At 35.5% G+C, this 71,034-nt stretch overlaps 6 protein-coding genes across 12 annotated transcripts; 1 reads left to right on the forward strand and 5 right to left on the reverse strand.

The window, feature by feature from the left end:
- Positions 1-2,558: 2,558 nt before the first annotated feature.
- Positions 2,559-4,737, reverse strand: LOC133787766 (glutathione S-transferase DHAR2-like). Its single transcript, XM_062225568.1, has 6 exons — positions 4,539-4,737; positions 4,336-4,426; positions 4,061-4,204; positions 3,654-3,771; positions 3,404-3,544; positions 2,559-2,809 (listed from the first exon to the last, which is right to left on the reverse strand). The coding sequence occupies exons 1-6, from the start codon at positions 4,594-4,596 to the stop codon at positions 2,723-2,725; spliced, it is 639 nt and encodes a 212-aa protein (XP_062081552.1). The 5' UTR covers positions 4,597-4,737; the 3' UTR covers positions 2,559-2,722.
- Positions 4,738-6,488: 1,751 nt separating this feature from the next.
- LOC133787782 (V-type proton ATPase subunit B2) lies at positions 6,489-11,249 on the reverse strand. 2 transcript variants are annotated; one of them, XM_062225569.1, is made up of 15 exons: positions 11,095-11,249; positions 10,432-10,496; positions 10,166-10,221; positions 9,966-10,064; positions 9,621-9,680; positions 9,377-9,488; positions 9,053-9,261; positions 8,472-8,600; positions 8,213-8,350; positions 7,848-7,998; positions 7,667-7,749; positions 7,476-7,523; positions 7,342-7,395; positions 7,174-7,257; positions 6,489-7,088 (listed from the first exon to the last, which is right to left on the reverse strand). In XM_062225569.1, the coding sequence occupies exons 2-15, from the start codon at positions 10,487-10,489 to the stop codon at positions 6,903-6,905; spliced, it is 1,467 nt and encodes a 488-aa protein (XP_062081553.1). In that variant the 5' UTR covers positions 10,490-10,496; positions 11,095-11,249; the 3' UTR covers positions 6,489-6,902. The 2 variants fall into 2 exon arrangements, with proteins under 2 accessions (XP_062081553.1, XP_062081554.1); XM_062225570.1 differs by having other exon boundaries at positions 10,432-10,491; positions 11,095-11,236.
- A 7,439-nt stretch (positions 11,250-18,688) lies between these two features.
- Positions 18,689-22,450, reverse strand: LOC133787809 (uncharacterized). Of its 3 annotated transcripts, none has more exons than XM_062225572.1 (13): positions 22,192-22,450; positions 22,000-22,066; positions 21,669-21,775; positions 21,478-21,546; positions 21,158-21,209; positions 20,935-20,982; positions 20,656-20,813; positions 20,322-20,560; positions 20,075-20,177; positions 19,767-19,895; positions 19,505-19,658; positions 19,156-19,250; positions 18,689-19,043 (listed from the first exon to the last, which is right to left on the reverse strand). In XM_062225572.1, exons 1-13 carry the CDS (start codon positions 22,402-22,404, stop codon positions 18,861-18,863), a joined length of 1,617 nt encoding a protein of 538 aa, XP_062081556.1. In that variant the 5' UTR covers positions 22,405-22,450; the 3' UTR covers positions 18,689-18,860. The 3 variants fall into 3 exon arrangements, with proteins under 3 accessions (XP_062081556.1, XP_062081555.1, XP_062081557.1); XM_062225571.1 differs by lacking the exon at positions 21,158-21,209 and adding an exon at positions 21,210-21,264; XM_062225573.1 differs by lacking the exon at positions 21,158-21,209 and adding an exon at positions 21,210-21,264 and having other exon boundaries at positions 20,075-20,165; positions 22,192-22,449.
- Positions 22,451-24,912: 2,462 nt separating this feature from the next.
- On the forward strand, positions 24,913-27,359 carry LOC133787861 (protein CHAPERONE-LIKE PROTEIN OF POR1, chloroplastic). Its single transcript, XM_062225576.1, has 3 exons — positions 24,913-25,312; positions 25,952-26,312; positions 26,938-27,359. Exons 1-3 carry the CDS (start codon positions 24,968-24,970, stop codon positions 27,111-27,113), a joined length of 882 nt encoding a protein of 293 aa, XP_062081560.1. The 5' UTR covers positions 24,913-24,967; the 3' UTR covers positions 27,114-27,359.
- Positions 27,360-27,933: 574 nt separating this feature from the next.
- On the reverse strand, positions 27,934-31,701 carry LOC133787845 (protein ALTERED PHOSPHATE STARVATION RESPONSE 1-like). Its single transcript, XM_062225574.1, has 4 exons — positions 30,191-31,701; positions 29,403-29,623; positions 29,063-29,286; positions 27,934-28,966 (listed from the first exon to the last, which is right to left on the reverse strand). Exons 1-4 carry the CDS (start codon positions 31,098-31,100, stop codon positions 28,120-28,122), a joined length of 2,202 nt encoding a protein of 733 aa, XP_062081558.1. The 5' UTR covers positions 31,101-31,701; the 3' UTR covers positions 27,934-28,119.
- A 29,843-nt stretch (positions 31,702-61,544) lies between these two features.
- Positions 61,545-66,166, reverse strand: LOC133787877 (probable protein phosphatase 2C 46). Of its 4 annotated transcripts, none has more exons than XM_062225577.1 (6): positions 66,005-66,166; positions 65,674-65,736; positions 64,695-65,147; positions 64,164-64,531; positions 63,294-63,530; positions 61,545-62,076 (listed from the first exon to the last, which is right to left on the reverse strand). In XM_062225577.1, the coding sequence occupies exons 3-6, from the start codon at positions 65,011-65,013 to the stop codon at positions 61,807-61,809; spliced, it is 1,194 nt and encodes a 397-aa protein (XP_062081561.1). In that variant the 5' UTR covers positions 65,014-65,147; positions 65,674-65,736; positions 66,005-66,166; the 3' UTR covers positions 61,545-61,806. The 4 variants fall into 4 exon arrangements, with proteins under 4 accessions (XP_062081561.1, XP_062081562.1, XP_062081563.1 ...); XM_062225578.1 differs by having other exon boundaries at positions 65,674-65,852; XM_062225579.1 differs by lacking the exons at positions 65,674-65,736; positions 66,005-66,166 and adding an exon at positions 65,277-65,297.
- Positions 66,167-71,034: the final 4,868 nt, after the last annotated feature.

Raw genomic sequence — 71,034 nt, forward strand, 5'->3', positions numbered from 1 at the left:
AATCCAATAAAAATCTAATTTTTTGTAATTGAATTAGATTGAATTGGCTTGGATGTTGCACACTGTAATTTATCATTTAAGAAAATAAATAATAAAATATATAAATTTAATCGTATCACTTTCTTCTTAATTTTAATATTGAATGCCCTAGCATCACTTCCCAACCAATTGCAATAAAACTAATTAGCACTTTAACTTTTTAGAAGTTATTTTATTAAGTACATAACCAAATTAAATTCAACTTCTGAATAATTGCAACATAAAAATTGCGAATTCATTAGTCACATCATATCTTAAAAAGTATATGGAAATTCTCAATTTCTATCTGATTTGTGTGTTTATATTGGTGGATAATTAGATTCTCAATTTTTTTATATGACTATATACTTTGTAGTTATAACAATCATTCCATAATTTTTTTTAAAATTATGAATAATATAAGTTGACGAAAACAGATTTCAGGCAACACGTGTTTTTTTTTTTATATTCATATGCAACATAATATTTAAACCATAATTTCAGCAATTTAAATTATTCATGATTTTCTGGTGGGATGTCTGTAAGTATGTAATCACAATGTACACTGTCATATAAAAAATAAAAATTATAATTATCCGATACTGAAAACACGAATAGAGTGCACCTATAGTAAAAGTGAACTAACATAGAACTACCCAAAAATACTGTAGGATATACATATTACATGATCTTTGTTTATTTTCATGTAATTCACATATTATCAAACAAAGATACAAATTCATACAACATGCTCCTATGAAATTGACATAAACACACAATAAAGTTATTAGAAACTCACATAGCATAGTGGAACTGGAATAACTCATTCCTTCAAGTTCTCTAACCCTTGAATCCTAGTAGTAGCAGAGTATAATCAATAACCTGAACTGGATCAACAACACAGTCTTACTCACCAAGCATTTGATCAACCTAAAACTAGTGTGTGTTGGTTCTCATTACATGAGATAAAAATCTAGAAGAGAAGAAGAAGAGAGAGTGGCTAGAAGAGTGTAATTCTAGGGGTTACTATGACTGAACACTTACCAAAACATATCATTTGTCTTCTGAAAATTCTAGACACATTCGTGGACTTATTTTCTTAATTAAAAAATAAAATGTAAATAAAGTCCTATCATGACTGGCCCACTCCATAAGAGTAGAGCTCATTTATTTATATATTTTATAATTTTAACATTGATTTAAATTTATTTATTAATTTAATACTAATTTGTCATAATTAATAAATTTTTCCAAAATTCAATTTTATTCTCTAAATCACATATTTCTGCAAAAAATTCTAAATTTGACCTAGTCAATTTTAAAAATCCTAAGTGATAATTAAATCAATTAATTGAGACATTCTATATGATTTAATCAAATGTGATGGGGAGACCACAAATCCATGAAATCAAGCTCCGATAAGCTACCGTAAATTTATTTACGAATAATTTCATTACCTTATTAATTACTTGTGACTCTACTATCAACTCGGAATTGCATTATTGAAATCATAAAACGCTTTATACCAAATGTAAATATGTTATCAATTGTTACAACCACTATCGTCATTCAACCCTCTATAGATGATCTACTAATGAGCTACTAATGAGACGAGTGTTTATTACCACTTTACTCCTCATTTGTATTTTATCTTTAAATACTACTATGTTCTTTGTAAATGATACTTCCGTAAACTTAATTACAGAAATGAGAAATTAGATCTCTATCATTTAACACTTGAACTAAGCTATAAGAAAATCATTATTTCACTTCTTAGACACAAGCTATAGATTTCATATCAATGATAAATACTCTCACTCAATTATACTACCAAGTCTCCAATATGTAAATATGGGCTAATCCATAGGGTAAGCTAGTAACAAACAAATCTAAGGTCTTGAATAATATAATCAGTAGAATATTACTCACTCAGAATAGTGATTGAATTGACCTATGGTCAACTTTATGATATGACTAGATTAGATGATAACGATACTTTACTTATCTATCTATAATCAATATCAGTCCAGTTCGATATAACAAAATACATCCGATCTTATCTACTTAGTCAATGTCCTAGATGGAACATCCCACCAGATTGTGTAAGTAGAACATATCGTAGAATAACAAGTCTGTATAAATCTTGTGCACTAACTTAATCTTATAACTAATATGACCATAATTATAATCTACTGTGCATTGACTTAATCTTAGAACTAATATAACCATAATTATAATCTACTTTGACCAAGTATAAATGTGATTATGTATATGTTCAGGATTTAATAGATATTTATATTAAATAAATAATTATGTAAATAAATGAGTGTCAAAAAATTATTTCTATTTTTTATTGATAATGAAATGAGGTTATATAGAAAATTTATTTTACACCGGGCATAAATCACCAACAAGTATAATATCAGGCATTAGCTGTAATTTAATTATAATTGTTTTATCAATTATATCTATTTGCTTTCAATTTTAATTTCCACTAATAGCAACCATAAAGACACAAACAAAGGTGCATTTCAAAATGATTGACGAAAATCACCCCTTTTTATTAGTACTCGAATAGAGCAAGTATAACATATTAATAGGCACACATTTATTTAACATGGCTACATATAAACCAAAGCCTCGTTTGGATGAAGCCATTTAAAAGGGGATGCATAGCTTCAAATTCTTATATTCTAGAAGTAGTTCATGGATTGACTTTTGGCTCCCATCCTGCAATTATGTATTTCTTTTCAGCCTTGGTTTTCTCGAATGATTCCCGTGAGAATAGCAGCTGCAAAAAAGAAAATCACAATCAAATTAACGAATCAAAGTAATATATGTTTTTAACCATTTTCATCTATACAAAGTACCATGCACACACATGAACATGAAGTAACATATAGAGAGAGTTGTGCCACTTCACAATAACTGCATTTAATAGATATTATGAGTGAACATTTGATAAATTAGACAATTTATACATTGTTAGGAATGGTACTAGTGATAGCTTAAAATACCACCAATATTCTCCAGTTTACAGATTAAAGACAGAGCTAATCTTAAAACACCAACAACAAGGTCCAGCAATAAATATTTCTAGCTAATTTTAGCATAAAAGAAATCAGATTCTATTGTAATGGAACTAGGTCATCAGATCAAGGGAACATAGTTCAACATTGAATTATGACATTATCATGCTAAACTGTAGACAGATAGTATAGTGCAAAGCCATGTCAAATCATAAGAGCAAAGATTAGACTATGTACACAAAGAGCACCAGGGTAGAATGAGCTTTTAAGCCTCACTACACAACTTGCTCGAATAAGAATTTTTTTCACTAGAGTATATACATACAAATGCAATGGAATGCACAAGAACCACATACCTTCCTGTAGTTGAGGACATTAGTCAACTCAGCAGGGACAGCCCACTTCTTAAAATGATCAAGTGCCACATCAAGATGGTACAATTTTGGGGCTAAACTTAAATCTACAGCACTAACCTTCTCACCAGCAATATATGGGCCCTGATTCCATTCCAAGATAAATCAGATGCATTTACATATTCACAACGCAAACATAAATATCACATGCAAGCAGTTATATGATATCTGTTTCAGTAGTAAATCCACCTACATGTGCTTTAAGATGCTCTTCAAGAGCTTTCAGTTCCGTAAGCAAAGCCTGTTCTGACCCATCACTTGAGTCTTTGCTCTTCAAGAAAGTCACAAACTTACCAAATATATTTGATCCCCTGCAAAAATTACAAATTCATCTCATTTATATAGAAAAGGACATCGTGAAGAGTCTACATGCTTCAAACCTCCATTGAATCAAATTAGCCAAAGGTGTTACAAATATTATTCAAAATAAAACCTTATTCAAACCAACATTTCTTTTCCGAGCGAACAGTGTTTAGAACTTGCACAGCATACAAAAGATTAAACAGTCCCAAGTTTGAACTTCTCACACGGAACATGGAATTAAAAAGAAGAAAAACGTCTAATTGGAAAGCTAACTCAAAATAAAGAAGAGGAACATACACAGAGGCGAATTCTGGTGGAGTAGTGAGAGCAGGTTGAGGGTATTTCTCCTCAAGAATCCCAACAATAACATCAGAATCAGATACCCATTTGTCATCAAACTTCACCACAGGCACCTTCCCTTCGGGATTCACTTGCAGAAACCTACAGATCATCAAAGAAAAACACAAACCCTTGTCTCAAAAATCCTCAAAAATAACATTTTCACAAAACCCAAAACGACCCTCCTTCTCCTCTGTTCAATGTGTGGTTTGTAACGATGGAGTTTGACATACCATCCGGGTTTGTCACTGAGATTGATGAGGTGCCTTTCGTGAGGCACTTTCTTCTCCTCCAAAGTCAGGAGAACCCTTTGGCTAAATGGACCTGAGGAAACCAAAAATTTCTCAGTCAAATATAACAACAACAAAAAAAAAAAAACCAAACAAATCAGAAGTACAAAAGCCCAAAAAACATAAAAGAAGAAATTTGATCGTACAGTCTCCAAGAACATCAGGTGCACCAACTGCAGCCTTAACAGCAACCTCGAGAGCCATGGCGTCGGTGAGGAAGATTCTGAGAGTGAGAGAGCTCAACGTGGATGTAAAAATATGGGGTTTTAGAGTTGGTGAGGCACTGAGACTGAGAGGGATCAGTCCGTATCAACTTTTTGTGCTTGGCCCGAGGTGAGTCGGTGGATGTTTTGATTTGATTTATATTTACTTTATGATATTTGCGGCTAAAATATCCAAACCTACAACTTATTAACACTCAAATAATCAAACTAGTGTCAAAAGTATAAAATATTAAATTTACTCACAATTAATTAGAGATACACAGTATTAAAGGTTAAAGTTGATTGGTCAAAGAATACGTGATAATTGATCCACATTGTTATTATTCTTAAAATAATTTTCAATTTAATAAAAATAAATTTTTAACTTTTTTTCAATTTAAGATTAAGTATCAAAAATACATTTTCTTTAATTTAATTTTTTATTATTAATATCCTCAAATTTTTTTATTTATTATTATTAAAATCTTACTCTTTATCATTTTTTTCTACTTTTTTTCAATTAAAAATTAAGTAATTTTGTTTAAAATACAAGCAATAATTTAAGTTAAATATTTTTTTTTACTTAATCTTAAATTGATTAAAAGCAACAAATTTGATTTTTTTTTTAAAAATGAGAAAAAATTATTTTTTGTTACTTTTAAATTGAAAAACAATAAATTTGATTTTTTTCAAAAAAATGAAAAATATAAAATAATATTTTTTTTTTGAAAAATTATTTTAAATAATAATAATAATGTAGACCAATCATGTGGTGCTACGTTTTATTTGACCGGTCAACTTTAACATTTAACAATGCGTATCTCTAATTGCAAGTAAATTTCATGTTTGGGTACTTTTGCCACCAAAAAATTAGTTCGGGTATTTAAGTGTTAGTAAGTTATAAATTTGGATATTTTAACCGCAAATATCTCTTGACTTTATACAATCTGAAGATACCAATCACCTAAGTGCGCCCAGCTCTAGTTTTTGGTTGCCAAGTATTTTCGTTGCAATATTTGGATGTGGTAATGTATATATAGTTATATAGACTTTCATCCAAAAATTTTAAAAAATTTAAATAATTTACATTGCAAAAAATAAAATTTAAATAGTTTATTATACGTGATTATTTTTTATGAGCATAAGAGATAATTTATTATTATTTTTTTTCATTGAAAGGACTGTCAATGAAAGAGATAGGAAGAAAAACAAAGGAAGCACAATTTCAAGGCAATCAAAGAGAAAGAGAATGATTGTTTGGATGAATAGAATGACTATTGGCATAGAAAATCCACTCCAATACAAAGGACATTCTAATATTTGGATTTATTTGAGATTGTGTGTTTTTTTTTTTTTTTGGATTTATTTGAATCTTAGAGAGTTCTTATTTCTATAAAATTACAAATTCATTTGTTTTTTTTTAAATATTATACAATCCTCAATTATTAAAAGAGTAACGCTAGTCACACAATTATATAGCATTTTTAAAGTGCAAAATGTATCTAGCAACTTTTTTTTTTCCGCAGCAAAAAATGTATCTAGCATTACTCTTCATTAAAAAATCATTTAAAATTTTATATTCTAATTATTGTATTTAAAAAATAAAATATATTTTTTCACATGTACCACTCATTCCATTTCAATATCAAACCAAATAAAATAATTTTAACCTCAATGTTAATTTTAATAATAATCTAAATAATAAAATATTATTCCTATTATGATCCTAATTCCATTGAATAACAATTCCAATTAACATTCTAATTCCATTGGTAACTATGGTAAAAAATCATCAGAATCTAATATGGAACATCAAAGACTTGTTTCACAGACATAACCTGAGAAAGAGAGGTGTAGACACTAAACAGGTTAAAGAAATATGAGAATATCCAATGTCAAATTACAGGATATATAAATTAATATTTAATAAAATGACAAAAGAGGCAGCATATACTGCCCTTAAATTTTCCTCAAAAATTCAGTTCAAGGAAACATCAAAAGCCATACCCCCAAACCAAACCGGGTGACATTGAGACACAAATAGATGAGAGAGCATAGACATACAAAAATTACAACATCTAAAAAATAATGTTCTCACAAAAAAAAGAATCTTGGTGTCAAATTTGACTATAGCCGACAAGCTAATCGGGGGCTCAACTAAGACCGCCACCTTTATTATTTATACTGGATTTTTTTTAAAAAGGAACAAGGTGCAATCTACCAGGGGGAAAGAAAACGAATAAATAAGCAAATCTCAGGGCTCATTCGCGGCAGAGTACAGTATAATATATGGTGTCTTCATCATTCTCAGTTAGCTGCATCTCGGCTGTAGTACAGGTCAAGGGTCTTTGCCGGAATACGATGAAGAAGCTCTCGGGGGAAGATGCGAAGCAGTGTCCATGCCAAATCAAGTGACTGGAAGATGTTGCGGGTGTCGTATGCTCCTTGTGCTACAAACTTCCTCTCGAATTTGTCCAAGAACTCCAAATATAGCTGTGTGTTGGTAGAGAGTCAATGTCAGTATATTCTCAAAAAGTGGATAAGAACAATTTTAAGGAAAAGAGGAAATGAAAGAGACCAGATCCTCAGAAGAAAGTGCTTCTTCTCCAACCACAGCCTTCATGGCCTGGACATCCTTCCCAATAGCATAATTTGCATAGAGCTGAGATGCATGAGAAGAAAAATTAGATGGCTTTGCATGACGACAGAAAAAAAAAAGTGGGGTAGTATAGCTGTGCAATCAAACCTGGTTGGATACATCAGCATGATCCCTGCGAGTCATTCCCTCACCAATGGCACTCTGCAATTATTAGTAGAAGTTAATAAATGTATGAACTCTCAATACATTCAGAGCTTATAGAAGTCAGTGTTAGCTTTTACCTTCATAAGACGAGACAGGGAAGGAAGCACGTTGATGGGAGGGTATATCTGCACAGTTTGAAAGCAAGATCTCAAAATTTCATACACAAAGATAAAACTATTCCCGTAAAAGCATGCAAATGGCAAACAAGACTCAAAAACTTGCTACAGATATAACAACTTCAACAGTCTGAGCAGTCTAATAATCTAACCTGTCTGTTTTGGAGTTGCCTATCAACATATATCTGCCCCTCGGTAATATATCCAGTAAGATCAGGAGTAGGATGCGTAATATCTAGCAAATAAGAATTTCAATATCAGGAATATACGGCCACAAAAGAAAAAATCGAACAAATCGTGAGATGATAATAAAATTAGTAGAAAAGTACTTACCATCATTAGGCATAGTTAAAATTGGAATCTGGGTGATGGAACCTGTTCGCCCTTCAATTCTTCCTGCACGCTCATAGATTGTAGCAAGATCGGTATACATATACCCAGGATACCCACGCCTACCGGGTACTTCTTCTCTAGCAGCAGATACCTGCAGTAGCAATGATGACGTCACGCAAATCTTCATACAAATTATATGTTTTCACACTATTACCCTTCTTTTACAGCATACATCTTAAATATAAATGGCAATCAGAGTTACATATTCTATGAGAAAGATGCTAAAAACACAAGTACAATGCAGTTCATTGTTTCCAACTATCAATATGCTCTACAAAGCCCAAAGGATGTGACAGTTACATTACCTCACGAAGAGCATCAGCATAAGAACTCATATCTGTAAGGATGACAAGAACGTGCTTCCCGCATTCATATGCCAAATACTCAGCAGTGGTAAGAGCAATACGGGGAGTGATGATACGTTCGATTGTAGGGTCATTTGCCTATAAAATAGCAAGCACAGTACGTTACTTGGGACCAATGATATTTACAAAAAAAAAAAAAAAGACTGGTAACATAGATATTAGAGGAAAGTCTTATTTGGATTTGGTGTTAAGAATGTACCAGATTCAAGAAAAGAGTCACTCTCTCCATTGAGCCATTTTCCTCGAAATCACGCTTGAAAAATTGTGCTGTCTCCATGTTGACACCCATAGCAGCAAACACAATGGCAAAATTGTCCTCTTCGTGATGCTGTAAATTTAAAATGCATTAGAAAAATAACCAATTTAGATAATATACCAACATCATATGAAGAATTGGTAAACCATGCTTAGAAAAAGAAGAAAAAATGCTACCATTCCAAATTTGAAAAGAAAAAACAAATCTCTAAGAAGTTAAACAATGAGACCATATTCTTATTGTACATACTAAAGCCTAAGCAATCCATGGGCTACTAAAAACTCAAATCTTCTAGATTCAATTACCTATCCCACAATGCTATTCCAGGTAATAGACATCATCTATCATTAAAGCATCCAATTTTAGTGTTCCACGTCTTTGAACCAATACCCGTACTTAGTCAATAATATTATCGTCTTAGAAAAATATTTATATTGCTCTCTGTCTCATAACTGGACCTACATAAATCTTGCAGTTCTACCCGTTTTCAAAATTAATTGGTTACTATTTATTACCAATCATACCTCAAGAAGATTTTCAGTTTTCTCCAACCGCTTAACCAAACCAGCCTGACGACAGATTTGAGCAGCAATTTCATTATGAGGAAGACCAGCAGCAGAGAAAAGTGGGATCTTCTGTCCTCTAGCAATGGAATTCATGACATCAATTGTAGAAATCCCAGTTTGAATCATTTCTTCAGGATATGTTCTCTCACTAGGATTGATAGAACTCCCTGGGGAATGAAAAATAACAAATTGAAGGTTGATGTAAAAAAGTAGCATAAAAGGAACATATATGAGCTCACATTCACGCATAATTCTATGTGAGCACTCACACTGTCAACTTACCAGATATATCCAAGTACGCCTCAGGCAAAATAGGGGGTCCATTATCAATAGGTTTTCCAGAACCATTGAAAATGCGTCCAAGCATATCCAAGGAGACCGGAGTTTTTAAAACCTGCAAAGATGGCCAGGGAAAAGGCGTTCAAAACATTCACAGATGATGATGGTGATGATAAACAAGCTAAAAAAAGCAGTTTGATCCTGTTATCCTTGCTTAACAATACAATATAAATAATAGGCTTTATACCTCTCCTGTAAACTGCACAGTCGTAAACTTGTTGTCGATGCCGGATGTTCCTTCAAAAACCTGGGTAGAGGTGATACCAGTTATTAGAAGGGAAGAAAGTTGACAATTATTGTAACAAGAAAGGACGACGTAAATCAAGGTAGAAATTAAAGGAGCAATTGTGGTTAGCAACAAGAAATTTCCACGAAATTAATCAGCCGGAACAACTTGAACATGGTTCTAAGGTTATACGTAAGAATATCAAAGTATGTAGCCCCAATTTTAAGATTATGCACCCACCCAAATCCAAGAATGTACTAAATTCCTAATTATAAGGAGATAATGAAGAAAGTTCAGCAGCAATACCTGAACAACCGCTCTCTCTCCATCAACTTCTAGGACTTGACCACGTCTAGTTGTTCCATCTCCCAAACGAATATTAACAATCTCCTGATATTTAGGTCCCTGAGACAGGAAAAGAGAACATATCAGTCTTACAGTTCTGAAGAGAATCGACATCTGGGCTGATGTGTGAGAAAAGTAAGGAAAAAACAAGAAGTCCTTACCTTCACTTTCTCAAGAATGACCAATGGTCCAGCAACCCCGGAGACAGTTCTATACTCTGCAAGGTGTTGCAAAGCAATAAAATTGAAAAATAAATCAAAAAGTGTTCGACAGTCGTGATCAAAACATGTATCATACACTTAATCACCACTAACTCCCATTTTTTCATTATGATCAATAATAAAAAATCAGATACCATGAGTTCTTCATTTAACGAAAAAAAAAAACCTAATACATCACGCAAAGTAGTGATGAGTGTTCGACTTACCCATCCCGATCTCCAAATTTCCCTCCTCCAAGCCATGGTTTTCTTGTGCAACACCCATTACTGAGCTTCACAAGTAAAAAAATGGGAATGAATCAATATGTACCACAAAATACAACACATAATATAAAATTTTAGAAAATCATGTTAATTCGGAGAAAAGTTAGATCAGACAAAAGAGAAGTTTTGCTTAACCAAATACTCCATTTATTACGATGAGAGGAAAAAAAACTGCTTCAAGTAAAATTCAATCCAATTTAAAAAATGAAGCAAACTCCATTTATCAAAACACTAAAGACGACTAAGAAAGTATGGTTACAGTTCTCACTTAACCCAAAAAACAATATTCACAATTTCCCATTTTCTGGCGTTCTACTTATCCTCTATTTTCTCGAGAATCAAACACGCCCACAAATAAAACTCTTGAGAAAATACAGAGAGCGGAATGAATGGCTAATCCTAATTCTATTGCGAAAATTTGACTTTGACTGTCGAAAGCAAAAAGCTATAGATCAATTATCAAAATGAGTACAAAGCCTAAATCCGGGTTCAACTATGACCTACTTCGATCGGACTTGCACGATCAAAGAAATCAATACCAAAATCAAATCAAAGTGAATAAGGATTGAATGACCCAGAATTCTGAATCGATCTGAGGAACCATACCTTCTTCTCGATCTGAAGCGAAGCGAAGATGAAAAGAGAGAGAGAGAGAAAGAGATACGAAGCAGAGTGAAGATGTAGAAGAAAATGAGAGAAAGATCTAATAATATTGGACCATAAATTGAAAATGAATAAATAGAAGAATTATCTGAGTTGGTGAAAAATGTTATAACGAATAAAAGAATAATTAAAAATTATTCGAGTAATTTTGGGGGGTTAATTTGCAATTATGATTGTTTTAAGGGTAGTAATAGTTATTTTAGAAAATGAAATAATAATACTAATAATTGAAAAAGAAAGGGGTGGGAGGGAGTGATGATAATAAATAATAATATTTGATACGACAAAAGTGCAGCTGTCTAATGTGGATACGTCCAGTAAGGTGGGGCCCACACACTAGAGCAGTTAATATTTGCTTACGTGGCAAACTCTGATTAATTGAAAAAGCGAGCTCACTTTTTGCTGGATGATATCGGACTTTTTCTATGGTATATCTTGCTTTGATTGGCCCAGATGGAGCGTTTGGATTGGGCCAGGCTTTGGTCACGGCCCAAATTTAATGTGTTACTCACTATTTGGGTTAATAATTGTAAGTAAAAACCAACACATTTAACACATTATATTTTAATGCTTAAGTAAAATCTTAGTGTGTGATTACTTATTCAGAATTGCTGATTGGTACTACATGCGCAATATCTTTATGATGTTTATGATGTGAGGTACTGTTATTGGTGTATTTTAATATCAGATCTCACATATTTGAATTTAATAAATATAATCAAATATCGCTAATTAATTATAATATATCAATTTATATAGTGTTGGATACCTTAAAATATCAAATAACAACGTTTTACTGACTAAATAGAAAGTAACTATTTTCTTGATAAGATTTCATTTAATGTTTCAATAAGCACACGAAAAAATTGGAAAGGGGTGTTTGAACAAAACTAATGGAGAAAATATTGTGTGGGGTGGGGCTAATTATTGATAAGGAATTTGAAATGGAGGCTAATGAGTGAAGCCTCTTACTGACATTTATATGACTTTTTTTGTATTTGACTGTCGTTTTGTTATGTAGAACTATATCTTTCCAAATTATCATCATGCTACATCTAATATATTTTCAGGTCTAAATCAAGAAAACTCGAGAAACACTTTTTATATATATATATATATATATATATATGAGAATTATTTATTTACACGGGTTTCACTTTAAGTTTTACCGGTGGGGCTCTCAGTATTCTTGACCTGTGAATAATATTCGGCGCGATTTTTTTTATGACAGTGTATATTGTAGCTATTTAGAACATCTTGCAAATTTTCAGAAAATTCTGAATAGTTTACAGTACCAAAAACTAAGTTTAAACATGTTGCACGCATGACTAATTTTTTTATGTACGTGGAAATCAACATGTTTGAACCTAATTTTGGTACTATAAACTATTCGGAATTTTCTGAAAATTTGTCGGATACTCTAAATAGCTACAATATACACGGTTATAAAAAAAATCGCGCTGAAAACTGTTCACGGATCGAGAAACGATGAGAGCCTCACCGGTAGGGCTTAAAGTGAAGCCCCTACATGAGAATTGTCCTATACATACATATATGGCACTTTAAGCCCTACCGGTAGGGCTCTCAGTGTTTCTCGACTCGTGAACAGTTTTCGGCGCGAATTTTTTTTATGACCGTATATATTGTAGCTATTTAGAGCATCCTGCAAAGTTCCAGAAAATTCCGAATAGTTTACAGTACCGAAAACTAGGTTCAAACATGTTGATTTCCACGTGCATAAAAAAAATTAGTCACGCGTGCAACAACATGTTTGAACCAAGTTTTCGGTACTGTAAACTATTCGGAGTTTTCTGAAAATCGCAGTGATGCTTTAAATAGCTACAATATACACGGTTATAAAAAAAAATCACGCCAAAAATTGTTCACTGGTCGAGAAACATTGAGAGCCCTACGGCCCTACCAAAGAAATTTCCTATATATATATACTAGATGCTTAATTTTATTTATAAAATTTATTAATTATTTTTATTAAATTTGTATCATTGTCATATAAAAAATAGCATAAACATATTAAATAAAAAATTAAACTAACACATTATTTTTGGTTTTTAAAAAAAAAAATATTTATATATAATATGATAACCATGATAATTTTTTTAATAAAAATTAAGATTATGTATTATATATTATTATTATTATTATTATTATTATAATAATGTTATTTTATAATAATTAAATTTATATTAATATAAATATTAAATATCTAGCCTTCTAATAATATTTTAAATATTTAAATTCATATTAATATAATTAGGAAAAAAATTAGAATTATATATTATTATCATAATAATATTTTATAACATTTAAATTTATATTAATATAAGTATTAAATATATAGTCTTGTATTAAATATTATTATCATAATAATATTTTATAATATTTGAATTCATATTAATATAATTAGTACAATATTAGAATTTTATATTAATATAATTATTAAATATTTAGTCTTGTTTTATAATAATATGTAATACAAGATATTTTTATAAATATAAATTTAAATATTATAAAATATCATTGTAATAATAATATATAATACATAATCTTAATTTTTATTAAAAATATTATCATTTATGTTTAAAAAGGTTATTAATATTATATTTTTTTTCTTCAAAAATTTGTAAACAATGTTTTGGTTTAATTTTTTATTTAATACATTTATGTCATTCTTTTATATATAATATTGTTTATTTATGTAAAATTAATATGACAATGATAAAAATTTAATAAAAATAATTAATAAATTCTATAAATAAACTAGGCAAATGTGTATTGTACGTTGATTGTATTTAATAATTATTATTATATATATATATGTAGTGTTATATTAGCTATTATAATAATAATGATATTTTATAACATTTCAATATATATTAATATAATTATTAAATATCAAATCTTGTATTATATATTATTATAATAATGATATCTTGTAACATTTGAATTTATATTAATATCTGTTCTATATAAAAATTGTGTAGATAATAGAAATTATTGGTTTTAATGGTTTTTTATTTTTTTATATTAACTTTAAGGAAATATTCTTATATTTAACAGGATATTCTTATATTTAACCGTAGATTGTAAACCTGGCTTAAACTTAAATAACATTAAATAAATAAATAATTAAACAAATTAGAATGAGATATTTTTAAAAAATTTTAAAATGATAATTATTTAAAAATAATAAAATCATATATTTTATAACTTAAATAAAATTTAATTAAACTTAAACTTAATATTATATTAAATATATAATATATATAATATTTTGTTATCATTGCCAAATTCAAAAACTAGAACAAACATAAATTTAAATAAAAAAAATTAATTAATTAAAGTATGATATTTTAAAGATATTTTATGATAATTTAAATAATTAAATCATATTTATTTAAAAATAATAAAGACATACATATAACTTTTTTTATCTAATAAATTTGTGTGATAATTTATTTTTTATAAAGTGATTGAAGCTCTTTTTCTTCATCAAATTCACCAAAGGACATTGTGAGATACATTAAAAACTAAAAATAATTTATGCAAGTATACTACTGTCTACACTCTGACTTTTTCTATTATAATTTTACTTTTATTGTTAATTTCTTTTTAAATATTATTGTATTTTATATATATGCCATGTAAATATATATCTATACGTTAGTGTTTAGATGTTATGTATGCATAGATTATTGATATAAATAATTATATATACTGTAACGCCCTGGCTACCCCAGAACAGTTACGGTGAACGGTGGACTGGAAATTTGACTCACTACCTGAGTCCTTTGGTCAAAAACGTGCTCCAAGTGTAATTAACAGGTTAAGGTATAAAAACCAATCAAAAAGGAAATGGAGATTTTCATTACAAACAGCTCTGCAGAGCTAAACAAAACATTTACAAGTGGTTCTCAGTACAAAATGGTCATTACTGTTTTAAATTTACAATCCCGCCGACCTAAGCGGCAAAAATAGGGTAAACCCCCTAGTTCCTCTGAGAACTCCTTGGCCGTGGTGGTCAAGCAGCCGCATATGTACACATCACCACATCAGCTCTCCACTCAAGGCTAGGTGAGCTTTTCTTTCCCTTTACCTGCACCACATAGCACCCATGAGCCAAAGCCCAGCAAGAAAACATAATACTTTTCATAACATTATCAAATGATTATCATTATAATCACACCGAGCATAAAGCTTCCCAACAAGTGGTGGATGTCACATAATCTTAGCGAGGGAGAGTGGCTGCTAGGTAAGCCACTAGCCTCCAAGCGCTTATTTCATTCATCGACCCTCAGGGTCGGTCTGACAGTAATGCTCTTTGAGCCATTCAACGCTAATAGTCGATTAGATCTAATCTCTATTGGCTTGCGTGATCCACGCTAAGGCCGTCCTGACTAATGAGTCAGCGCTGTGTGACCAGTGTCCAGTATCACTGCCGAACTTGACTAGTAAGTCACAGCTTCACAGCTGATACTAACACCTTTGCCAATTCTGACTAACAAGTCAGTGCAACGTGACCAGTGCCTAGTACCACTGCCGAACCTGACTAATAAATCACGGCTTTACAGTTGATACTAGCACCTTTGCCAAACCTGACTAATAAGTCAGTACCATGCACAAGTGAGCAACGCATGCCCAACATTCTATATTCAAACCATGTCCATATTACACAACCAACATGCCTCACGAATATCCATGCATGTCACACTTGGGGTGCAGTTTTCTTACCTCTGGCTCGAGCTAGAATGAATAAAAGAATGACCCTGAGAACGATCAACCTTTTGGTCCTTTAGCGGTTACCTGGTCATAACCAATTATGGGATTCCATCAATAAAATGAATAATAAAAGGTTCCCAAACCAAAACCTAACCTCCGGGACATCAAACACTACTTAACCGGGTAATAGGTTCAACCCCGAGGCCTTAGGCTTGAATCCCCATGCTAAAAACTCCACTTTGGCCAAAAATGCCTTAAGGGCCGCGGCCCTCCTTGGCCATGCCGCGGCCCGCCCCTCAAACAGAGGCGCCCAAACCCAGCTGCCCCCAAGGGCCGCGACTCACCCTGGCCATGCCGCGGCGTAAGCTCCAGTTCAGCCAAAACCCCTGTTTTTCTTCCCTTGCGTTTTCACTTGGAACCAACCCTTCAAACCCAATTTAAACACCACCCAAACCTCTTTCAAACACCCATTTAAACCTCCAAACATCACCCATAACTCTCCCCCATTATAACCCAAGTAAAACACCACAAAAACTCCCCTTGATTCCAACTTTCCACACCAAAAACTAGAGCTGAAATCTAACATTAAAACAGGGCAAAACCAGAAAAACAATGGATAAAACTCACCTCAAATTCGAAACCAAACTCTCTTCAATGGCTGAGCTATGCCTACAACCTCAACCTTCAAGTTCCCTAGCTTAATTCCACACCTTGAGCTCAAAACTCCAAAGAGGAAGAAGAGAGAGATGAACGTACGGGAAGGATGAAGCAAACTCTGTTTTTGGTTCTGTTTTACAGCCATCTAAAACCATGTATATCCAAATCCCAAATGACCAATATACCCCTAGGTCTTTTAAAGCTTCTAAAACCACTTCAAGGGTAATTTTGGCACTTTCCACCTACACCGTTAATGATAATTAAAGCTTCCCAATTCCCGCTAATCTCAATATCCTCAAACACCAATATTTCACATCCCATTACCCTTTAATGCCCGGTAACACTCTAATCATTAAAACACCCCGAGCCTCGAGCTTAAGCCTGTTATGACCAAACCGATAATTAACATTCCTTGATCGTCTCATGCCAAATGGCTCGAACAAACCCACATTATAATGTGGTCTCAAGATATATCAACAACATGCGTACAAATAATCAATTTACCCTCAATGGCCCAAATTACCATCACACCCCTGTAATAAGAAATATGGACTCACATGCATGCATTTCACATCATATCATAATATAATCAACACATACATGCATTTTATCAATCAATAACACAATTAAGCAAGTATGGCCCTCCCGGCCTACTATTCACGCCGTTAAACACATCGGAGAATTCGGGGCATTACATATACTATAAAACTATAATTTATTCTATTATATATATATACATTTAAATAACAGTGAACCAATTTTTATTAAAATTATAGACAATGTTTACAACTTTAAAACTAAGCAAACATGTATTCTACGCTGCTTCTACATAGTAATTATTATATATATAGTCATATATTAAATATTATTATAATAATAATATTTTATAACATTTAAATTTATATTAATATAATTAATAAATGTCTATTGTTAGTTAATTTTAAAGGTATATTCTAATATTATATATATGTAGTCTTATATTAAATACTATTATAATAATGATATTTTATAATATTTAAATTTATATTAATATAATTAATAAATATTTATTTTTAGTTAATTTTAAATATATATTCGGTTAAATATTGAGAATATTCCATCAAAATTAACCAAACAAACCGTTAAAATAAAAACATTATGTTATCTACACATTTTTTATATAGAATAGACGAATATGATATAATTTGTATACCATAGTACTAAATTTTTATACCCAATAATTTGTAACATGAACAGTCAATCAATTATTTATAAATTTACAAATTTGTGTTTAAAATATAAAAATCACAACATTCGAGTCCTTAAGAGTCATTTATTTATATAATTTGAAGTTAATGGTCGATTTTTGTAAAATTAAGAACGTAATTGTAAAGAAAAAAAGTATTCAATTACTACTCTAACAATCCATGGTTGTAATGTGCCAAAAATCTTAACAAAAATTCCATATTATTAGTTTAGGAAAATTCTAGTGTGCACCCAATGTTTTTGGGAGCACCGGTACACCAATTTTTTGTTTTCTGTACGGGAATGATTTTCGACATAATTTTTGTTATGATCGTATACATTGTAGTTATTTAGAGTATTCAGTAAATTTTCAGAAAATTTCGAATAATTTACAATATCGAAAATATGATTCAAAGAGGTTATCTTCCACTCGCATAAGAAAAAACAATCACGCGTGCAATAGACTATTTGAACATTGTTTTGAGCACTTTAACTATTCAAAATTTTCTGAAAATTTACAAAATACTCTAAATAATTATAATATACATGGTCATAACAAAATTCGCCGAAAATCATTCCGGTATAAAAAAACAGGAGATGGTGTAACAGTATGCCCATTTTTAGGGGGTGCACCGTGCACCCTAGAAGTACACCGTGCACCCTAGAAGTACCCACCCATTAGTTTAAATTTACTCTTAAAGTCACCAAGTTATGTTTCTTTATGAGGGAGTAGAATAAACATCCTTGCAATTTAAGATTATAACCATTTGTCTTTCCTCGAATATGTACTAATATTTCCCAATAAAGGAATCAGATAAGAAAGTGCAAAGTTGGTTAAAAGGGAAAGTGGGTGTCTTTTTCATTCACATGAATAATGTTTGGCTTATAAAGAATCACAGTCTATTACTTTGTCTTGGGGTAAATAATAAAAGTAATTTATAAAAATATATGGTTTTTTTAAAAGTTATTTTGCAAAATTACATTCTATTTTATCTTTGCAAAAACATACTAAAAATTATTTTGCCAAAGCAATTTTAATAATAATAATAACGATAGTGAAATAGCTATAGAACTAAGCAACAAACAGTTGACTAAAGGAAATAATCTGACAATGGAAGCTGGGTTCTAAGTTCGTTAAGTCTTCTGTTGAGGGTGCGGAGAGCTTCAATATGAGGCTCATCTTCCTCAACTGGTATTATTTTAGCGAAGCTTCCTTCTTCAAGATAATCCACAACAAGGTTGGCAGATTCAAGTCCTGTGACATAAGATTTCTCCTGCCAAACAAAACAATCCAAAACTGTACATTCTTCTACTTTTGTCTCTCTCTCGCTAGAGATCAAAATGGTTAAGTTAAGACCCAAATAATAGTTTGTTGAGATTTCTAACCTGTGCCCATGCACCATGACGGTTTACTATCCAATCTCCGGCCATGAATAAGTTTGGGAAAGAGGTTGGACTACGTGTCATGTACTTGTATGAACCTGTATGACAAAAGTAAAAAAACAAAAGAGAACATAAAAAGGGAGCCTTACAATATGGTTTACAATACATAAAGAAAATAGTATAATGCAGAGAGTGGACCCTGGAAATGCAGAAAGAAAAACCATTTCACCAGCCAAATGGATCACCAGTCGATCCCATTAAGGTGGGGGCAGGCCTATCCAATTGGTTGGTAAGAATACTTTTACTTATGTAATGATTTGTTTGGGAAGAATATTCTTAAAGAAAGGTATACCAGGGAAGAAGTGAGCCAAAGATTTTGGAAATCTTTTAATCTCTTTCTCTGTAATGGTAGCATTCTCCAAGCCATTGATTATCTTTGAGAGGTAAGACATAACTTTTGGAACTATAAACTCATCCTTCAGTGGCAATAATTCATTGGCATGGTACTGCACCCAAATACATTTGATAGAAGGGATAAGGTATAAATTTCTTTATAATGTGTCTGAAAAAACTCCTTTATGAGCGAATAGGCATAGAAAGGTTTTGATACTCACAAAATCAGCCTGTATCACCGAGACGGGACTGTCTTTATGCTCATCTTGAATTGCGTTCAAATGAAAGAAGGTCCATCCAAATGAACCATCGAATCCAGAACAGGCATTGCTTGCATATGGAATATTTACCTGTAAGCAGTTTATGATCATTGTTGTACCTAGTTAGCTAGAGAAACTTACACTTCCACAACAAGGCTTAAATAAATGCAGATCATTTGGGATTGATTCTAGTTTTTTTATATCTTTTTTATCCATAAAGAAAAACTCAAACAAATAGATGTGAGAAAAGGAACTTTCTTTGCATTCACCTTTCTATCAAGCCAAAGTTTGACACTTAGCACATCGATGGTATTCAAGTTCAGAATCTTGAGAAACTCCTCTCTTGTACACATCACTGCACTATACACAGTTCTTCCACAGACAGCATTAGCTAAACAAGACAGGTTTATCAGGCTTATAACTAGAACAAACAATAAGCTGTAAAGGGTGTCCGCTGCATACAATGCAACAATTAAGAGTGAAGTGAAAAGTACTCAATTGTGAATCAAAACACACCTGTCCTTAATAAGATCTTGAAGTGTAGAGATTCCAATAGCTAGGATAACTGCATCAGCATCATATATTTTTTTACCACAAATTACTGCTGAAACACGGCCTGTTTCTTCATTGAGGGAGAAATCAGTTACTTTTCTACCCTCTGGAAATTTGCATCCTTTTGTTTTCATGGAATCAATCCACGGTTCAAAAATCTTTTCTCTAACTGTCCCACGACACCATACCGGATCAAAATCTTTCTACATCCACCAACAAGTAAAAATTCATTCAAAATGGATTTCATGATGCTCACCAAATATTGGAAAAATCTAGAAAGGAACTGAACCCATCAAACCTGGTGAGCAAGGATGATGTAGTACAGCATTCCCAGAGTTGTAGCAGCACTACATTGTTCTGCTGGAGCATATAGACCGACTTGAAGCAATGGCCCAATCACTTTGTTATAGAACCTTTCCGAGCAGCCAAACTGCTTGAAAAGCTCCCTCGCAGTAACTACCAGTTAAATCTCTAAATAAGATACCCCAACAATTCATCTTTGGTTTATTCAATCTTTAAGGCATGACACTACTAATCTACTGATTCTGGAACTTGACACTGCAATAAAAATCCTTACTCGTATCATATTTTCTCCACGCTGTATCTGTGTTGTCAAAGTCAATAGCTGAAATATAAAATAGTTATATATGTTAGTAAATGTCTCTGATACAAAGTAAGATCACATGTTGTAAATGTGTTATCGTATTTAGTAACTAAACTGCTTATAAGGACAAAGTCCCTTTGGTCAATACAAGGAATGGTTCAGTATCAGATTTCAGACTTCTTAGTAGACTACATACCTGCTGCCATGAAAGGAAGTGAAGTTAATCGATTTCTTAGTAGACTACATACCTGCTGCCATGAAAGGAAGTGAAGTTAATCGATCCACCAATGGGAGCTGAAGAAACTGCAAAACAGGTAAAGATTACTGAGTAACACAAGTGATAGAGATAATCAAGCGATAAAGAAAATCAAGGAACTTCCTTATCAAGGTATTTATAACATACATGTATATCTTGTAAGAAAATACTTTGATTTTCTCTATCGGATCAACAAGGCTGCATATACCATTGCAAGAGAAATATAAGACAAGAAATATAAGGATTGAAGCAAAACATACTTGGGTATAGAATAAGGTGCCTAAGGGAGTGGGCAGCTGAGGCAGGTCTTGGAATATTGGAAACTCAACCTGAAAAATCATGACCACCCTCTCATTCTAAGTTTCAACTCAATCATAATCATTTTTTTATTTTTGATGATGGGAAGAAAACCTATTATCTTACAAAAATATTGAACCTGACTCTATACTACCTCCAATCCCTCCTCCGAATATTGAGCTGATTTTGTCCGGTTGGTGAATGGTTTGATACCCAGCTCATCAACAAGGCTATATATGTTTCGGTATGGATACCAATATCCTAACCCCAAAAAATATTAATTATCTCACACTGATTCTTTATCAAAATCAACGGTTAACACGCATTAATAGCACAAAGAAATAATAGTAAAAAGTTGCATAAATAACCTCATAGAAAACTCCAAATAAACGAAATGTTAAAAATAAGGTTTTTCACTGATTATAATGATAACAAAATCCCAGTTGAGAAAAATGAACTATCTTAGCCATAAGAGGCATCCTTACCTCGAATACCAACATCTTCAAGACCACCAAGACCATAATCGCCTTCAAGAACAGTAACATCAAACCCCTGAAATTAGATTTCAAAAACAAGTCAAACTTTCAGCGAGACTAATATCAAACATATAGAGTTCGAAACCAAACAAAACCGTACCAAAAGGGAAAAGGGTTTCGATAATCAAGAACTGTATATACCTGGTTACAGAGATGGTGAGCGGCTCCAAGTCCAGCCCAACCGGACCCAACAACAACCACCTTCTTCTTCTTCTTCTCACTTGACCCTCCATTAGCGTGGTCTGGCAGAGCTTCAGCCACGCAACGAACCCGGTTTCCATATCTGGGATAGAAAGATTTTAGGGTCTGTGGGATTGAGACTGTCACAGTGAGTCTCCAACTGGTTAACGACATTGTACAAGTGTAACGACTTTAAACGGTCACCTATTCACTTCAGTCATATATTAAAGACTTTTTTTATAAATACCAATTTAATTTTAAATATCGAAATAATAACAATAAATATATTTGAGCTATTATTTATTTAGTTTTGGTTTGTTTTGGAAATTCTGGCCATGAAAGCTGCACGTTAGTAGCTTAAAACGCTACTACATATGTCTTTTATGGTCTCTGTCTCTATTAGGCGTGTCAGATCTAACGACTTCGGGAGTGTTTTCTTTTGATCTTGACCGTCCATTTCTACCAATATCATTGATTTTATTTTATTAAAATTAAGAGGACAAAATATTTGAAGCTGTTTGGTTTGGTCCCCCACCCCAAACCCAAACACATCTTTGTCACAAATTATTGACAACGAAAAAAAAAACTCTCATTTACATATATATTAAATAATAATTAAAAAAACAAAAGAATGTGATAATACCTTATAATATAATCTACAATACATTAATAATAATAATAATTGTGGTGTTTATTTTGTTGCAATAATCTTTTAGCTAGTGCGTGTACATACATTTATATATTGTACTATATTTGGGTATTTCACAATCATAAGCACTGTTTTTTAGCCATAATAATTAATTAATTTATATAACTTTAATGTAAACATACTCATCAAACACACCACATAGCTATTTTAAATTCAATTGACCATAGACTTCTCAATCTAATAAATAATAAAGGTTATGATTCACTTACTTGGCATTAGCCCAATTAATTAGGAGTTCATAAAATAATACACAAGAATTTAGGGTCCTTAACAAAATTGAATTGAGTGGTCAATAATTTAGAAACTATAGACTTGGGGTTTGTTTGGTATACAGAAATTTGGACACGGGAATGAGAATCTGAACATCTTTTCATGTTTGGTACTGAGTTTAAGTTTTTTTAACATGAGAATCTGTACTCCAGGGTTTTAACTTGTCTTGATTCTAGGTTCAAGGGAAACAAATGGTTTTCAGATACCCAAAAATGTGAAACACTTCAAAATTATTATTATTATTTAAAAAAAAATCTTAAACCAATAATTTTTAGTTAATGACTTATTTTATTTTTGAAATTTATAATATAAAAACAAATATACATATATCAAACTATAAAATGATAAATAATATTTGTTTATTTAACGAAATTGATTTATAAAGACTTTATATTGTTACTTTAGTTTAAAATAACAAATGCAATGTTATTAAAAATAAAATAAAGGTATTTTTGTAATTTTAAAAATTATACTTGATTCTAGTATTCAATATATGTATATTTTTAATTCTGATAAAAAATATTTCATAAGTAAAATTGTTTATAAATTATTTTGATGAAATATATTATTATATTAATTTTATTAAAATATGAAATCTTAATAGATTCCTATGCACAACCAAACACAGAAAGTGATATTCACATGAATCATAGATAAGATTTCAGTGTATAACCAAACACAATGATGTAAGTTTCCAGACTATCACATTACCCTCTTCAACTTTCCCAATAATATGAAAACTGTGAGCTACTCATACCAAACGACCCATTGGGGTTTTAAACACTATAAATTTGTTCATAAATAAAAAATAGGGGTATTTGCGGCATAAATTACGGTTAAATACCTAATCTTTTATTTTTACGGCAAAAATACTAAATGTTTAATATATGTTAAAGATAAATATTTAATTTTTTTTTCTTTGAGGCAAAAATATCTAAATTACTTCCTCTGTTACAACTGTTAAGCATATTGACTAAACATACATTTGTAACTCTATAATCGGTCAATTTCATATTTATTTTTTTAAAAAATATATTTTAAATTAGAAAAAGAAATTGAAAAGACGTTTTAAATTAATAAAAATTTAAAAAATACATATTTTGATAACAAAAATACCTAACTTACATAGTGATACATATATACCGAGTCAACACTTAAATATCTAAATTAATATAATAATAATTATAAGCATAACATGAATTACAAAATAAGATGTAATTTATTTGGTGAATCAATTTTTGTATATTCCAAATAATTTTATTCACAATTATATATGTTACCTAAATCACTGACGTTTATTTATATAATAACATCTTAATATGTGATTGCGTATTAATCGAGAAATACTAACTAAATTGATGCTAAATTTAGTATATTTTTCCAACTAAGCCAGTCATATAGCTAAATTTAGTATTCACAAATTTTACGCATTGAATAAAAAGAATTAAAAATTGTATAAACAATTATCACTAATCTGGTCTGACCGTCATTTTCCGTTCATCTAACGGTGGATAATTAAGGGAGAGTACTCCACGGCTCAATCATCAAACATTTCTTACAAAAAAACAAATCTAATAATAGGTTTATTCTCCGTAGCTTAGCCGTTATTTTGTTTTCATTTTCGTTATTTTTCATCAAATAAAAAACGGTTTTATTAAGTAAAATTAATTTTAATTTAATTTATATAAAAGGTAGTCAGATTCGGAGCTTTGGCTTGCTTAAAAATCAGCCTCACGTTTCTTTGGTCTCTGTAAAAAAATGGCAGCCACTCTCTCCGTTCGGCCCAACCGCATAACCGGCGGTTCTCCGTACAATCGGCCACCAGTCAGACGAACCGGCCCGGCTTACCTTCGAAAGTTACTGACTAAGAAATTGGAGCTATGGAGTGGCTCAATCGAGTCGACCCGTGGGGGCGCATTAGCCAGAACGCCTGCGCTGGTCCGAGCCGGCTCCAGAGCCGATGACTCTGCGCCGTTCGAGATGTCGGTAGAGAACGCCTTAAAACTCCTCGGAGTCTCCGATGGTGCTTCGTTCGATGACATACTTCGCGCCAAGAACTCGATCGTAGCCTCTTGTAAGGATGACAAGGACGCAATTGCGCAGGTTTTTTCTTCTTCTTTTCTTTAATTTTTTATAAATTATTGTTTATTTGGTCATTGGGCTTCGAAATTTCTCTAAGGATCCTGATTGAAAAATGATATAACTCCATAATTTGTGCAAAAATACTATTATTTTAAAGTTTTAATGGGTTTTCTTTTGATTTTTTTTTCCAATTTAGGAAAGATAACTGGAAACAATTAGTTTAGTCACTTAAAGTTCAAATTTTTGATATGGGTACTTCATTGAATCTTGATAACTATCTTTTAAGTAGCAGCTGCTCAACCTTGTTATCAGGGCAGAAAAATAAAATTAAAAATTATAACTTTGGAAAGTGTATTTATATATCTATATGTATTATATTAGTCTTCATGGTTGCAAACGTTATAGTTCTGTTGGGTCTTATAATCTTAGCATTAGTGTCCCTGCAGTGAATTTGCCTTGGGCAACTAACAACATGGCTTGTTTTTTTTATAATTAAAATTAAGTCTCATTTTGTTGCTTAATCCTATTACGATCTGTGTATATCTATCAATATGGATAGGAATTGTTGTGATGATATACATTTTATTTTGATGAAATTCGTTATTTTATTGTTTTAGAACCTTCATTGATTTATCACTGTCATGTTAAATTGCCATTTAGGTGGAAGCTGCATATGACATGTTGCTCATGAGGAGCTTAACTCAGAGGCGAGCAGGAAAGGTTGTAAGTAGTAACATTCGTTATGCTGATGTTAAGCCTGTAGGTGCTTCTGGAATGGGATCAATGCCTCAATGGCTGCAGACTTCTGTAAAGAAATCTCCAGTTTCGGTAGAGACTCCATCAAGGGGTGAGTTAGGCCTAAAGGCAGGTGTTTATGGAGCTTTGATGGTCTTAACTTACGTTAATGGAGCCACCACATCCTCTGGCTTGCCATATTCTGAGGCTGATGTTCCTGGATTAATTTTGGCGGGTAGTTTTGGAGCTTCCTTGTACTTCATGACGAAAAAGAATGTTAAGTTAGGTAATGTTTTTATTCTTGTGTATTAGTTTTTTTGGGATGAATTTTTGGATTGAAGCTTTCCCAAATTACATCATATGGATCATCCATCACATCATTATGTTGTTGATGCACAATTTTGTCAGTTGTAGGAAGTCTTAACAATATTTGTGAATTTGCTTTTTTATATTCTATGGTTAGAAAAAGGAGATGCTAGAGAGGAATGGAAGATGATTAAAAGAAATGTTAAGGAAGTATACATGTGTTTTGTTCAACGGAAAATGTACTTTTGACGACCAACCATATAATTGGACGGAGAATTTGTTGTTAACAGGATATGTTCTCTCTTGAAATTGTTTTTCTCAGTTATAAAACTTTGGCAGTTTTATTTGGTGACTGGAGTGTTATCATGGAAGATATATCGACCTTTTGAGGAAAGAATCTGCCATTGACAGTAGTTGAGTTTGTATCAATTTTACACTATCTAGTTAACTCTGTTGGATGCGCTGTTCTGATTCATTTAATAGGGGACAAATTGGTATATGTGATGTTACGAGGGGTGAATCGAGTAAAGGGTACATTGGAAAGATTTTGACTTAACCTACAATTAATTATGCGTAGACTTATTACACTCTGTTTGTCTTTGCAGGGAAGGCTACTATAATAACCATAGGTGGGCTTGTTGCTGGTGCAGTGGTGGGGTCAGCAGTTGAGAACTGGTTGCAGGTAGATATTGTTCCTTTTCTGGGTCTGCATTCTCCTGCTGCTGTAGTGAGCGAAGTTATACTTTTATCTCAATTCTTAGTGTCACTGTATTTGAGGTAGAGCTAAAAGAAGACTGTGATAGTAACTCAATTGTGAAATCTGTAATTATGCATTCCCATGATCATACCCAAGGTCTTTTTTCCCCCTATTAGGATGTGTATCATTGCATATTGTACAAAAGCAAATTTTAAGTTAACAGAACTCAATCATTTGGAATTTTCTCCCAGAATAATAGACATGTAAAAACCAAAACACTCTGTTTTGGGGGTTAAGCCTGATTATATTTATATATTATTTCTTTTGATATGTAAGATCTGTGCTCTTTTTAAGAAAATGCTGCTCAAATCATTATTGAACACTACATGCACTATTACTTTAAAAAAAGCTTAAAATTAGAAGAAAAGTACTAATCTTGAAGTGGGCTCGGAATGGACTTCCTCGTTTCCCTCGGCTTCACAGATAACTGGGCGATTTTTGTTTTTGCTAGTATAGTCAATTCACACCATGGCTTTGCAGTGGTGAGAATGATGTCCAATGGCCCATCAGAAGCTAAATATTACCAAAGACAGCGTCTGTATTCTATTTTCTTTACAGTCTGCAGCAGCACTAGTCATTTCTTTGTCATTTTGTCAGGAATTATTGATCTGCCTTTATTAGGCCAGAATATCATAAAGTCACAGTAGAATAATCTTTGTGGTTAGATGATATTAAATCAAGCCACTAATAATCTACCAGAAAAACCGGGGTTTGTCCTATCAAGTAAACCAACCAGGACCATCCATTGGCTTTGCCCTTTTCCTGGTTCGGAATTTAATCTTAAGATTACAACATTCTGGTTCGGAACATAATCTTAAGATTACAACATAAGAAATAAGAGACATTTGTGTAAAAAAAATCTTATAGCAACTAACACTGTCCAAGTAACAGCAAGCAATTCGTGGTTACAACACTCCAAAAGATTACAAAGTTCAAATAAATGTGTCTCAGCGAGCTGCTTTGACACATTATATATACAAATCCACAAGACAACAATCCTCGAACCCAATTCACTCAATATGAGTTCTCTCTAATATGTCATTTTGCTGTTGTTTTGTTCAACTCTAGTGTCCTCTATATATGACATGTTCCCAGCCTTCTCCGAGTTTTCACTATCAGTCACTAGGTCATTGTACATGTTCTGAGATGCCTTAGAGAATTCTATCAAGGACTCAAAAACCGTACAAAACCCAGTCTGAAATCCGTTCAATGTGATCCTTTGAGTTTCCAGCATGAGATTGTGGTGTTTTTCCTTCTCTACATCCAGCCTTCTTCTCAACATGTCTAGCTGATCTTTCTTCTCATTCAAATATTCATTCGGATTTTCAGCGTCTGATTCTTTGTGCTCAATAAATTTTGATTCGAGAAACCTGCCCTCTGTCTTCTGGAATGCAAGAACTCTCCTGTCAAGTTCTTTAGCTAAGCTATCAACTTTCCTTTTCTGTAGCTGTTCTTGACCTTGCTGAACCAAAAGAGCCTTCACATCTTTCGTAAAGCTTCTCAATGCAAAGGCCACTGACTTCTCTGGCAATTTCTCTATGGAGGCTAACCAGTCATGGCATATCATGAGCAATGGTGGACCATTGACTCTGCAGGACACAGCTGAGCCCTTGCTTCTAGAGTAGAATTCAACTTCAGGGACTATGAACTTGGTTAGCCAACCATGAAGAGCTTCAACATATGCTTTCTGGGCTGCAACATATTCCACAAAGCAGGCGCGCCAGTTGTGAAGCTCAGCCTGGAGCTGAACAGTTGCCATCCAGTGAGATTCGTTACTGAATTTCCCAAAAGCAGGACAAGTAAATTTTTTGACTTCAATCAAAATCTTATTCTGGGTTTCATGTGATTCCAACAAAATCTTCCATGTTCGAGTTAATCTGCACAAGATAACAGTGTCAAACCAAGTAAATCCAGAAAACAGAGCAAATCGTTAAGTAACTCAACTGTTCTAGTATTCCTTTTCGCTTTCATACCCTTTCAACAGTTCAACAATCTGAGGCAACAATTCTTCATCTCTTAATTTCTCAATTTTTATCGAGATTGATTCAGCGCTCCTAATTGCAACCAAGATCCTGGCATACAAATCTTTCACTGTAGCTCTAGTTTTATCCATAGTAAGTTCATCATCTCCTCTGACATCCAGGTTTCTCAAGCGTGAACACTTTTTCTCATACAGTTTCCTTGTGCTATCTCCAGCCTATGGACATTGAAAAGAATATCACATGAGTTTTAAAGAATACACCACAAATGGTCTATCAAGTATTCTAGTATTCGTTTGTCAGTTTTTACAGTTTAAAGAAATGAACAATTTACCTTTACTTCTTCATAGAGCTTCTTTTCCCAAGCATATAGCCTTCCTAGTGTAAGTGAATGGCTTCCAGAAGCCATTCCTCCATAATCATCGAAAAGATCATTCCTAAATTCTGTCCACGATGAACTACTTTTGGAGCTTGATGCTACTAGACTCTTACATGATGAAGGCTTAGATATAATGGATCGGTGCCGTGCAGACTGAATGAGTTTTGTTGAGTTCTCTGTATTAAATAAAACAATCCAATAATCATTTAAGCACGCCAACATGATTATGAAACATTAGAAGTGAGTTTAGCAAGTAGATGTTTAACAACACAGACCAAAAAAAATATGAAGTGAATATCAGACCTGCCATGACAAAGCAGGAGATAGGGCAGCAATATATCTCAGCTAATCCCAACTCACTAAAAGTTAAATTACAGAGCAAAATTGCTATCACATTTGTGCAACTAGAAATTACACAGCAAAGTTGCAAATGAAAAATAAAAAAAAACTTTTGTACTGAAGGCCCCTATGAAGAACCTGGTCAAACATGGAACTGTAGTGGGTGAATGTGTATGTGTATGTGTGTGACTAGAGGTTAAACCAAGCCTGGCAGTTGTTTGGGGAGCCAGCCAACAAAAGAAATGTCAAATTTAGGAAATTAAAATAGAAAATCCCACCTAATATATTCACCACATCCATTGAAGATCAGCTTAGAAATTGAGCTGCAACTGATAAAAGACTCAAGCACAGCTAAGTGAAAAGTCTTTACAAAAATTTTGTCCAAGGAGAAAACATAGACTCACCTTTTATTTCTTCCAAACCAGACTGCATTTGAACCATATTAGCCTCTAACATCCTGGAGACATCTTTCCCAGACTCATAAGCCTTAATAAAATAGTCCTCAATATCCTTCAAAGCTTCCAAAAGTTCCCTTCCTTCCACTGGCGTGTCAATGACCGTTAAGCCCTTTGGCTCCACCTGGTTCACACTAGTTTCATCTATCTTGGCTACTTCATTTACTGTTCCATTCTCAACCCTCTTTTCGTCCTTATCTTCAGCCACCACCACCTTGTTTTCTTCCTCCTCCAGTTCAGGAATCCCTTCCTCTTCCCTCACCACCCTCAAAACGTCGTCGTCTAAGTTGTGGCGGTACCCGCTGATAACCTCCGGTCTGTTCACATTGTCAAATGGATTAAAGAAATCCCACCCAAAATCTCTCTGGGGTGATGGCATTGAAGGTGGTGGCATTTGCATGTAAAAGTACCCACATGGCTGATGAAGCTCTTCTCTCCTCTCTGGTTCTCTTATTACTTCTCTCACTTCTTCTTCTTCGTCTTCTTCTTCTTGCTCTTCGGAGTCTGAAGAAGATGTTGAGGAAGCGCATGAACCACAGTCAACAGTTTCACAGGTTGACTCAGATGGCATTTGCTGGAGGAACATGGGGTTCGTTATCACGTTCTGGTTTTCACATGGTGGAGAGGAAGAAGAGGAGCAAGGTGGTGGGAAGGTAATGAGGAAAGGTGAAGAAGGAGAAGAATGGCGTGCGACAAAGAGCTTTATGGCTGCTGAAACTGCAAACAGAGCTTGAGAATACCTCCAATGAGCCTCTGCAAGAGCATGTCTTTTATCAACAGCTAACTTTAGCTTTTGTTTTCTTTCTCTACAGATGGATACTACTTCTTCCTCCTCTAGCTTTGATGCAACACAACCCATCTCTTCACTTCTCTAAAGTTGAGATTTTTCTAACTTTTTTTTGCAAATGGGTTAGACAGAATAAGTGGAAAGGTTGGATCTTTTTTATTTTTTTATTAGGGAGAAAAAATGATTATGAGAGGAATCTGTATATTCCTCCCTGGAAAAAAGGAGGTGGGGTTCTGCCCATATGAGGAAATGGTTTCTGATCTAGGTGGGTTTTGCCGAGTTGGAAATGTAGCTATCTGAGAAGTACTAGACCAAAATATGTGTCATCTTTTCTTTTGGTGATTATGAAGTAAGAACATAAGGGTTTCTACCAGAAAAGTAGCTCGTGGGGACCTGAAACCCATTTGATCTGAATAAAGAGAGCCTTGCTTACAAACATAGATAATATGTTATAGCGTAAATGCATTACCTTTTTTTTCTTTTCAATCTTTTTTGCTACTAAACCAAGAAGTTTACTTCTCACTAAACCATCTCACTGGTGTAACACATGTGAGAGAGAGTGAGAGAGAGAGAGAGAGGTAAATGACAGAGTAAAGACTAAAGACCAGGTAGAACCATAGGTGGGTAAGAAGGTAGGGGCTCGAGAAAGAGAGAGAAGAGAGTGTTCTTGTGTTTAGTAATATGTACTACTCTTAACAACTGAGCTTAACACAGTTTAAAGCTATTATTTTTATTTTTCTCCCCTCTCCTCTCTTCTCCATGAAAGAAACAAAGTAATAAAAGAAAACTTGTGCCAGTCGGTTAATAAAAAGGAGTCAAACTAAGTAAATTACCGGTGAAAGGATGGTCACAAAATTGCAGAGAAATCAGAGAAGTTTTTGTCCTGTCCCTGTTGGCCATTCTCTGAACAAATAAAAGAAAAAAAACTTGTATCCTTCTCTTTTCTTTTTTAAATAATAATAATAATTAACAACTTCTAATAATGAGAGCATAATTGTGTTTCATACTAAAAAATCAGGTTGGTTAAGTATGAGTTTAAGAAACTTTAAAGTCAGAACTATCAATTTCTTCATCAGTAAAGACAAATATATCCCTTATAAGATTATTTTACAAGAGCACTAGATTTTTTATTTTATTTTTGTTATAAACACAATTGCACTAAATTTGGTTTAACATATAAATAAAAAGAAGGTTCTTTTAGGGTTCATTTATGATTCAGGTGGCAACATTTACCATTGAATTCTTTGTTTTAGAGCTCACGTGAGAAAATTAAATGCTTTGATGTTATGATACATTATTAGGCCATCCCAACCATATCACAAAATAACACCAAAAAAATGTGTTAGAATATTTGGGAGGAAGTACCAAATTAGTGATGCATTGCTAATATATACATTATTCTAAAAAAAAACTTGTTCTATTTGTGTGTTAAAAATTGGGTCAAATTTGACATACAATATTGCATGATGCATATTTTGTATCATCATAAATGTTACACTTTTTTATTTATTTTTATGTTATTTTTATTATTTTGGCATTATTTTTATCTATTTGCATTAAATGTTATATTTTTTACTTTTTTATTATTGTCTTATAGTATCAACAATAAAATATAAAGAAAAATAATTAATTTTTTATATATTTTCAATAAATATCAAATTAGCATTAATGAAATATTAAATTTTAAAACAATTTTTACAATTGTGCATTGGAGCATAATGCTAAAAATTGTGCTAAATATATTGACTTTTTGTGCCAAATATAACACACTATTTACATCTCCCATGTGAGATATTCTTATATTTTTTTTCCATTCCAACCACAACACCAAAAAATATATTCTTTATTATTATATTATTTTCTTAATAAAATATATAATATTCTTTTTATTATTATATTATTTTACTAAAATCAACACAATTATTATATCCAATTAATTATTTTAATAAAAATAAAACTATTAATTAATTACATGACAATAATACTATAGATTATTAAAGTTCGGTACATTAAAATATCATATTACATGTGCTAAAATAAATATTACATTACTAGAGGAAAAACATTACATTAAATTAAATTTAAAACATAAAACACACTTGAAAAGATTAATGAAATTATACTAAATTTTCGAGTTAGTATACTCGTCCAACAGGTGTTCAATTAATGCATTTTGAAGTTTAATGTGAGTTTGCTTATCCTTGATTTTTCTATGCTAACAAATAATTCTTGAAATCAAACATTATCATCGTCCATCATCTCAACTTTTGGACTTGGCACTTCGACTTCACTCTTCAATTGAGGCATTAACATCAAGTTCATCTTATTCCAACATATTTTTTAAACAACTACGTTTTCTTCCAAAATGTCTTCAATTTGCATTGCTTCATACTCACTTGAGGAAGATATGCACTTGTGTCATATCTATGTTGACATTTCTCAAGATCCAATCATAGGAAGAAACCAATCAGGAAAAATATTTTGGGAAAGAGTTAAATCAGAGTACCACAAGTCTTCGATATCTAGTAATCAACCTCGACCGAGAAGATCTTTGCAAACTCGAATGTCGACCATTCTTGCTGCAGTTGCGAAATTGAGGGGATGCATTAACCAAATTGAAAATAAAAACCCAAGTGGTGCTTCACAGGAAGATATTGTCAATGTATATTATTATTATAGTTTACTTATTGTTATTAACTTGTTTTCAAATTTTATTGACATCATTCTCTTATTTATAATTTAACAGTTAAATCAAGCAAAGATGTTATTAGCCCAAGATCCAAAATACAACCGAGCCTTCAAGTTTGATCATGTGTGGGTCATCCTTAAAGATATTGAGAAATTTACGAATGACAATACCAATACACCAACTAGATTCCAACAAGAATGTCGTAATTTTACTTCGTCCAAATCATTTTCTCACAATTTCGAGTCACTGACATCGCCATCCATCGGTATGAGTGTTGGGATTAGTGCATTTTAAAGCATATGTATTGAACAATGTTTTATGAAGTAAATAATTGACATGAATTTTTGCATATATTTATTGTTCTATTATTATTATAATAAAATTATATGAATATCATGAAATTCACAAATTCGTTATTGTGACTACAATCTTGTATTGGTACGAGATGATTAAGACTGTAGTGAACGAATTTAAACAGTTTGTAGTAAAACAAAGTTATATGGAATCTTTGGATTAAATACTGTAAATACGGTTCACTAGTATTATTAATACATGTAATCTAGATCCGAATTACTAATGTAGTAGGACATCTTAGTAGAGGTATTTTGTATAAAGTGGTTATACATGAACGAGACCCAATATGTTATTAATATACTTAATAATATCATTTATTTTATAAGTATTAATTTAACATATCAATAAGATGATCATATACAAATTGATCTTAATCCTGGAGTTATTATGAACTCCTATTTATATCATACGAGTACTTTGATTCACTCGTTATGGTTTGTCAGAATGAGCAGGCTGTGATTAGTGCTCAAAAATTCCAATTTATTAGTTTAAAGTGTAAAATATATTAAGTTTTAATTAATATTTTCATGATTTTACTGTACTATATTTTATAATTGAAAATATTAATTTTAATTTAATTTATGTTTTATTTTGTAGGAATTAATTGGTATTTTTGGCACTTGGAAATAAAAAAAAAAGAAATAATCAAAACTAAAAAAAAAAGTTGAAATTGTGGCATTTTTTTAAGAGAATTGGCCCAAGAATTCAGCCCAAAGCCCAGGCTGCCTTTTTCCTTTCTCCCTCGCTTGCCACCTGGCACGCCCCTTGCCTGCCACCTGTTCGCGTCTAAGCCCCAGCCGACCCGCGTGACCCGAGCTCTCGCCCGCATGTGACTTGCAGACCCAACCCACCAAACCTATGCCATCGACCCGCGAGCAATTGCTGACCCGCCTCCCTTTCTCTTGCCCAGCTGCGCCACGTGGCACGCTCCCACTGGCTGCGGCTGGGTCAAAGTTTCAGCCTGCCACCAACCCATTCTTTCATGAATTTTGGGTCTTGGACCCTTCCATTTTGAGCTCTAGAGCTCACATTTTGTGGTGTTTTAGAAAAATGATAAAATGATCATTCACTAAAATAGCTAGGTTAATATTAATAATAAGATTTAATTTTTTTCAAAATTATATTTTATTATTAATATTTCAGATTTATTTTGTAAACTCCATTTGTAATTTAATTTCGTTTTAGTCCCTTTCTTCTTCTACAAATAAGGACTCTTCTTTCACATTTGGTATGTAATTTTGAGAGTAAAAAAACTATAGCAAAATTTCTACTCACTTTCTTCTCATACTTTCTTCTTAGAATTTTGAGAATCGTGAGCATAATGACATAATCTTCCTTGGATGGTTAGGGATGATTCCATATGCTAGTGATGTTATTTTGTTACTTTGATTTACTATGTTCTTAATATGATGCATTTGAGTTGTTTATGTTCTTTCATCCTCATCTTTATTTTGTTATCTTTATTTACTTGTGCTAATAGTATATATGATTAGTCATGCTCTTTCTATGTGCTTGTAATTAGTAAAAGTAATATTGTTACATAATTTTATATCCAATCTTCAATTGCATTATTGTCCTTGGGTATTTTGTCATTTTTAGATTTTTCATAAGATTAACATTGTGCTCCTAGAGTAAAGAACTTTATAACTCAAATAGACTTTTGTTAGAAAATAATATGGACTTTAATGTTAGATTTTCTAAGTAAATGTTGGGATATGAACTATTTACTTGTGTATTTTTGTAAATCAAGTAACTAAGTAACCAAGCAACTATATGGATGATTCTTGAAATATTTCTACTTCTAAACTCTTTATTACACCTTATTTTTATTTCACTTGTCTCATTTTATCATTTCATTAAAAAGACAATGTAACGCCCTGGTTACTCCAAGAACGTTACTGTGAACTTTAAACCGTACATAACTCGCTAAACGAGTCATTATGTTATAAACGTGCATCTAGGTGTCATTAATAGGCTAAGGTGAAAATTTTCGATCAAAAGGAAATGACATATTTTATTTAAAACATAAAAATGTACATGGGCCCATAAAAGCGTATACAAGTTATTTACAATTCAAAATGGTCATTACAGTGTAAAAATTACAACCCGCCGACCTAAGCGGCAAAAATAGGGTTAACCCCTAGTTCCTCTGAGAAACACCTTGGTCGTGGTGGTCAAGCGACCACATATGTACACATCGCCACCTAAGCTCTCCACTCAAGGCTGAGTGAGCTTTTCTTTCCCTTTACCTGCACCACATAGCACCCGTGAGCCAAGGTTTAGTTAGAAAACTCATTACTGCATGTATACAATATCAATTGATGATTATGATAATCATACTGGGCTTATAGCCCTAAATAGATAAGTGAATATCACTTCAAGATTCTAGTAACGATGCTGGGGCTTGTAACCCTAATCAGATAATATGGAGATTCTAATAATCATGCTGGGGCATGTAGCCCTAATTAGATGATTGACTGATGAGTAAGTCGCGAACTTAAACTAGATGAGTGACTATGGAGTCACAAACTTATATCAGATAAGTGACTGATGAGTAAGTCACGAACTTGGGCTCCGCACCCATAGTCGTGTGATAATGCAGTCACCTGGGCCTTCTAGCCCCGGCTCTAAGTAACTAGCCATTAGACTAGACAAGCGCTTTTGTTTTCATCAAACTTATGGTCGGTCAAGCATTTCATGCTTATTATGATAATGCTTATGTCAATTAGATCTAATCTTTTCGGCTTGCGTTAAACACGCTAATATTGTTCTTGACTCATAAGCCAATACCATACGACCAGTGCTCAGTACTACTGTCGAACTTGACTAATGAGTCACAGCTTCACAGTCAATACTGACACCATTGCCGATTCTGACTAATAAGTCAGTATCATTCACAGATAAGTAAGATTGCTAAGCATTTAATATGCAATCAGTGTCCACATATAGAGCACTCAACATGCTTCATTAATAACCATGCATGTCACATATTGGGTACAGTTTTCTTACCTCTGGTTTGAGCGTAAAATATTAAAAGAATGACCCTTGAGAACGATCGATCCTTTGATCCCTTAACGGCCACCTAGTCATAACCAAATATGGAACTCCATCAATAAAATCAATAATAAAAGGTTCTTGACCTAAACCTCACTCCCAGGACCTCGAATCGTACTCAAACGGTTGGTAGATTCGATCCCAAGCTTTAGCAATTGAAACCCCGAGCCAAAACCCTCAAAAGTGCCCAAAATAGAACCCTGGAAAAATAGGGTAGCGCTGCCCCCCTAGCGCCTAGGCGCTACAAGCAAGGATGCTTTGCCCTGGACAGCGTTGTAGCTACCTCCCTTGGGTGCTGTAGTGCTAGAACTAGGGTGATTCAGCCCTGGTTTTTCCCCCTTCGACTTCTCCACTTTCCAAACTCAAAACCTGTTTCCAAACTTCAACCAAACTCACAAATGAAACCAAATACCCATTCTACAAGTCCTAGGCATCATAACCTAATCAATCTTTGTCAAAAACTTCCATCAATTCTCAACTATCCAATCCAAAGTTCCAGCTGAAAATCAATAAGAAAACAAAGTACAAACCAGAGTTTCTATGGTTAAAATCTTACCTCAAGCTCAGAATTACACCATCTTCAATGGTAGAACACAACCCTAGACCCTCAAGGCTTGATTCCCTAGCTTGATTCCTCAAATGGAGTTCAAAAATTCCAAAGAAAGAAGAAGGAAAAATGGTGATCATGAGAAGAAGAAGATGAGCTCTGTTTTGGTTCAGCTTAAGTCCTTCCACAACCTTTTACTTAGTTCACATATAACCTTAGGTAAAAAGTCAAAAATACCCCTAGGTCATTAAATTCCCTCTTAAGGCTACCAAGGGTAAAACCGTCCTTTCTGGCCTATCTCGTTAATCATAATTAACGTCCTCAAATTCTCGTTATTCCCAATATTCTCAAATGCTAATAAATCATACCCCATTACCCTTTAATTAACGGTAATGTACTAATCATCAAATTACCCCGAGACTCACCCCGAGCCCCGAAATTAACCCTGTTATGACCAAACCGCTAACTAATATTCAAAGATTGTCTGATGTCGAATAGCTCGAACAAATCCACATTATAATGTGGCCTTATCCACAATTCACCAACATGCATGAAAATGTACAAATATGCCATCAATGGGCCAAATTACCAAAATGCCCTTAGAATGAAAAGTGGACCCACATGCATGCATTTATCATCATATAATAATATAATTCACATAAACATACATATAATCATTTAATGACATAATAAATCAATTATGGCCCTCCCGACTGTAACGCCCTAAACTCCAGGGACCGTTACGGTGCACATTGCAAACAGTGCTAAACTCGCTAATCGAGTCATTTGGCCATAAACGTGTAACTGAGTATGATTAGTGGTTTAGGAATTAAAATTTTCGGTTAAGATTTAACGTTTCACTAGAACATTTATTATATACATTGGGATCCCAAAAATATAATTTAAAGGTTTATTAAAACAAAATATTTACAACCAGCCGATCTAAGTGGCAAAACAGGGTTTAACCCTAGTTCCTCTCCTTCAAACCTCGGCCGTGGCGGTTGAGCAGCTGCATATGTACACATCGTCACCTAAGCTCTCCAACTCAAGGATGGTCCAGCTTTCTTTTGCCTTTACCTGCACCACATAACACCCGTGAGCCGAAGCCCAGTAAGAAAACTCAATATGCTCATGAACAATCATATCATGATATCAAATCATATCTGGCATGCCTAGCAACACAGCTTTATTCAGGCATGCAAATAAGTTCAAACAATGCTGGGGAATTAAGGATAAGAAATCATGCCCTCCTGATTGGATGACTATCAAGTCAATCATAATCAGATGAGTGTTTCAACACTTGAGGTTCTGGTAAACCATACTGAGTGACCAACAAGCAAGTCACCACAGGGCTCAGTACCCAAAGCCATGCAAATGATGATCATACAGAGCTCATAGCTCTGAACAGATGAGTGAATATCACTTAGAGGTTCTGTTAACCATACTGAGTGACTGACAAGCAAGTCACTATGGGGCTCGGTGCCCATAGCCGTGTAACGAAACCGTTACCTGGGCTTTCCTGCAATGGCTCTAATCAGATGAGTGACTGATGGGTAGTCACTAGCTTAAACTGATGAGTGACTGATGGGTAAGTCACACAAGCGCTTTTAGTTTTCATCGAGCTTGAGGTTGGTCCGGCATTAACGCTCTTCTGAGTCATTTAATGCAGATGTTGATTAAATCTAATCTTTATTGGCTTGCATTGAACACACTAAGGCCGTCCTGACTTATGGGTCAGCACTGTGTGACCAGTGCCTAGTACCACTGCCAAACCTGACTAATGAGTCACAGCTTCACAGTTGATACTGACACCTTTGCCAATTCTGACTAATTAGTCAGTGCCATGCACAAGTAAGCAATGCTACCAAACATATGTCATATGTCGAATATTCAAACGTAGGGCATTCAACATGCTTACTTAACAGTTGCTAGCACAATTATGATCATGCACAAACACAAGGACTCAAGCTCTGATCAATCTCACAGTCAATATTCATGGCATGCCCTATTCACATGTTTCTCGTGCATCACATGCATCACACTTAATCATCCAGCATGCCTCAATAATAATCATATGCAAATGAGCAAGATTGCTAAGCATTCAATATGCTATCAATGTTTACATTTAAACATCCAACATGCATCAAGAATAACCATGCATGTCACATATGGGGTGCAGTTTTCTTACCTTTGGTCCAAGCACAGGTTACTAACAAACGAGCCACAAGCACGATCCCAATTCCAAGCCTCTAGTGATAACCTAGTCACAACCACAAATGGTGATCCAATGAGTTCAAGTTCTAAAACCAATACCGAAACCGAAACCAAAACCTAGCCTCCAAGACATCAAACCCCACCAATCCGGGTAGTAGGAATGATCCCGAGGCCTAAAACCAAGTTCCCGAGGTCAAAACACTAAAACGACCTCAAACCTGCCCAAGGGCTACGGCCCTAGCACCTTGAGCCGTGGTCCCCAGCCTCGCGACGCCCTTATACCCAGGGTTGCGGCGCCCTATACCCAGGGCCGCGGCGCCCAGCAAGACCAAAGCCCTCTTCCTGCTTCTTCGAGCTAGGGCCGCGGCCCAACTTCGAGCCAACCATTTTTCTCCATTTTCAACCTTTTAAAACCTCCCAAAAACATACCTAAACACCCCCAAATCCAAAAATCAAAGTTCCCAAACATCCCCATGATCCAAAACCCATAAAACCCAAGTTTCAATTCTAACAAAAACTCATCAAAACACAAAATCCAATTCAAGCTTAAAAACTTTAAAAACTTAAAACTTGAATTACCTCCAATTGAGTTGTTTCCAACTAAATCCTTCAGCTAATAAGCTTCTAATCTTCCCTAGGATCGCTATGCCTCGATCCTCACTTGAATCCGAGTCTTAGAACTCAAGTTACCTTCGAAAATGCGATCGGGAGACGAAAAGGAAACTTAGAGGGAGAGAGAACGTACATAACGTTCTTTTATTCTTTTAAAAGGTTACTTCAAGCTTAAGTAGCCTCAACCAAATCCTAACGCTCGGGGTCCCGAAAACACTCCCGGGGACAAAATAATCAAAACCTCCAGAATTTCCCCTGATCTTACTAACTCTCAATTTATCACTAAATATTAATTCCCATTACCCAATAACCTGGTAATACTCTAAATACCCCTTGACTTACTCTGAGTCAAGAATAAATCCCGTTGTGACTTTCCCACTAGCTTACCTCCTAGGATCGTCTTGTGCTGAGTAACCCTAGCATAACCAAACAATAATAAAGCACCACACACATATCACATATATGCCAAATATGGCCGAAATGGCCAAAAATTGAAAATCACCGAATTACTCAAAAATGAGTTCACGTGCATATTCAATACACCTAAACATGCATATTATCATTTAATAACACAATAAATCAATTATGGCCCTCCCGGCCTCCTAATCAAGATCCTAAACCTTATTAGGAAATTCAGGGCATTACATCGACCTACTGAACCAACCATTAAACCTCATTAGGGATTTTTGGGCATTACAGACAACATCAAAAATCTCAAATCTATTTTCATTTCCATTTGTATTTATTTCATGTTACTAAATTTTTGTGTTATTGTTCTACTAATCTTTTGGTTTTAGGTTACCTCCTTGTGAATTGATCGCCCGATTTTACTACAATTATCGCTTAGTGGTTGTCACATTTTTGGCATTAAACAGGTTGAAAAACTTTTGTTTTGGGAACTCATTGATGTAGTTGGCTGAGGACATAATATTTAAATATGAAATCTATATCTTTCCGAGATGAATTGAATAATAGCTCTCTTAAGAGTTGACTTTTGGAACTGAAAGGTTATTGAGCTCTGTTGACGCGGTTCTTCGGCAACAGGTAATTAAGAGAAGAAGAGAAAGGGATTAGTGCTGAATATAGAACCGTCGCAGATACAGAATCTTAGAGTAGGAACTAGGTGACCCAAGACACGTTTTTAAGTGGTTCGAAGGTTAAAATCCCTCTACTCCACTAGTCAATATTATTGATATATTCTGGGTATTTGGTTACAAAGCATAGATCTATTCAGATACTATTCTTCCCAACCCCTATCAACTCCCAGGTTCTCCATATTTATAGGAGAAGGCACCTGGAAGTTGGTAAGGAGGTCATCCCGTGACCTTATTATTTGTCATATCAACTCTGTGACATTCATGATTAATTCCTAAACCTGACACATAAGTATGGTCAAATCGATAGGTAAGGAGATAATGGGCCGCACTGCCCAACCCAGCCGTGGATATCTGAACACGCACGTTCCTGCTGCGTGTCCGAGAAGTCAGGGAGATATCGGACACGTGATGTCAGATATATGCACGTTTATCTTGCGTGTGTTGACTTTACAGAGGGTCAGAGCTCCATACATAGCTCGTGCCACGAGCTGCTCCCTCGACCCGACCTTCGGCCTTCGGATTCCTTCACCCAGTCCTGGACAACCTTGGCGAGTCCTCAGGAATTGCTCGAGCTAATAAGGTACGACCTCGAAACGGGAGCTCCGGTCTTGGGGATGTTAATGGGCTAATCGTGATTAGTCTGTAGCTCAGCCTGCTAATCAGCCCGTGGGAAAACCAGGGCGTACATCTGCCCCCCAAGCTCCTGCTCGTGGTATACGACGTCGCATATAAGACCACAGTAGGGGCTTTTAGACTTCCCCATAAACTCTTCGCATTCCACTCTTTATGCAGGCGTCTGATACGTGGAACGTTGTGGGTGGTGACGGTATGTCTTACGAGAACCGCATTTAATGGCCTAGCCTATGCCCAGCCGTCGTTTCGTATTTCGAGTGGAAGGCCTCAGATCCCTCACCAGGGCCATCCAAGAGCCTTCTACACGTGATCCTTCACGTATATAAAAAGGGGGTGGTCACCCTACGCACGGGCCACCCTTTCATTCAAAATTTTCCAAATCTCCTTTTCTCTTCCTTCTCCATATTTAAGAAGAACGAAACCCTCAACCCTGTTGCTGCCATTTTCATCGTTCACGAAGCTTAGGCGCACGGATTTCTTCGAAGCTTTGGAAACTACTACACCGACGAAGCTCCTATCAACGCAACACCCTCGTCTACCTCCCAGCCATACACTGTAAGTTTCCTCACCCTGTTCACTTTGAAAACATGCTACTGTAGCTTTTAGGAAAAATTTTCACTGTAGCCGCATGCAAGGGTTTTCTGGGTTGTGTGGATATGGAAGGTGATAGCCCTTTTTAGGTTAGGGCACATTTGTTGTAAGAAATTGCTTTAGCGTATGGGTTTCAGGGTGTTTTTCTGGACAAATTTCTGGGTAGGAGTTTTGGGAATTTTTGGGTGCAAAACCGGGTATCTTAGGGAACACGCCTCATAAGCGGTTTTGTAATTTTCTGCCTATTGCAACTTTCCCCCCAAGGAAAATTCTATTATGAACTCCCTGACACGCGAATTCCGAGTAATCTGGGATCTGTTGGGAGCATACGCGCGTGTTCACTGAACCGCATGGTTCCACTCTCCACGAGCTGGGCTTACCTCAGCTCGTGCAAATAATAATTGTTTCTCCCTCCTGCTTGGGTCGCCTTTTCTAAAGTGTTTTCTTTTGTTCGCTAGGCGACCAGATGGCTCCAAAAAAGAACCTCCCCCAGAAGAACGTTGGAAGCTCGGCCTCCCAGCAGGAAAAAGGAAAGGCGGTGATGCCCAGCTCCCCGAGCCCCCACTTCGGGCCGGCCGTGGAGAAGGAGGTCGAGGTCGCCCCCGACGCATTCTTTGAGGCGGAGAGAATCGTCTCAAAGGTAACTGACCAGGCGAAGATCAACAAACTCTTCCTCACTCACAACATTCCACTGGGGAAAGCCTCCGTTATTGCTCGACCTGCCGCGGATGGCGAGCGGAGCTGCACGCTGCTCGATGAATCGTTCGCGGCCTGGAGCGGTGAACACTTCAAGGCAAGGGCCTTCCTTCCCCTGGATCAGTACTTCGCTGATTTCCTGAACTACGTAGGGTTGGCCCCTTTTCAGCTCCCCCCCAACTCCTACCGTCTGCTGGCAGGGTTGAGGTATTTATTCAAGAAGCAGGAGTGGGAGGTCCCTACTCCTGCTGATATTTTATATTTCTTTTGCCTCAAAGCCAGCCCGGATCAGCGGGGGCGAGGTGACGGGTTTTACTATTTAACCTGTTTTCCCAATACGGCGGCGGTGATCGAGCTGCCTAGCCACCCAAATGACTTCAAGGACCAGTTCTTCATGGAAACTGGGTTCCGAAACTGCGACTACCATTATTTCAATCGTCCTCGTAAGTAATCCCTGATCTTAGCTCGCCTTTTAAGTGTTATTTTATTTTAGCTCCTCCCGTATTCCATTCTGATTCCAGCCAATCCTGCAGCCATCTACGCGAGGACCGAAAAGTCAGTGACCCTCGGGGGCCAATATGAAACACTGGCGGGCTTGCCCCTCAGTGAGAAGGACTATCGCGTGCTCGTGACAGATGAGACGATGGTGTTCTGCAAACTGATCTTCCCAAACTAGACCCTGAACCTGAAGAGGCCCCGGGGGCCACCCCCAGCCCGCGACAACAGACCTATCATCGTGGAGGAGGTCGCGGTAGAGGAAGACGAGGAGGACGAGGCGCCCGAAGTTCCGCTCGTGAGGAACAGGAAGAGGACCTTGGAGGTCGCCCAGAGTATGGGCGAGGAGAGGGTCTGATCCGGAGCAGCCAAGGTAACCCTTACTTGTTTAAGAGTCTAGATAGGGCCACTGCAGACCCCCGGCTGGTTAGGTTCAATCCTAGGCAGATCATCCATCGTCACCGAAGGGATCCGGACCTGAACACACTCCTGCTTCATTGTGTTGACCGGCTCGTGCTGGATCACCAAGAGAGCTGGCCTAGGGGTACCGTAGTAGTAGATAACACCCTAGATTTTAGGTCGATCTTATTCGAGGAGTATGGGACCAACCTACGCACATGGCCATCACTCCAGAGGGGTAACTATGCTCTGGGGCTTAGGCAGTATGTAGAAGAGTCTAGCCTTGAGTCAGAACCGGACCTAGAACCTGCGCCAGTTCGTGAAATAATCGTCCTAGGTTCTTCCAACTCGGGGGGTAGGGCTCCCTCAGTATTCATATGCTTTTTAGCTTTAACCTTTTGTCTTTATCTTTGTATGATTGCTAACTTGTAATAACCATGTATTATATTTTTTTTTGTTCGACAGAAGAGATGTCTCAGCCCGAGGACAGTTTGCGGGGCATAGTCTTCGGGGGGAACCCCCCAGCCGGGCCAAGAACGAAAAGGCTCCGGGGTTCCAAGAGCTCTGCCGGGGTCTCCACTAAATCTCCTGCAAAGGAGAAGGAGAAAGCCCCGCCAGCCCAGAACGCGGGAGCGATTCTTCTTGCTGCCGGAGCAGGCCAAATGTCTCCGCCACCTCAGCGAACTCCAACCGTCACCCAGGACGCAGGGATGGAGCTCGGGACTCCGCCTGTGGTGGCCTCCGATGTACGCATCCCTGTCAATCCCCAGGACCTGGAGAAGATCCCGGAGGTCTTTCGGGGAACGGTGTACGAATCGGCGAGCTACGCCGTTAACCATATCTACAAGTTCACCGAGAAGGAACTCCGGACTATTGAGACGATGAGCCCGGTTGACGTCATGGATTCTTCCATGAGCATGACCCTAACGGTAAGCTGCCCTATTCTTTTAAAGCTTTTACCATTACACTTTGCCTAATTTTTTCTCTGAGTCAGTTTATCTTTCCTTTCTCGCAAGGTGTCGTCGCCCTTCACCGAAGCATCATCAGGGCCAGGACTCAGCTCGGTGACATGAGGACCGAGCACCAGGCCATCCTTCAGGAGGTTAAGGCGGCCAAGGATGCCCTGGCGACCTCGAAGGGTGAGTTGGAGAGGGCCCAAGTCGACCTGGAGAAGACCCGTTCGAAGGTCCAGGAGCTCGAGACATCCCTTGCCACCTCGCAGGCGGACCTTGAGGCAGCGAGGACAGAAGTCCAGGCCGCCCAGGCCGCCCTGGAGGAAGAGAAGACCATCTCGGAGCAGTCCATGCAGGATCTGTTCTACCACTGTTGGCTCCATAATCCGGAGGCTGACTTCTCTTTCATGCCACCGAATTTCTGGGCGCGCTTGTTGGTGAAGTTCCAAGCTCGCTTCGACAAAGAGGCACCACCTTCGAAGACTGGGGAAGCCTCTGGTGCGGCGGAGCAAGATGAAACGGCGACCTCCAAAGGGCCGACTGACGGAGCTTAGGGCGCTCTTCTCTTTTTATATTTTGAAGTATTTTTTGTAACTTTTGCATGAGGTGTCCTTACCTCGAGACAATTTGCCTTGCGCTTTTAACTCATATTTTTTTCTGATAAACTTAGCTTGAGTTAATTTTTATCCATATCTTGAACTCTTTAAGAAGAACAACAATAAATAGATTTAAATTAACTTCCAAGTTTTACGACCTAGTTAAAACCAGGAACTTATTTTGAAAACTTAGTTCGTGTTAACTTTTATCCATATCTCGAGTTCTTTAAGAAGAACCACGATCAATAAATTTAAGTTAACTTCTAAGTTTTACGACCTAGTTAAAACCAGGAACTTATTTTGAAAACATAGTTCGGGTTAACTTTTATCCATATCTCGAGTTCTTTAAGAAGAACCACGATCAATAAATTTAAGTTAACTTCTAAGTTTTACGACCTAGTTAAAACCAGGAACTTATTTTGAAAACTTAGTTCGGGTTAACTTTTATCCATATCTCGAGTTCTTTAAGAAGAACCACGATCAATAAATTTAAGTTAACTTATAAGTTTTACGACCTAGTTAAAACCAGGAACTTATTTTGAAAACTTAGTTCGGGTTAACTTTTATCCATATCTCGAGTTCTTTAAGAAGAACCACAATCAATAAATTTAAGTTAACTTCTAATTTTTACGACCTAGTTAAAACCAGGAACTTATTTTGAAAACTTAGTTCGGGTTAACTTTTATCCATATCTCGTGTTCTTTAAGAAGAACCACGATCAATAAATTTAAGTTAACTTCTAAGTTTTGCGACCTAGTTAAAACCAGGATAGGACTTAGTTGGCGTTAACCCTTATCCGTGTCTCGAGCTCTTTAAGAAGAGCAAGGATCCATAGATAAAAATCAACATCTAAGTCATTAAGGATACATGGTTATATCCAGGTACCATATGCCCCCCAAGTAACTGGGAAAGGGTCTTTCGTGGTTACTTTAAGATTACAATTGCAAATGTGCGTAAAAAGCTGATTTTTATTAATATATAGAAAGTGGCCTTCCAGGCCTTACAAGTGGATCATTGATAATATTTCTTTAAGTGGATGGCGTTCCAGGTCCGTGGTACGGTTCCTCCATCAAGTCGTGCTAACTTATAAGTTCCTTCCTTGATGATTTCGATGACCTGGTATGGTCCTTCCCAGTTCGGTCCCAAGACTCCGTCCTCGGGATCTTTCCCGGCCAGGAAAACTCTCCTTAGGACCAAGTCGCCAACGTTAAAGGTGCGCCTTTTGACTTTAGAGTTGAAGTAGCGAGTGATCTTCTGCTGATAATGGGCGAGCTGGAGTTGCGAATCCTCTCGCCTTTCATCAATTAGATTGAGGGAATGGCATAGGAGCTCATGGTTCCGATCTTGGTCGTAAGACTGGACTCTATGTGACAGAACCTCAACTTCCACGGGGAGGACTGCTTCACTCCCAAAGGTTAAGGAGAAAGGAGTATGACCCGTAGGAGTCTGATGCGAGGTCTGGTATGCCCATAGGACCTGGGGGAGCTGTTCTGGCCAGACCCCCTTTGCCTCATCTAATCTCTTCTTGAGGCTCGCCTTTAGAGTCTTGTTGACAGCCTCGACCTGGCCGTTCGCCTGAGGATAGGCCACGGAGGAGAAGCTTTTTACAATCCCGTGCCTTTCACAAAACTCGGTGAACAGGTCGCTATCAAACTGAGTACCGTTGTCGGAGACGATTTTCTTCGGTAGACCGAATCGACAGATGATGCTTTTAACTACGAAGTCGAGTACCTTCTTCGATGTTATTGTTGCCAACGGCTCTGCCTTGGCCCACTTAGTGAAGTAGTCTATGGCTACCACGGCGTAACGGACTCCGCCCTTTCCAGTGGGCAAAGCGCCCACTAGGTCTATTCCCCAAACAGCAAATGGCCAAGGGGCCGAGGATTCTCAGCCCGACTGGAGGAGCTCGGGCAACTGCAGCGAATCGCTGGCATTTGTCGCACTTCTTCACGTATGAGATCGCGTCTTTGGACAGAGTTGGCCAGTAATAACCTTGCCTGAGAACCTTTAAGGCCAAGCTTTGCCCCCCAGTGTGGTCTCCGCAGAATCCTTCGTGAATTTCCTGCAGGATGGCCTTCGCCTCACCTGGAAGAACGCATCGGAGGAGAGGTAGGGAGTGCCCACGTCGGTACAATAACCCATCAACTATTGTATATCTAGGGACTTGATATAGGACTCGTCGCGCGTCGTTACGTCCTTCAGGCAGCTTGCCCTCGACGAGATATTCAAGAATGGGGGTCATCCAGGTCGGTCGAGCATCAATAATCTCGACCTCTGCCCGATCTCCGTCTATACTTGGTTTTTCCAAGAATTCTATTGGCACCAACCCCAGAGTCTCCGTCTCTCCCGAGGTGGCGAGTTTGGCAAGGGCATCCGCATTGGCGTTCTGTTCTCGAGGTATCTGTTCGATCGATCCTCGCTCAAATGCGGACAGCTCGGCTTTTACCTTTGCCAAATAGGCGGCCATCTTGGGTCCCCGTGCCTGATATTCGCCCAGAACCTGGTTTACCACGAGTTGGGAGTCACTGAAGCACTGGACGGAGCTCACTTTTAACTCATTGGCTATCCTCAACCCGGCTAACAAAGCTTCGTATTCCGCCTCGTTGTTGGAGGCCTTGAACCCGAACCTTAGCGCCGAGTGGAACCTATGTCCCTCGGGGGAGATCAGAATGATTCCGGCCCCGGAACCGTTCTCGTTGGATGAACCATCCACAAAGATCTTCCACAACGACTCGGGCGAGGTGAGCTGAGATGAGCCTTCTGATGGATCCTCCTGGAATCCCGTGCACTCTGCCACGAAGTCGGCCAAGGCCTGACTTTTTATGGAAGTTCGTGGAGTATAGAAAATCTCGAACTGACTGAGTTCGACCGCCCACTTTAACAAACGTCCCGATGCTTCAGGTTTTTGCAAAACCTGCCTTAGAGGCTGATCGGTCATGACGTGTACCGAGTGGGACTGGAAGTACGGTCTGAGCTTTCGCGAGGCCGTGATTAGGCAGAACGCCAATTTTTCCATCAGTGGGTACCGTGATTCTGCTCCGAGGAGTCTCTTGCTGATGTAATAAACTGGCTTCTGAACTTGGTCTTCCTCTCGTACTAGTACGGCGCTAGGCGCGTCCTTAGTGACGGCCAGGTAGAGGAAGAGAGACTCTCCTGCCTTGGGCTTGGATGGCACAGGTGGTTCGGCCAGATGTGCCTTCAGGTCGAGGAATGCGCTTTCGCACTCTACTGTCCATTCAAACTTCTTGTTTCCCCGGAGCAGGTTGTAGAAGGGCAAACATTTATCGGTTGACTTGGAAATGAACCGGTTGAGTGCTGCTACCCTTCCTGTGAGGCCTTGGACATCTTTCCGCGACCTGGGGGAAGGGAGCTCGAGCAGTGACCTGATCTTGTCGGGGTTTGCCTCGATTCCTCGGGTATTAACTATGAACCCCAGGAATTTCCCGGACGCGACACCGAAAGTGCACTTCTGGGGATTGAGCCTCATTTCGTATTTCCGTAGTATTTTAAAACATTCTTCCAGGTCGGAAACATGGTTGTCTGCAGTCTTTGACTTGACGAGCATGTCATCAACATATACTTCCATGTTCTTTCCGATCTGGTCTGCGAACATTCTGTTCACTAGCCTTTGGTAGGTAGCTCCGGCGTTCTTCAGACCGAACGGCATGACCTTGTAGCAATAGACATTAGTCGGGGTCATGAAGCTAGTGTGTTCCTGATCCGCCGGATTCATCGCGATCTGGTTGTAGCCTGAGTACGCGTCCATAAAGGACATGAGCTCGTGCCCCGCCGTGGCGTCCACCAGCTGGTCGATCCTTGGCAATGGAAAACAATCCTTGGGGCAGGCCTTATTCAGATCGGAGAAGTCAATGCTAGTCCGCCATTTCCCGTTGGGCTTCGAAACTAGCACGGGATTGGCGACCTAAATTGGAAATTTGGCTTCCCGGATAAAGCCACATTTTTTGAGCCGGGCTACCTCTTCTTCTAGGGCTTCAGCTCGGGTTGTCCCTAAACGCCTTTGCTTTTGAGACTTGGCAGGAACGCTTTTATCCAGATGGAGCGTGTGCATAATGACACTCGGGCTAATTCCTACCATATCCTCGTGGGACCAGGCAAATACATCTAAATTAGCCCGGAGAAACGTAACCAGCTCCGTCTTCCTCTTGCTACAGAGGTTTTTCCCGTGCTTGACCATCCGTGACGGAATTTGCGGATCGAGGTTCACCTCCTCGAGCTCCTCAATGGCCTGGAGCCCGGATCTGTCTTCGCCTACTCGGGGGTCAATGTCCTCACTCAAGGCGACCTTTTCCTCTTCGGCGCTTTGAGGTTTTTCAATCTCAGGATCCACCAAGGGTCCTTGAGATTCCTCTTTGCCCTGAATGGCCATTGCCAGCTGCCCGGGTTTAGATTTTCCCTTCATGGAAATGCTGTAGCATTCCCTGGCAGCGAGCTGATCGCCCTTGATAATACAGATTCCGGTCGAAGTAGGGAACTTCATGGCGAGGTGTCGAATGGAAGTGATAGCCTCAAAAGCTATGAGGGTAGGCCGGCCTAAAATGGCGTTGTAGGCAGCGAAGCAGTCAATGACCACGAACTCGAGTAGCTTGGAGACTGTTCGAGATTCTTCTCCTAGGGTGATCACCAGCTCGAGCGTCCCTATCGCTGCCGACCCTTCTCCCGAAAAGCCATACAGCATCATGGGGGTCGCCTTTAGCTCGGCGACAGTCAATCCCATATTTTCTAAGGTGGATCGGAATAGGAGATTTACCGAGCTTCTGTTGTCCACCAACACTCTCCTTACTCTCCGGTTGGCGAGCTGGACTGCTACGACCAAGGGATCATTATGAGGGAACTGGACAGGACCTGCGTCTTCCTCCGTAAAAGTGATCGGTTGCTTTTCTAACCGCTGCTGTTTCGACTGGCGCTGCTCCGGGACGAACTCCGCTCCATTGTGGGCCTTTAATTCATTCACATATCTCTTCTGGGCGCCTCTGCTCGTTCCGGCCATGTGCGGTCCTCCAGAGATGGTGGATATCTCTCCTTCGACCACGGGAGGAGGGACGTCCTGATCTTCACGAGGCCCGGGCTGACTGGCTGGGACTTTTGGAGCGGGTCGACTCACTGGGACCCTGTTTCGTGAGTATTGCGCCAAGGGGCCTGCTCGGATGAGAGTCTCGATCTCATCTTTTAGATGCCTGCAATCGTCGGTATTGTGGCCGACGTCGTTGTGAAAGCGGCAGAATTTGGAAGTGTCTCTCTTTCCCTTGTGGTGTTTCAATGGTTCCGGCCTCTTCCAGGGGACTCGAGTAGAGTTGGCCAGGAAGATACTTTCCCTGGACTGGGTGAGCTCGGTATATGCTGTGAACACGAGCTTGAACTTATCCACGGACTTATTCTTCTTTTCACCGTGCTGACTGTTTTCACCATTCCCCTTTCTTTTGCCACCACCGGGCTAGTTGTTCTGCGCGACGTCGGGGGTCGCCATCACGATCTCCGTCCCCGTTCCAGCGGGCTTCTCGGGAACCTGGCTGGTCTCCGCGGCTGAAGCTTCAGCTTCTTCCAAGTTTATCCACTCTTGGGCTCTGTTAAGGAATTCGTTAACCGAGCTGACTCCCTTCCTCTGAATGTCTTTCCATAGGTCTCCCCCAACCAGGATTCCGGTTCTCATGGCCATGAGCTTGGAGCTATCATCTGCGTCCCTGGCTCGAGCAGCGACATTTGCGAATCTGCTCAAGTAGGCTTTCAGCGTCTCACCGGGCTGTTGCCTTACGTTGGCTAGGGAGTCGGCCTGAACACGGGCGGCCTGAGAGGCGCGAAACGCCTTTTTGAAATCAGCAGAGAAGGTCTTCCAGGAGCTGATTGACTGTCTTTTACTCTGCTTGAACCACTGCCTGGCAGGTCCAGTCAGTGTGGAAGGGAAGATCAAGCAACGCAGCTCCGGACCGATGTTATGGGCCATCATTAGGGTGTTGAACATCCCCAAATGGTCCGACGGATCTCCGTCCCCGTTGAACTTTGACAAGTGAGGCATACGAAAACCAGATGGGTATGCCGTCGCTGCTATGTTGGGGGCGAAGAGTTCCATCTCGTCTCCCGAATCATATTCGTCTTTTTCTTTTTCTGATAGGAGTTTCCTCATCAGTTCCTCCATCTGAGTCAGGCGCTCGAGGGTTTGGTCCTGAGATCCTGGGTCATTCCGGGGCTGCTCAACAGCTCCGGACCCATTGTACATATTAGGTGGGTTATTGCCCCTCCTATCTTGAGAAAGGTTATTTGGGACATTCCCTCCGTTATGTACTTCGGATCGGACCCCCCCCCCCCCCGAGCGAGCCTGGCTACCATCTCTAGCTCGGTCCTCTCTGTGAGAGTTGAGGTGATCTCGAAGGTCGTCTCCCTGGGCGGTCCGGTGGCTTTGTGCCAAACTTAGCCGCTGGCGTAGGTCTCCTCCAGAGAGATCACTCCGGCGACTGCCGGTCCAATGACTCCTGCCGGATAGGCTTGGAGTCCGCCTTTGGTGGTAAGGACCTGAGCTTTCTTCGGGCGCCCTGCTACGCCGGGAAGGTCCCGCTGATGGTGGGTTTCTCCTACTACTTCCGTAAGCTGGGATGTCTCGGACGGACCGAGGAAGAGACGGATATCTGATCGGAGATGGAGGATGCCTGACTGGAGAAGCGATCCTGGTTCCGTCTGGACGGATCAAATTTGGTGGGGGCCTTTCGGCCCTGCCAACTTGCTGGTCCCGAGCCGGGCGATCTGGACGAGGCGCAGGACGTTCTTCGGGGACGGGCTGACGTCGTGGGCCCTCCCCGGATCTCCTCCGGGAACTTCCTCGAGCTCTACTGGGCGTCTTCGAGGATGGTTGAGAGCTAGGAGTCGACGTCCTAATCGAACGGTTGTATTGCTGTTGTCCGGTCCCAGGCATTACCCTGAAGTTGGCCTCTCGATGGTGTGATGAAGGGGTGGAGTTGGCTGCCGGAAGTCTATCCGAACGGTTATGCCTGGACCGATTACCCCGGCGAGACTTTGGAGCCTCACCTTGCCTCTCTCCAACGTTAACGTTGATTGTGAGAGGGGGTAGTCGGGCCAGAATATCCTGGATTTGTTGACCGGCCGCTGCTAACTGGCTCCTCAGTTGAGCATTCTTCATCTCCACCGCAATATAATAACATGGGTTCGGATTAGGTGGCCGGGGCGCCGAACTACCTGTATCGTCCTGGCCCGCCGGCTGCTTTCCTGGCCTCTGTTGGACTTCAGGAATTTGTTCGTCAGGATGGCAATATGATGAGCCTCCTGCCCATCATGCTGCTCTGTTTCGTTGCCATGCCTGGACCGAGTGGTCACCATAGTTGGATGTTTGCAGCAGCACTAATCGAACTTGCTCTCAATGAAAGCACCAAACTGTTGACGCGGTTCTTCGGCAACAGGTAATTAAGAGAAGAAGAGAAAGGGATTAGTGCTGAATATAGAATCGTCGCAGATACAGAATCTTAGAGTAGGAACTAGGTGACCCAAGACACATTTTTAAGTGGTTCGAAGGTTAAAATCCCTCTACTCCACTAGTCAATATTATTGATATATTCTGGGTATTTGGTTACAAAGCATAGATCTATTCAGATACTATTCTTCCCAACCCCTATCAACTCCCAAGTTCTCCATATTTATAGGAGAAGGCACCTGGAAGTTGGTAAGGAGGTCATCCCGTGACCTTATTATTTGTCATATCAACTCTATGACATTCATGATTAATTCCTAAACCTGACACATAAGTATGGTCAAATCGATAGGTAAGGAGATAATGGGCCGCACGGCCCAACCCAGCCGTGGATATCTGAACACGCACGTTCCTGCTGCGTGTCCGAGAAGTCAGGGAGATATCGGACACGTGATGTCAGATATATGCACGTTTATCTTGCGTGTGTTGACTTTACAAAGGGTCAGAGCTCCATACATAGCTCGTGCCACGAGCTGCTCCCTCGACCCGACCTTCGGCCTTCGGATTCCTTCACCCAGTCCTGGACAACCTTGGCGAGTCCTCAGGAATTGCTCGAGCTAATAAGGTACGACCTCGAAACGGGAGCTCCGGTCTTGGGGATGTTAATGGGCTAATCGTGATTAGTCCGTAGCTCGGCCTGCTAATCAGCCCGTGGGAAAACCAGGGCGTACAAGCTCAAATTCATAAATCAGTTTATGAATTAACATTCACTAGTAAAGTTAATGGTACTTAAGGAAACACGATATAATTAAAGAGGTTAAACTGTAATTAATTCCTACTTTAATTATGAACCAATAATAGATGATTGAATTGTATGTAGTGATTAAATCGATGAACACTTTTTATATTTAAAAGTACTAAATAAATGAATGTCTATAATTACAATAGTGCATTATCGTATTTTTAGTGGAATAATATTGAGATAAATAAATTAAGGTTATTGTATTAAAAAGTTTTAATTAATAATATAAATTTATTGGAGCTTGAACTTATAGGTTCATAGGTCCCTAAGATGGCTTTATCAACTCTATTCAGTGTAAGAGTTGAAATTTAGAAGAATTAGGAAAATAACATATTTGGAAGAAGTTTGTTCTTCATGGTCAAATATGTAATCGAGACAAATTAATTAATCAATATATTAATTTTTGAAATTAATAAATTAGTTAATATATTTTCAAAAATTGTTTTTTTAAATAAGATGGTATTTTCAAAAATATCATTTAAATAATTAAGATGATTAATTTTGAATTAATTAGTTTTGTTTATTTAAATAATGTGAAAATATATTTCTGATAATTCAAATTGGATTTGAATTTGAAATGATACTTATTCTTTAATTAAATTGATAAGATAAATTATCAGGTTTAGATATTTTTTAATCAATAATTATTAAATAATAAATAAAAGAAAATAGTTGGAACACATCCTTGAAATTAGGGATGTGTTACACGCCAACTATAGTGCATGCACAAAGTCCAAGAATAGGTCTTGAATAAATTTTTTATTTATTTAATAATTAATTTATAATTTGAATTTTAAAATTTAATTAATTCTCTTATAAATCTATCAGATTGAAATTGTTTTAGTTTAATAATATGCTTAAAAAACTGTATCGATTCGATGTTATACTGGGTTCATTAGATGTCGGACTTGATCTAGGTCAATGTTAGACTAAATCCAATCGATGTCAAACTGGGTTCAGTCTATGCTAGACTAGGTCCATTCAATGCTAGATTGGGTCTTATTCGATGCCAGACTTGATCCGTTTGATGCCAGGCAAGGTCCATTGGATGCTAGACTTGGTCTATTCGAAGCCAAACTAGGTCTTATTAGATGCCATACTAGATTCATTCAATGCCAGACTACGTCCATTCGATGCCAGGCTGGGTCCATTTAATGCCACACTTGATCAATTCGATGCAATACTGTGTCCTTTCGATGCCAGACTAGATCCATTTGATGTCAGACTGGGTCCATTCGATGCCAGACTAGATCTATTCGAGACCAGACTTGTTCTTCAGGGTCAAGTATGTAATTGAAACAAATTATTTAATTAATGTGGTAATTTTTGAAATTGGCATTTTAATTAAATGTGTTTACCCAAAAATGATCCCTAATGATGTGGCAGGATTGACCTACACGTGGCAGGCACATGGCAGCTTTAAGTGGATGCATCCTAATCGGCCCTCGACCAGAAAGCTGTTGATACGTCAAGTGTCATACTTATATGCGACCAGCCTGATCGCATACTTCCTTTTACTTCCTTTGTTCATGCAAATCTATAAGGGAAATTTTAATATATAGGCTCGATAAAAGTTATAATTACAAATAAATACTAGGCATATTAATATTTACAAAATAATGCTAATTTTTTGTACATTACCCAAAATGCCCTTTTCACTTCTTCCTCATTCTCATTTCTCTCTTCTCTCTTCCCTCTCTCTCTCTCTCTTATTTCATTCTCTCTCACCTCACAACACCACCACCACACTAAATATTATATTTCGAACAGATTTGGACATGATTTTTGGGTTTTTTTTGCGATTTTTTTTAGATCTGAAACTCTGAAATCTGTAAAAAAACGACACTGCTCGATGGTGGTTCGATGGTGCTCGATGCCAGCTCGATGAGACCTTCAAAATCATGATTTTTCATGAAAAAATGACTTAGCTCGATGGTGGTTCGATAGTAGTTCGATAGTGGCTCGATGGTGATCGATGCCAGCTCGATGAGACCTTCAAAATCATGATTTTTCATGAAAAAATGACTTAGCTCGATGGTGGTTCGATGGTAGCTCGATAGTGGTTCGATAGTGCTCGATGGTGCTCGATGCAATTCTTGTAAGAGACATAATTTTTCACTCGGGTATCCGTTTGGGGTGATTTTTTTTTTTTATTTTGGGTATTTTTTCAAGATCTACACGTTTTACATGTTAGTATGCACATTTAGGAAGTTTAAAACATAAAAATATACCAAAAGATGTCTTAACCATGAGGTATGTTTGCACTTTTGTATCTTTTACAAGTGTTACACTTCACAAATGTGCATATTAACATGTCAAACGTGTAGATCTTGAAAAAATACCCAAAATCAAAAAAAAAATCACCCCAAACGGACACCCGAGTGAAAAATTATGTCTCTTACAAGAATTGCATCGAGCACCATCGAGCACTATCGAACCACTATCGAGCTACCATCGAGCTAAGTCATTTTTTCATGAAAATCTTGATCTTGAAGGCCCCAGCGAATGGTGGCTCGATGCCAGCTCGATGAGACCTTCAAAATCATGATTTTTCATGAAAAAATGACTTAGCTCGATGATGGTTCGATGGTAGCTCGATAGTGGCTCGATAGTGCTCGATGGTGCTCAATGCAATTCTTGTAAGAGACATAATTTCACTCGGGTATCCATTTGGGGTGATTTTTTTTTATTTTGGGTATTTTTTCAAGATCTACACGTTTGACATGTTAATATGCACATTTAGGAAGTTTAAAACATAAAAATATACCAAAAGATGTCTTAACCATGAGGTATGTTTGCACTTTTGTATTTTTTACAAGTGTTACACTTCACAAATGTGCATATTAACATGTCAAACGTGTAGATCTTGAAAAAATACCCAAAATCAAAAAAAAAATCACCCCAAACGGACACCCGAGTGAAAAATTATGTCTCTTACAAGAATTGCATCGAGCACCATCGAGCACTATCGAACCACTATCGAGCTACCATCGAACCACCATCGAGCTAAGTCATTTTTTCATGAAAAATCATGATTTTGAAGGTCTCATCGAGCTGGCATCGAGCACCATCGAGCCACTATCGAACCACCATCGAGCAAAGTCATTTTTTCATGAAAAATCATGATTTTGAAGGTCTCATCGAGCTGGCATCGAGCACCATCGAACCACCATCGAGCAATGTCGATTTTTTGCAGATTTCAGAGTTTCAGATCTGAAAAAAATCGCAAAAAAAACCCAAAAATCATGTCCAAATCTGTTCGAAATATAATATTTAGTGTGGTGGTGGTGTTGTGAGGTGAGAGAGAGTGAAATAAGAGAGAGAGAGAGGGAAGAGAGAAGAGAGAAGAGAGAAGAGAGAAATGAGAATGAGGAAGAAGTGAAAAGGGCATTTTGGGTAATGTGCAAAAAATTAGCATTATTTTGTAAATTTTAATATGCCTAGTATTTTTTTGTAATTATAACTTTTATCAAGGATACATATTAAAATTTCCCATCTATAATTATGCATTAATTGTAATTTATTTTATTACCTAGATAAGCAAGTCTTAATGGTAATTAAGGCCCATCGGCCCATGTAATCTTCTTGAGCCTATAAATAAGAATCAAATGGCTCAAGGAAAAGGACTTTTGAACTTTTGCTCTTTGTACTCTGAGAGAGAAATAGAGTGTGATTATTCACTGAAGTTGTAATCTTCCCAAGGCTGATGAAACTCGTGAACCCTAGTTCATTGATCACAGTATTGTAATTCTACATCAATAAGAACACTAAGTGGACGTAAGTCATTATCATCCAATTGGGGCCGAACCACTATAAATCGTTTGTGTTATTTACTTTTCCATTTGATTTTCCTTCTTGATTTCATCTCATTTTATATCGTTTATCTGACTCCGTGTCATTGACCAATTTGAGGGTCAACAAAAGGAATTTTCGAAATTAATTTTTTTAAATAAAATGGGGATTTCGAAAATAACATTTAAATAATTAATTTTGAATTAATTAGTTTTATTATTTAAATATTGTGAATATATTTATGATAATTCAAATTAGTTTTGAATTTGAATTAATATTTATTATTTAATTAATACGATAAGATAGATTATTAAATAATATTAACAGAAAATTGGTTGAATCACATCCCTAAAATATGGATGCTACACACTAACTATAGTCCAAGAAATGTAGTTGGCGTGTACAACAATAACTTATCAAGATTGGATATTGATATTTTTGTTTTATTTATTTTAATAATAATAGATTTATAGTTGGGATTTTAAATTTTGAATCAAAGTAATTTTTTTATAAATCTATCATATAATATAGTTTTCACAAGATACATAATATTTCAGAATATTCAAGAAAGAGAAAATTCGTATCTTTAATATATCATAATATTTTCTATTATTGAAATCTGTCTCAGACCTAATATTACAAGATCTCATGTGTTGAGAATATCTTGTAAATCAGAAATATTTTCCTACCATTACTCTACGCGCCCACATACGTCTTGAGGTGTAGAGATACATTTTGGAAGATCTTGGTTTGAGTATTTTAAAGATTGTTTTGGATTGAATGTTCGTTGGAGATACAAAAAGATAGCGATGATTCTTGATAGTTCTTCAACTGGTAAATCCTCATCTTTTTATTCGTTTATGATAAATGTTTTGCAGGTTAATGGATCCAGTTATTTAAAGTTTGTTTAAATAATTTTTTTTAAATCTCTGGCCACAACACCCCGTGCTTTCCGCTGCATATATGGTAAACCAGTTACCAACAATGATTTCATTTGATCTTAATATGAATGATGAGAAAGCCACTACTAATTCAAAACACCTATGGGTGTGAAAAAAGCAAAACAACTAGGTAATGAACAATTTAAAAAACTAATGGAACAAAGTCAAAAACTTGTTCAAGTTATTGAAAAGGGTAACACAGATAGAAATGAATGTCATAGAAGAAAGACTAATGATAAAATTTTATTTACAGAGTTGAATTCTATATCCGTACTTCCGAAGAATTTACAGAGAAAGAGTACAAACATCTGAACATGGAGAATAAGGAGAAGGATCTCAATATCAGGAATCTCAATATTGACAATCTCAATATCAAGGAGAAAGAGCTCAAGATGAAGGTCAACCATCTCAAGATCAATGGCAAAGATCTAAAAATGTCCCACAAAATTATAGCCAATATTATGATTATCTCAGCGGAACTGGAAATTAGTTTCCAAATTATTATCTTAATTTATCTCACTTCTTTCAGATTTATGTTATTGCTTCCAGTTTGATGTTTGATGTGTTTGAATTTAACTTTTAATGTATGTTTAAGTTTATAATGTTTTATTGTATTTTGTTAGATGTTTTTGTGTTAATCTTCATTTTATTTCAAGTATAAATATTAACTAAAAAGTTAAAAGAAATTATACAAAAATTTAATTAAATTATAATTAAGAAAAAATTAATAACACTTTTATTCACAATTTAATCCCCTCAAAATAAACCCACACAAAATAAACCAATTTCTAAAGTTTATTAATATAAATAATAATATATATTTAAACATTATAAAGTATGGTATAATAATAATTAAAAAAAAAAAGAAAGTAAAGGATGCCTAGCTACAATGCACTTCATACATGTAGCTACATGCTGCTCGGTTGGAGAGAGAATTGGAAAAGCATCATCATATATGATGATCGTATGAAGATGGCCTTGGCCCTGAAAAACAAAAAGAAAGAGAAAAAAAAAACTTAAAACTTGGGTTTGAAAAGGATAGGAAAGGACTAGCCATTGGTAATAGGTTTCAATTCAACTTTCCAAGTACAAAGTACTCTACTTACTCAAGTATAAGGTTAGGTAATGTGAAGTTAAAGAACCAAAATACCCCCATAAAATTTAACAAACAGAAACTGTTAAAAACCATTTCACTCACCTAAATGTGTTAGTTAACAAAGTTACTAACTCACTAACCCCATCATCTTTAGAAGATAAAGAAAAAAAATAAAACCCTAAACCTGACCAGGCAGCAAGCAGCAGCATTGAGAGATGTGCCTATTTTTGTTGTGTTGAATTAGAAAAAGCATCATTAAAAAAACAAAGACAATTTAATGGAACAAAATAAGGGTTTTCTTTGTGGGTTAGCGGGAATATGCCCTGAAGAGACTGACAAGCAAGAGAGAAAGTAGTCTTTATCATGCCTCGTAACTCCCTACTTCCTCTCTTTTCTATATTATATTGAAAGTTTTGAGGACCCTTAAATATTATTATGTATAGAAGCCATAAAAGCTGAACCAACCAAACCCTGCTTTGATTGTTTATCTCAGTAGAGAGTAGAGACTTCCAAAACAAATCTCTACTGTATTGGCTTTCCCTTCTTTTTACATTCCAAACCATCTATGACTGACCACCTTCACTTTGAGACTTCTTTATATAGTTCAATCTTTAACATTGCTTACTTTTATGTTTCATAATTCATAGGAATGTTCTCTGATGCCTCAACCTGTCACCCAACCAAAAAAAAGGTCCATTTACAAACAGTTGTAGCCTTTTAAAATCAGTAGTATTAGTACTACTACTACCACTACTTGTCTACTTGTATTATAAAGCCAAGTACTTGTTCATCATTTTTAAACAATATATATTGATTCAAACAGCTATCTTCAAGGTGGGTTGAAAGTCAGCTCATTGCCCATGTCAGAAATATTCTTCTTTCTGCGATTGCAATGCAAAGTGGATTATCGTGAAAAGTGTTACAAATAAACAAATGCACTTAAAAGGAGTACTCTTACTCCAGACAATAACTTGGCAAAAGGTGTAGTGTAACTATTCTTTTTCATTAGGCATGTGAGCAAGCAAAGACTCTACAGTGCTGATATGCTTTCTCAATTCCCTTTAAAATCTTCTGTGGCAATTGGCAAAGGCTTCTCGTAGTTCTGTCCAAGAAGAAGAAGAAGAAGAAGAAGAAGAGGAAAATGAGGAAGGGTATTGGCCCTGTGCGTTCTACTGTTCTGGGATAGTTTAAATTTGCAACCCTTTTTAGACCTCAACATCAGAAAAATAAACACACACTTTGAAAACAAGAAGGGATTTGATATGGTACGAAATATCAATGATGTTCAACACCACAGTAAACCATACTAAGTTTAAGGAAGAAACATCCCCTCCTGATCCTGAGTTGAATACCAATCATTTGACATTTTGATACAAGTCCAGTTAATATTACCTTCTGACTACCTTGTAAGTTACGTGGAAAAATCAAGTAGTAATAGCTAGGAAATGGAAGCAAGAGCTTAGTTCCCTATGTCATAGAGTTTATAAAACAACAAATGCCAACTGAGAAAAAAAACCAAGGAATTTGCCGAGGAAACAACTACTATTACTGTCACCTTAGAAGTTCTCTTTCTCAAGGCTAAATGCAAGTATTAGTTTCCATCCAGTTAAAAGTTACAGTATACAATAAAGAATTGAAGGCCCGCTCCTCTTTTAGTTTTTCTGTTTTTTTTTTTTTTTCTTTTCTCTTCTTCTTTTTAAACTCTTTTTGAAGCTACCTGGTATTCACACAAGAGAATAATACAACCGACAAGGGACAAGAGATGAGATACAGGCCTAATCTGATTCAGGTATTGCCAGCTTCAGTTGGCGTACCACAAGGGGCCAGAGTGTTGGAAGGCAGACTGATTCCACCCCCTCTTACTGATATATTTTGGAACTTGGCAGAACTAGCTCTGCTCACATGGTTTGAGTCTAGAAAAATAACAATTACAGTGATGTCATCGTGGAAATGTCGTCGGACACCCCGGTCGATCTTCTTCAAGTCCGAGTACCTCATTTCCCTCTTCTTCGCAGCTTCCTGTAGAGCGGTTTTCACCAACCTCCTTGCACTTCCCTGAATGTAGGTTAACACAAAGAAGTTATTTTTTCCTTTCCCATTTTCTTTTTATTTATTTTTAATGGCAAGAGTTAATATCACTACAGACATCTTATTGAGATATAAATATTAAATTTACAAAGTATATCTGAAGTTCCTAATATATGAACAAAAATATTTTACTTTAGACAAACAGCAAAGTTGGTCAATTTGTATCAGAAAGAATTACACGGCTGCTGGGTAGTGCCATTAGGGAATGTTACTAACAAAAAAGGAGACATACAGATAATCTCATCAAGAGAATGACTTTCTGGGCAGTGGGCAATATTACCCCAAATCATTGAAGGGAAGTTAAAATTACTCTAACTAGCGTACTGATTATATTAACTTCAGGCTCTAATACAAAAGAGAAAACCAAGTAATGGATATAACTGCAGTTATTGCCTTCAAGCCAGATCTTAAACAACGGATCCTCATACTCTCTTGGACTGGAAGTGTTATATGGTTGTCTTACAAAGAAAGAAAAGGGAAGAAAAAAAATGTCAGAGAGGGAGAAATATATGTATATATAGAAATATATATATATGCGTACATAGTTTTTCTAAAAAATATTAACAAAATCCTAATAATTTTGAAATTGCTTCATATCACCCATTGTCAATAGTTTTGATCAAAATTAACAGACAAAAGATGATTTTGCCATTTGTTTGCAGAAATGTTCTGCACGTGGATCTCTAAAAATGTTGCCAAACATCCTTATTCCTTACTAATGAGATACTCATGTAAATCAAGTTTGGTAATATCTTTTTGTAATGAAAAGAAATGGAAAGAACTAGAATTTGTATGGTTAGGTAGTGCAATATTTTCTGTACTTAATACGATTACAATTATAGTTTTGTTGCTTAAATGAGTTAGAAAAAATATTAAGTGTAAAGTTGTAGTTTTGTTTCAATTAAGTTTGTAAGAAATCCACATGTCAAAACTAGTTAGAGGATAGGAGCAAAATCATCTTTTAATTGTCAATTTCGACCAAAATCGTTGACTGACGGATGATTTTAAAGAAATTTAAAGAAGAAAAAAAAACAAGTTTTTAGTAGTACTTCTAAGTCTTTCAAATGATAAAAATAATTTTAAAAAAGGTTTTTTCAATATAATAATATCCTTATATATATGTGTAGAGAGAGATCCAAAGATGATTGGCAAAATAGCAGTTAGTCTAGAGACATGATACTTACACTACGTGGATGATTTTGAACTATATCAACTGCTTCCTGATTGCTAAGGTGTTCCCAGAGCCCATCAGATGCAAATATAACAAACTGATCATGAGGCTGCAACTCATGAACTGTAATAGATGGGTCAGCACTCAATATTGGCTTTTTGAAAGGTTCGCGAAGGCGAAACTTTGCATAAAGAGGCTCCCTGTTGAACTCAGCCTTTTTTAAATACACGTCACCAATAGATCTAGAAATCTGCAACACAAAGATTTAGGAAATTATCATTCGCATAACAAGATTATCAAGTCAAATCTTAAAACATAGTATTAGCATAAGATGGAAATAAAATCTGCATAACACCTGAGAACTTTAAAGGAATACATAACCTCAAAATAAAATCTGCAATAACACCTCAACCATGTTTACTCATTTTCATACTTGACCAACAACAAATTTATAAGATATGATATCCTGTTGAAATATGATATATGAAAAGATGAGTATCACAATTCCTCCATAGTAATCAAATCACAAGCTTTTATTAACAAATAAAAACATTATATTTTAGATGTACATGACCCTCATCACAAGTAATAGCTATTATATTCAAATCCTTGCTAGACAAATGACCTATCAACTGTAAGTTCCATTACCAAAATAATTGATGCAAGAATCATATTTTATAGCAACTACACAACGTTCCTGTCATTTTATATTCATCCTTCCTTTAGCCAAGAAGAAAGGGTTTAATGTTGCCAGACAAAGTAGATCCTGAAAAAGGATACTGAAAGCATCATTGACAAAAAGCCACAGCCTTTGAGTTCCAATTTCTGTAGCAAGAATAATACCAATATCAATACTACACATCTTTTGCAGTAAAACAAGTACCTGTATAAGCCCTTTCACACGCCATACGTTATGCTTCAAAACTACAATTTGTGAATCATCAGGATGCATAGAATGCAATTCCTGTCGCACGGACTCTATACTTGCGTTATGCTCGGCAGACAACTGAATGGAGAGAACCTCTCCTGTTGCCCTAACAGCTCTTCCCAAAACAGCACGGGAATCTCCTAAGTTAGCAATGTAAAGGGTACCTCCACAAACAACACCGACGAGGCAGCATGATCCAACGGCTGCTATCTGTGGTTTCATTGGCCACTGTCTTGTGACAAGAGACAAAAACCCTTCTTCTGTTGCTTGAAATGCCTTTCGTATTACATCCACAGACATGGACTGTTGCTCTGAAGTAAATCCTGCATATGCCATTCAAAATAAATAAAAATTGAGAACTCAAATCTTATGCATCTAACATCAAGAGAACAAAATCATCCAACTGAAAATGTCTTCAGTGCAATCAAAAAGCTTGCTAATCCTTCTTGATGCATAAAAATCAATCTAAAGTCCTAACATACTTACTCTTGAGATGCGGAAATAGGTGATCATTGATATAGCGCGAAGTTTCAGGCCCTCCATGCCCGTCATAGACCCCAACAAAAGTACCAAAAGGGCCAGTTTCGTGGGAACTCAAACTACCTGACTCAATCTGGCTCTGATCCTCAAGCAAATTATTGGCCTGGACAACGGCCATAGAGAAGTCACCACTGAAGTGTTGTCCTGAATCTTTGTACCACAAAAGCCCTTCTTGGCGACCACCAGAATCCGAACCCGTATGAACATACCGTTTCGACCTTGGCCGAAAACAGGCCTTCAAGAAGTTCATCAACTCTGATAACATCCCTCATCTCACCCAAACAACCATCTAAAATCTCCACATGTAACAAGTACTCAAAAATAAAACAACTTTGATTTCAAAAAGACTTCCAGTACTGAATTCTATATTACCCTTCCTTCTCAGCTCCTTGATTTGGACTACACAAACATCAGAAGCAAAAAATAAAGTTAATAAATCGTGCAATTTTAACCTCTTCAATATATTCTTCTAAGATTATTGAATGAAAGCCGACAGATCAAACAAATGGCAGAAAAAACTAGCCTTACAGTTTATTTCAGTTGGTACTGAGTCAAAAAAAAAAGGCAGAGGACCAAATAATCTGAAAACCCATCTTTCTTTTCTTTCAATTATTTTCTTTTAAACAGAAAACCCATGACCATACGCGGCCGCAACCGATGGAAAATAAGAGTAAAAATCAACAGAATACAAAAGGAGATGTTTGACAAAGAGGGGTCAAAGGGTACTTTTTTTTCTCATGAAAGAAGTGTAATTGTTCGGCCATTTAGAAATCCAGAAGGGTTTATTTCCTTAGTTCACATTGAAAAACTAAACAACCCAAAGTTACACGAATTGTCGAAATCATGAAAATTCAACAACTTTCTGCTAAATTCAAAAGGCATAAAAATAAATTAATTAATTAAAGATAAGGAGAAAGAGTCTTACCCGATAATTTTGACTGTTTCTTGAAAGCAACTATGTGTAGATACCACGAGAAGGATCTGGAAACTGGAAGAAGAAGAAGAAGAAGAAGAAGAAGAAGAAGAAAAAGCAGCAAAAACTCAATCAGATCCACGGATCCATGAAATCAAGAGATGGGTTTTCAGTTTCTCTCTCCACTAGTGCTAAAAAAGATGAAGATGATGATGAGAAAGTTGATTTGGAAGAAGAAGAAGAACACCAAAGTGAATGGGGTGTATTCATGAAAAGGAAGAGTCTATATGGGAAAAAAGATTGGACCAACCCAACAACAACAACAAAAAGAAGAAATACTCACCCCTCTATTTTCTCTTAGCAGACAAGCCCCATAAAAGACCAACAATGGAGAGCTTCAAGCCAGCAAAGCAAAGGTCCAGCTATGGGCTCCACACCACTATGGTAAGAAGAAAATAAAACAAAAAACAAAAATTTGAGAATAAGAGAAAGAAAAAAGAAATATACAGAGTCAATGAAATGAATTGAATTGAATTGAAGTGTATACATACATACATACATACATACGGAGGAAATTGATAATGTGTACCACAATATTATAGGCTTTCCATGAAATGGAGTTCACGTGAGAAAACGTGTAACAGGTGGAGAGTGTCTATTGTTAACTCCAAACCTCGTTTTATAGCTCACAATTTTTCCTTTTTTTAAGATTAACAAAATAGGCTTAATTTTTACCATTAAAGTTGACTAATTAGCATTAAAGTCAAAAATTTATGTAAACATATGATTAATTTCTGTAATTCTTTAATGGGTTTTAACACAATTAGGTACTAATGAATGAAAGATTGAAACTTTATCAATTCAAGAACAAAAAAAGCTTAATTTTGAACTAACAAATTCACAAAAATAAAAATTAAACTAAAAAACTATTATAAGGCTCCACGTGTCAAGTTTTGGAGTCAGTAGCACAGAAAAGCTATGCACCGAAACATACATTGTAGATTACCGTTAAGTAACGGAGCGAATAAGTCATAGTTTTCAAAGTCCATACCCCAAACCCAAACACAGGTCAATTGTCAATTCAGTCTCATTTAGATAAACTTGGTGGTTTCTTTCTTTTACCATGACTTTTCTATTTATTTTTCTTTTTTCTTTTCTGAGAATTTTATTAAAAATTACATAAAAAAAATTGACTTAAATTTTAAGGTTAAATTTTAACATTATATGAAATTTAAGAAATGTGTAGTATACAGCTCATTCTGAGCTTTTCTTTTCTTTTTTTTGGGCATTTCTTTAGATTTCAAACCGGCAACACTTTTCTTTTCTTTCTTTCTGTTTTGGATTCATTTTATTTGTCTTATTCTATTTTATTTATTTTTTTATTTTGCTAAGAAGACTCTCTAATTTAGTCTGTAATTTACTTTATTTTGCATTCTCTTTTAATTTAATGACATACATCATCTTTTAAACTATGTTTACTTTTACAAAATAAGAGTCATAATATTTTAATTTTATTACAATTATGTCACTATCAAACAGTTATTATATTTTTCTATATTAAAAAGATGAATTTTCCATTATATTCATTACTCTTTATCATATGTTAAAGAATAACACATTCAAATTAACCAAATATTACGTGAAGCTTTGCTTCTTTCTTTAAATTCATAATCTATCGATGAAGAGCTCCACCACTTCATTAAGAGGATTTCAAGTATGCATATTGATTTTCATCAAATTTTTAAATATATTATCAATAATACAAACAATATAAAATTTGTTGTTATTTTTTAAAATAAATTCATATAAATATTTTATTTACCTTATTTATATATTTATAAAAAAGTTTTTCCATTTTATTATTGAAATGTGTACAGAGGTATTTCGATTTTATTATCATTATTATTTTGACCTTTTTTTTGTAGTGAGAACTTTTTTTTATTAATGGATATCTATTAATTAGTTATAGAATATTTAATGTTCTTTTAATAATATATTTTTAGAAAAGGGTGTATTAACGTAATAATATTTTTTCTATATTAATATTATTTATTCTACTATATTTATTATAACAAGCCCATAAATTAATTAGAAAAAAAATTATTCTCTTTTTTATTGGTCATTCGATTTTTGTTCTTATAGTTAATTTGATTTCTGGTAATGATATTGTGTTTAATGATGACATAAGTGTAATAAAGTTAAAATGTCATGATTTATTATTTTACAAAAATAGATATTGTTTAAAAAATATCATATGTCATTAAATTAAAAAAAAGAATACAAAATAGAGTAGCTTAAAAAGTCTCCAGCAAAAAAATTATTTTCAGTTTTATAAATTTCAACAAAAATAAATATAATTATTTTAATGAATACCACAAATTTTCTTAAATAGACATTATTTTCCATCGCATTTATTGAGCTCGTGGACCCCTTTTGAAATTATATCATTACCTCTTGACCGCGAATTTAGTTGAAAATTTTGGCAAGAGTTGAACACATGAATTAATTGTTTTTTATTTATTTATTTATTTGATTTTATTTTTATGGTAGATTTCCTATCATTTTTATTTTTATTATAATATCCAATTACTATTTTATTTACTTTATACATATCTCTTATACTACTTACAAACAACGTGCAATGTACATTTTATTAATTTTATTTATATAACTTATAATTATATTTGTTAAATTTGTATTATTGTCATATAAATATTTTAAATAAATAAATAATATTATATATAAAAAAATAGCAAAAACATATTAAATGAAAAATTAAACCAAAATACTGTTTACGATTTTTTTAAATATATACAATATAATAACTTGTCTAAACATTATTGATAATTTTTTTAATAAAAATGAAAATTATGTATTGTATGTTATTATTATAATAATATTTAAATTTATATTGATATAAGTATTAAATATCTAGTTTTGTATTAAATATTATTATAATAATAATATTTTAATTCATATTAATATAATTAGTAAAAAATAGGATTATATATTATTATCATAATAATATTTTATAATATTTAAATTTATATTAATATAGTTATTAAATATCTAGTCTTGTATTATATATTATTATAATAATATTTTATAATATTTGAATTTAAATTTATACTAATATAATTATTATATATGTAGTTTTATATTAAATATTATTATAATAATGATATTTTATAATATTTAAATTTATATTAATATAATTAATAAATATCTATTTTTAAGTTAGTTTTGAAGATATATTATGTTAAATATTTGGAATATTTTGTTAAAGTTAACATAACAAACTATTAAAATAAAAAATTTCCGTTATCTACACACTTATTATATAGAAGAGATATAAAAAGTGTGTAGATGACGACAATTTTTTGTTTTAACAATTTTTTATTTTTTTCCGTTAACTTTAACGGAATATTCTTACATTTAACAGTAAATTGTAAACATGACTTAAATTTAAATAAATAAATCATTAAAATAAGATATTTGTGAGATATTTTACAATGGTAATTATTTAAAAATAATAAAACCATACATTTTATAACTTAAATAGAATATAATTAAATTTATTATCATATTAAACATATAATATATAATCTTTTGTTGTTACTACCAAATTCAAAAACTAGAATAATTATAAACTTAAGCAAAAATAAATAAATAAATAAATTAATTAATTAAAATAGGATATTTTAAAGATATTTTATGATAATTTAAATAATTAAATCATATTTGTTTAAAAATAATAAAGACATACATATCATTTTTTTTATCTTATATATTAGTGTGATAGTTTGTTTTTTTTATCAAGTGATTGCAGCTCTTTTTCTTCATAAAATTCATCAAAGGGTATTGCGAGATACATTAGAAACTAAGAATAGTTGATGCATATATATTATTGTCTACACTGTGACTTTTTATATTTATATTTTATTTCTATTATTAATTTCTTTTTAAATATTATTGTATTTTGTATATATGTCATGTAGTCATGTAAATATATATTTACATCAACATTGTGTTTAGATATTATATATGTAAAAATTATTAATATAAATATTTATATATACTATAGAATTATAATTCATTCTATTATATATATATTTTTTTAAACAATAACCAATTTTTATTAAAATTATAAACAATATGTACAACTTTAAAACTAAGTAAATGTATATTGCACGTTGCTTTTACCTTGTAGAGTTAAAATATATTTGCTAGTAATTACCTCTCTTCTTCTCTCTGTTTATTTTTATGGCTTCAATTACGAATATATATATATATATATATGGAAATATGAATATAGGAAGATATTTAAACTAAAAATAAATGCTCGAAACTAAAGCTAGATTTATAAGCAACATCTTTGTGTGGATATAATAATTGTTGCCAAAGCTTATTTATTGAGACAATTGCCTTCTATTTGGCAAGGAAATTAATTATTGAGTCATCTACAATAATATTTTCATTTTAACCAAATTAATTGACAAGTTTGTTACATCTCAAATCATTACACATCATGAGAAAACCTTATAACTTTTATTATATAATACATATGTTCAATAAATAAATAAAAATATGCAGAATATTCATAGAGTTTCTGAGCTTTTTTATGAACCATATATCTAGTCAATGTAGTGTTTTTATTTAAAAAAAAAAAAATTAGATTTCCCCCTTGACCCCAATTTGCTAAAATTATTTTCATTAATTTGAGGATCTCCCACTTACCATGTTGCTTGAATTTGTATATATCAATTATAATAGGTCCAAATGTTGCACTAATATATATGGTCAACTATATGTTTTAACCATTTGTTTTTGGTTGGATGATACTCCAAGTTGTGTGCCTTGATTTGTATTCCAATGATTCACTTTCAATAAGTATAGTAAAAAGTTACAAACTCTTTGCCTTAAAACAATAAGAAAATAAAAAATAAAAAAACATATGAGTCATCATTCCATAATAATAATAATAATAATAATAATACATGTTATATAAGTTATTCACTAAACTTATTTAATTTCCTAATAACTACAAAGAACAAGTAATATCATGTATAGGCATCAACTTCATTATTTTCTATCAAATTAATATAGGGAGTTATTATTTTGGCAATAAAAAAAATAATAATTGCTTACACGCTTTGTTTAATTTATTAATTTCACTCGTAATTAATGAATTACTTGTAATTATTTTAGGGGGGAAATGATGTTCAACTTTCTATTGCTTCATCAAAAAGAGTGTATATGCAAAAAAATCATCAACTCACTTCAACTAATTAATAAGCAAAGTAAAAAAAGAAGAAAAAAGCTATGTATATACATATATTGGAGAGAAAATAGTGCTTATTGCTAACGTACGCA

This window comes from Humulus lupulus, chromosome 1 (genome assembly GCF_963169125.1).
Source record: "Humulus lupulus chromosome 1, drHumLupu1.1, whole genome shotgun sequence".
Taxonomy (NCBI): Eukaryota; Viridiplantae; Streptophyta; class Magnoliopsida; order Rosales; family Cannabaceae; genus Humulus; species Humulus lupulus.

What these genes read in the sequence shown, in the direction of transcription:
- LOC133787782 (XM_062225569.1), bottom strand. Translation starts at nt 10,489, where the DNA reads ATGGGTGTTGCACAAGAAAACCATGGCTTGGAGGAGGGAAATTTGGAG. An exon ending in TCATTCTTGAGAAAGTGAAG is followed by an intron (nt 10,065 to 10,165) that starts GTAAGGACTTCT and finishes TTCCTGTCTCAG; the next exon opens with GGACCTAAATATCAGGAGAT. An exon ending in GAGAGAGAGCGGTTGTTCAG is followed by an intron (nt 9,681 to 9,965) that starts GTATTGCTGCTG and finishes ACCTCTACCCAG; the next exon opens with GTTTTTGAAGGAACATCCGG.
- LOC133787861 (XM_062225576.1), top strand. Translation starts at nt 24,968, where the DNA reads ATGGCAGCCACTCTCTCCGTTCGGCCCAACCGCATAACCGGCGGTTCT. An exon ending in ACAAGGACGCAATTGCGCAG is followed by an intron (nt 25,313 to 25,951) that starts GTTTTTTCTTCT and finishes ATTGCCATTTAG; the next exon opens with GTGGAAGCTGCATATGACAT. An exon ending in GAAAAAGAATGTTAAGTTAG is followed by an intron (nt 26,313 to 26,937) that starts GTAATGTTTTTA and finishes TTGTCTTTGCAG; the next exon opens with GGAAGGCTACTATAATAACC.
- LOC133787766 (XM_062225568.1), bottom strand. Translation starts at nt 4,596, where the DNA reads ATGGCTCTCGAGGTTGCTGTTAAGGCTGCAGTTGGTGCACCTGATGTT. An exon ending in ACCTGATGTTCTTGGAGACT is followed by an intron (nt 4,427 to 4,538) that starts GTACGATCAAAT and finishes TGGTTTCCTCAG; the next exon opens with GTCCATTTAGCCAAAGGGTT. An exon ending in ATGTCCTCAACTACAGGAAG is followed by an intron (nt 2,810 to 3,403) that starts GTATGTGGTTCT and finishes TCTTTTTTGCAG; the next exon opens with CTGCTATTCTCACGGGAATC.
- LOC133787845 (XM_062225574.1), bottom strand. Translation starts at nt 31,100, where the DNA reads ATGGGTTGTGTTGCATCAAAGCTAGAGGAGGAAGAAGTAGTATCCATC. An exon ending in TGGTTTGGAAGAAATAAAAG is followed by an intron (nt 29,624 to 30,190) that starts GTGAGTCTATGT and finishes TATTTAATACAG; the next exon opens with AGAACTCAACAAAACTCATT. An exon ending in AGCTCTATGAAGAAGTAAAG is followed by an intron (nt 29,287 to 29,402) that starts GTAAATTGTTCA and finishes CAATGTCCATAG; the next exon opens with GCTGGAGATAGCACAAGGAA.
- LOC133787809 (XM_062225571.1), bottom strand. Translation starts at nt 22,404, where the DNA reads ATGTCGTTAACCAGTTGGAGACTCACTGTGACAGTCTCAATCCCACAG. An exon ending in CTCACCATCTCTGTAACCAG is followed by an intron (nt 22,067 to 22,191) that starts GTATATACAGTT and finishes ATCTAATTTCAG; the next exon opens with GGGTTTGATGTTACTGTTCT. An exon ending in CAAGATCTTATTAAGGACAG is followed by an intron (nt 20,178 to 20,321) that starts GTGTGTTTTGAT and finishes TGTCTGTGGAAG; the next exon opens with AACTGTGTATAGTGCAGTGA.
- LOC133787877 (XM_062225577.1), bottom strand. Translation starts at nt 65,013, where the DNA reads ATGTTATCAGAGTTGATGAACTTCTTGAAGGCCTGTTTTCGGCCAAGG. An exon ending in CCTATTTCCGCATCTCAAGA is followed by an intron (nt 64,532 to 64,694) that starts GTAAGTATGTTA and finishes TGGCATATGCAG; the next exon opens with GATTTACTTCAGAGCAACAG. An exon ending in GTGTGAAAGGGCTTATACAG is followed by an intron (nt 63,531 to 64,163) that starts GTACTTGTTTTA and finishes TTTGTGTTGCAG; the next exon opens with ATTTCTAGATCTATTGGTGA.